The sequence below is a fragment of the Pyrgilauda ruficollis genome, unplaced genomic scaffold (genome assembly GCF_017590135.1).
Source record: "Pyrgilauda ruficollis isolate IOZ18807 unplaced genomic scaffold, ASM1759013v1 scaffold43, whole genome shotgun sequence".
NCBI classification, from domain to species: Eukaryota; Metazoa; Chordata; class Aves; order Passeriformes; family Passeridae; genus Pyrgilauda; species Pyrgilauda ruficollis.
In genome coordinates, this window is record NW_024525823.1 from 5,634,207 (window position 1) to 5,706,295 (window position 72,089).

Below are 72,089 nucleotides of genomic sequence, written 5' to 3' on the forward strand. Positions count from 1 at the left end.
TTTATCTGGAGACTGCTGATCAGAGTCTTTTCTTGCCACAACTGAAATCCAGCAATAAAGAGGAAGTATGGTCTTAGGACAACATAAGCAGAAACACATGCTCCTCCAAAATTCAGAACTCCTCAAGACTACATATGAAAATATGCAGTGTAGGGCAGATGTTAACTTTCATATTTCAAGGTGGTCTTATACTTGGAGAAAGAGAATATAAAGAGAGTAAAAGGCTCCTTAAAGGTAAGTGTCCTCATTTGTATTACCTGAATTCAGTAAAGATTTAGATAAATCACTGCTCAGAATGTAAATTTAGCAGTTTGGCAATAAAAAGAAATCAAAAATGGCAGGAAATTTTGAGGCATATTATTCAAAGGTCAAATTCACACCTCCCATAGACAGCTGTCTATGAAAAAAAGGCTGACATACAAACACTAAATTCATTAGAGGAAAGAAGAATTGGACTAATTAACTCTGAATTAAATACTATTCATTAGAGGCACATTGTATGATCCTCCCATTCCAGAAACTTATACCAATTTACAAACAAAAGACCATTTTCTTAAACAAGTAATAGATAAACACTATGCTTGTGCTCAAAAATTAAAAGCCTTTGGAATCTCAGCAAAGGTTTCTGAATAAAGACCTTCCCTTATCCAGCAATTTACATGAGTCTGATGAACAGGATATCCCACATTCAGTTTGGCCTTTGGCAGCTGGAAGACCTGGTATCCTACAAAGATTGAAATCAGATAAAAATGTCAAAATAATTAAGTTCCCTTACTTAAGCAGGTCCAGACATACTGAACTAGCACAGCTTTATGGTCCAGGATCAGAGTAAATAGCTGTCCTAAGGCAGAAAAATCAATGGAAATATTTCAAATACTTGGCACGCCTTTTTTGAGGGACGGTAGGAGTTGTTGCTTGGCATAAATCACCACATAACTATGTGTCACCTTCAAAATTAGAGACCTTCAGACCCTGCAGACTCTTTGCTGGTTTACAGCTTTCTATCCTGCCTTCCAGCCTGCTCAGAAGCCTTCCTGATACTGTGAAGTTTGATTTGTCTGAAGGGGAGGGTAATTGCATGAAACTGAAAGATCTAATATTCCACAATCATAGGAAAAATATTTTTTTTTAAAGTTGCATCCCTGTATGAAGAGACCAGCACATTTCTAGAAAAATCATGGAACTCCCCACTCTTGTTCCCCAAATTACTGAGGTTTTTCTTTAAGTGCCACCTTCTTCAAACACAGAACTAAAGTTTTTTCACATATGTAACTGCTCACCTTAAAAAGATACAAATGCAGTAGGTTTTATTTTATTAAACCAAAAATCATATTCATTGCAAATACATATTGAAGGTCCAGATTAGATTTAGATTCTCTACATAATAGAAAAAACCTGCAGACTCTAAGCATAAATTGCACTAGTGAGAGCTTGTATGTATAGAAAAAAGGTAGGATTGACACAAGATGGACTTTCGGGATGGGTTCAAATTTAGGTGGTTAATCTTGGGACAGAAGTTGCCAGGTGATGTTGAAAGGATACAGAAACAGATCCAAATAAGAGCAGCATGAACTCACCATCAAGGCTTCTGAAAATTAAATTCACTTCTGCTTTAAGGAGAAAGTAAGATTTGCCATAGGATAACTCCTACTGCTCAAAAGCAACTTTTCAACTTTGTCACAAACAGGAAAGCAACACTTAGATACTTATTTATCTGAAAGTTAAGGAATCAGCATTAAAACATGGGGATTTCCCACCTTATCAGAAGCACCTCTCCATTCAGACCATCAGTGTCTGGGTGTAAAAGCCTCCAGCATCAAGGCTACGAAGGCTCTTGACAAGATGGTGCTTCTAGGGCAAGGTAAAGCACCTGAGTCACACTTGGATGGAGCATCCCCAGCAGTTCACGGGTTATCAGACATGACTGCTTTCCAGACATGAGTGCTTTCCAGACAGACCACAGGAATCAACATATTTTTCCACATTTTACTAAGCATACAGTCATGGTGACAGGGGAGGATGAGACACTGAAGCAGAAGCAAGACTTGGTGAGAGTTTGGTTGATACAGAGCCCTTCTGTTACTTTCAAAATTTTATTGTTATTTTCAGAATTTGTGATTGGTGAGCACTAAACAGCACTTCCAAGATACCAAGGTTTCCTAAGCACAAATTTATGACAGCCATCTGCTCCAGTTTGCTCCAGCTGCCAGAAGGGCTCAGCAGGATGGGTGAGACAGAAGTACAATCCTGAGACCCCCACTCAAGGACAGTCCCTAAGGAACAGAACTAAACCCTGGGTAAAACCACAGACACTATGTCTGGGTACTTCCACATATCCCTGCCAAAGTCATCTGCTCTGCATGGCATCACACAGACACACAGAGGCTGTCCCTGTCCCTCAGAAGTTTACAGTCTAACTGCAATAGCACAGCCTACGTGCAGAGACACGATGGGATTCACCGAGGTTACTAAGGGGGTCAGTGCCAGATGCAGACACCAAACACGAGCCGCAGCAGTCTCCCTGTCATCTGCCCGTCCATTGAACTTTGCTGTCTGTTAACTACAAAGATACATGACAGAGCAAAAGCCCCCGGTGAACTCACATCAAACCAGTCAAGACTGAGTAACTGAAAAGCTTGGTAGTGGAAACAAGACAGAGAGACAAGCAGAAACAAAACCTACAGGCCAGCAGGGCAAGACATGGTCGAAGATTTTTTTTGGGTTTTTTTTCTGTAAAAGACAGTAAGAAAAACCTTTCTTCAGGCATTTACACACACACACACACACAAAGTGCACACATTGCTATGAGCTGTAATTACACACTGCTGGACTTTCAGACAGTTTAAACCGAAGTATTAATGCACTTTATAGAAAGCATAGCTTTACATTAAAGTTTATCACAGTTGTTCACTCATACATTTCTATTATTTCAGTCCATTTCTCTGGTAGCGTTGCCAGTGAAGACAGGAGATTGTCACACAATACGCAAACTCTAATGAATAGCAAAGACTGAAAATATATGTGCCTGGTCTAAGACAGTTCTGAAATTGCCAGAATCCAGCCAATGGTGCAGATGGAGATTCTAAATATGCTAAAATAAAAACACTTCTACAAAGAACGACAACCTAAACAAAGACACACTGAGACTATTTCCAAAACAAACACACAACAGAAATAAGGTGCATTTCAAAATAATGTCAAGGTGCTAAAGACCAAAAGCACAGATATGACTATTAGCGTGCCCTGCCCATGGTGTTTACATTTAGAATTTTCCTAAACTGGAGACACAGTTCAGCAGTGATTCATGCCACTGTGCTTAATGGGGAGAAGATGCACAGAAGGGAGTCCCTTCTCACATACAATTTGAAGTGGTGCCCTTTCAATAGAACCTTAACTTGTTTTAGCAAACACTGCCAAAAAATCTACCTTAAGGCATGGGGTGAGGGGATATACCAAAATTACATGTCAGCAGTAAGCTCATTCTGAGCTAGCATCAAACATAAAGAAAATCCACCATGCTCCAGCAACCCTCCTGGCTGAGCCCAACCAGTCTTCCCAATCTCAATGACAGCAGACTGCAGCCTTTAGACCAGGCAGGGAAGAAAAAAGGATCATATTTCTTCGAGGCCCAGGCACTTTTTCTATCTGCCAGCTGAATGACATATCTGTTCCCAAAACACCCCTGTTATTCCACATTTATACTCAGGACACGACTCACCTCTTTCCTGAAGATACTCTTCACTTTCAGAAGTGTACCTCTACCATTTATTTCCTCTTTTTTCTCGCTTATGGTCCTACACCTAAGAGCATCCCTAATACATCCCACAGATCAGGGGTAAAGCACAGTAAGTTGTCTCCAGGCCACTTCTCCAGACCTAATCTAACAGAAAATTTAGATTCCCCATAGTAAAATCCCATCTTTTAGCTGACATACACTAAAAAGCCATGCTGTCGTAACATCCATGGGCATGCAAATACCAATCAATAGCTGCATCACTTTGTAGAAATAAAGACAGCAATTAGAAGAATTAATCTAAAACAGTGCTTATACGTTGATCTAAATACATCAGAAAAAACTTACCAGCACAGAAAAGCTGTCTATTAGATACCTGTGAAGTCTTTGCCCTGGGCATGTTAACTAGCATTATTCTTCAACTATTCAGTTTTCTTTCCAATCCATGTAATTTGTAGACTGAAGGTGTTTTTATATACTGGACAGCACTTGGGTTCAGTTTCCTTTTACCAGGGATTATAAATTTGACTAGACAGCAACAATTGCTTTTTAATCTAAGCAAACTGGTATGTCAGAGGCAATCAGTATGGCGAAGCTATCCCAGGAGTATCCTAATAATCCAAATGAATCACTTGGCGTTGTATGAAACTGAATAGTTGAACTCTTGGCACAGAATGTCACAAACACTTAATGCAGCAAGTATATGCAGCTGCAAACAGTGAGCTCAGGGACACTTCCCTTCATAGTGTTTGTACTCCTGATCAACTTCTGCTCTTTTGGCATTAGTTTCCAATCATATTAGCATATTTTATTTTTTTTAAACAATTTCCCATGGGAAAAACCTGACAAATTTAGGGATGTTATTTGCTATTCCTACCAATGGTTATATATTACATTCAGAGAAAAAGATCAGGAAGGGCTCTGATATAAGAGAAAATCTATCAATATAAAATAGTTAATATAATAAGGAGACCAAAGTGTTTCTGATGAGAACTTTTTAACACACAAATGATTACTGTACAAATGACATTGATTTCAGAGGAAATATTTTAGTGGACCACTGCAGCTCTTCTTAGTGGTGTTCAGAGCCTAATTTGTAGCATTTCAAACATATTGAGCATTTTAAAAACAATGTTCTCCAAATAAATTATATACCATTTATGGGAAAGACATGCAATAATGCCATTATAAACCCAAACCAAAGGTGCAGTCTATCTTAATTCCATTTTTATTAATATATTGTATTAGTGTGAATTACATGCAGATTTTTAAAACTGAAACCAGAAATACTGCTTTACACACATAATGAGAAATGTTTCAATCTACCTAACTGCACAGAGCTATTTTCAAATGAAACTAGCCAGTAATTAACCTAAGTCAGTAACCTAACACTAGATTTCTTTATGTGGTATGATTCCTACTGCCTCTAAACAACAGCTAGCCCCACAGAAGTACATTAACTCTGTTAAATGTCCTTAGAGTGTAAAATGTTGTTGAATTGACAAGTGTGTCTATAAAACATGTATCACAGTCTCTTGTCTATCTTGTCTCTTGTCTATAGTAAGTCTGGATAAAAACAGATGTTCTGACTTAAAAATTACATATCTTTACAAATCAAGAATCCATGAGGAGGTTTAATCTAGTTGATTTAAAGCTTTGGTTCTTAGCATCAGTTTAGTATTTTGCTGATTTTACTTCTTAACTAGACAAATGCTCTTCTACAGACATGCTAAAAATTCTCAGTAATAACAGCTGCATATACTACTGACTTGCCTGTAATTTCTAAAGCACAGGTGATCCCAACATTTTTTCCTACTGTGTATGTTAAAGTCTCCAAGTATCTGGAAAATTCAGGCCAGCCACCATCTTCCTCTCATTCCATTTTCCATCTTATTTGACTATGGAACATACAGTAGAAGTCATTAAGCTGCATTTCACAGTTTATGGTTTTAATGGTTTTGCAACATTAGATGCACAATACATTTTCAAGCATCAAAAACTAGGCTTTGCTATCTAACATTTCATAAAGATAATAAAAGCTAATGAGCACTCATGATCTATGATCTGACAAGACATCTGTTCTGTTCTTTCCAAGATAAAATACTTACCCTGCCTTGTTCTGGCACAGTGGGAGAGAACAAATACAAAGCAATTAACCATTCTAAACTATAAGCTATATTAAGTTATAGTTTCTCAACAGCCTTTTCATACCCTATTGCTAATAGGGCACAGGTGTCCTAAAAAACAGTCTTTCAATGCAGTAATTAAATCCGGCTAACTTCACACGGTCAGCTGCAGTCAACAGTATTGTTCAGTTTCAGCAGGAAAAAACCTTGTTCAAAACAAGCAATAACCAGGTTGATGTTATACCAAGAGTCCAGCATCAACAGCTCTCTTCCCATTATCTACATATTTACATCATGCTTTCTTATTACAGGAGGATTTTAGAGGAATTTCATTCTAATCTCTTAGGGAGGGTAAGTAGTGCAAACATTTCAAGAAATCCTACAAGATACATCATAAGGGACATGACTAACATGGGGCACAGAGGCAACAAGAATAATTTGCTTTACCACTGTGAGGCTGTAACAGGGAGATGTGCCATAGGAAACTGTTGAGAACATTAAAATTCTGCTCTCCCTTACATTTCAAAGCCAGCTGCCAAGAATATTAGGTGAACTGTTTGAGACCAAACTCAGCTTGTTGTCACCTATAGTGTAATACAGAAGTGGAAAAAAAAATTCTTTTTTGTCTTCATTCAGCCTTGCAGTATGACTTATTTTGAACAATACAGGAGCATGCAATGTTTGTACTGCTGTATATTACTGTAAATAAAACATGTGAAAGGGGAAAAAAACCCCACAGATTGCATAGCAGTTAATGAACAGCATTATTTACAGTAAAACCTTAGATAAAGACAAAAATCCCAGTTTACATAAAGAAAACAAATACCCGATGCCTGACAAATACCTCGTACTGCTCACAACGCTGTCCTCTATCATTGTACCTTGCAGAAGCACATAATAAAATAAGCAATAGAACCAGGGAACCAAGCACAGCCCAGCTGTGCAAGAATGCCAAGTACTTTTGCTAAACTGAAGGATCCAAAGCAACTAGGACTAAATGTTAAAACCCCACACATTCTCAAGCACCTAACCTATTCCAATAGCCTAAGCTTCCTCAAGCATGCCAGAGAAGATCAGTACCTCCCCATTTCCTTTCAGGAAAGGAAATGAAATCTTGTGATTTCAATGAGGATTAATTGGGCAAGTTTTGGTCCATTTCCCTGCACTTCTTGTCATCCCATTCACTTTTATTGTCTTCACTTGGTTTTGGATTTTTTTTCTTTTTTTTTTTTTTTTAAGTTTTACTTGGTTTTGGATTTTTTTTTCTTTTTTTTTTTCTTAACACTTCATTTCTTTAGTTTCTTCTACTCTCTCTTTGTTTACCTTTCTTCCCTCATTTCAGAATTTTAATTGGAGTAACTTTGGCAAGTTTTGGTCCTTTTCACTCCCCCTCATTTCATCTCAGTCCATTTGGTTGCCATCACTCCATTTCCAAATTTTCTGGTTTTTTTTCAATTGCACTTTTTTTGGTCATATCTCCTTTCCAGAGCATTTGTTAAGACTTTGTTTTCTGATTTCAAGATTTCATTCCCTTTCCTGAAAGCCACAGCCAAGCAGCTTTCCCTGGACTGTCTTGCTGGAAATATCTGCTCTTTCCACTACCTAAAACTGGTATTCTCCTCATGTTGCAGCCACAGACTCTGTCTCAGAATTTAAACCAACATTTACACAACATGTGCACAAACGGAACCAAAAAGGAAATTAAGCTAATAAGTTCATGTATAAAGCTTAGTCCAGAGGAAAATTACTATGGCAAGATGGTCCATGGATTTCTCTCTCACTCCCCCAGAGAGGTTATGTATGCTTTAGATTAAAATACATAAAATCTGAAAAAAACAGCAATAAATAATTCTATATAAATTTTTGACATGAGATTCTAACTATCATAGTTTTTTCAGTTAACCTCATAAGCTCAATTTACTTCCTTGTGCATTTTTTTTATATCTATCCATACACTTTGACAACAACTCCTCAAATACTGGTTCCATGACAATTTAAATTATAGAAAGATTAATAAAATTCTGGTAGAAACAGAATAATCTGCCCACAGAGACACACAGATTTGTCACATTCCAATTCTGGTTAAAATATTAAAATTTAATTAATACCTTTTGAACATACAATTATATCAAGGAAAGAGTAAAGGCATTCAAACAATGGATATAGATATTAAACAATATTTACAAATTCTAAACTGCAAGTTGACTATAAAGTCACAAATACTTTAAATATTTAGTAGAATATAGTGTAAATTCTAATATAAACTAGATAAACTCAATCTGTTGTTTTTTTCCCAGTCATAACAGTCTAATCTTTACATATTATACACATTAGAATACTAAAAAGTTATAAAATTTTCTTTCTGTTACTATGCAAAGAAATGGAAAATACATCAGCTCTGTCTTACTGTACAATATTCCAATTGAACTTTCTGTAGTGGTCTGCAAAAATAAATGGCACTTTCACATGCAACAAGGCATAAAGTACAACTCTTTTCATTTGCAGTATTCCATCTGAGTGCAGAGTAAACTGCAATGCAAAAGTCATTTAACCACATAGTTGAAAATCAAATGTAAACTGTGGAAAGAGATTCTGACAAACTTTCTCAGATTGAAGTAATAATGAAAAGCATGTAAACTGATTTCCACACAGATCTGCAATTTAAAAAAATGAAAATACAGCATACTGAGAAGTTTGTTATGATGGTATCAGAGCTACCTTGACAACACAATAATGGATGGAAAGCTGACGGTGCTGTTCTGAAACCCAGTCCTGCCAATGGGCTGCAGCATCTAAGATGCCCTTCTATTGACAGTTTCCAAAATTACTTCTGCCACTCAAAATTGCACATTAACAGTCAGATGGGTTTTCTAGACTTCATTATGCCATTGTGTAACCATAGCTTCCACAGTGCAATGCCACAAGAAGCCTGTCTTTCAGGATTTCTTTACTTGGATATTCAGGTAACTTGAGCATGTTGATACTGGAAAGAAAAAAAAAAAGGACACCACAGTTCAGAAAAAAACTCAACAGTAAAGATTTCTGATTGAAAACCCTGAAAAGATCGCATGTATGGAAGAAAAAAAACAAGCCTGTGCAGATTTTAGTAATTGTACGAAATTAAATTGTTTTTCACTTCAGTAAGTTAAAATACAGTAATTTAACTTTAATAGCCCTTTATTAATTTCACTACCTTTAATTAGACAAATTTGACTTGCAAACAATGAGCAAACATAATGTAACATCTTTTGGGATAAACCTACCACTTTCATGTTGGAGACTGAATACCACAGAAACTGTTTAAATTTTTTTTTGACCTTTTAATATTCTAAAAAACTGTACTTTTGACTGTGACTGACATGAAAAAGCCCTGGGTTTTAAGATATTTTAATAAGAATAGTTATCATACCATGTGCTTGATGTCGGTAAAAGATTTGCAGTATATGGCACAGCGGCAATAGTAAAATTTTGTAATCCACTGCCACCCATTATATGGGCAAAGCCACCATGAGGCACCCTGGAACTGAGACAATGTACAGAAATTAGAGCAGTGCAATAATGTTATAAGACAAAGAAAATGTAATCTTTACACTGAAAATAGCTCTTACTTAGGATAATTTGACCATTACCAATACTTTCACTGAAGTTCCCTTTTTCTTACTGATATCAAAATTCTTATTGTTTAAAAGCTTTTAATTACAAGATCAAGTATCACATTAGTCCACTGACAATAGGCATATTGTTTGGCTGACATTTAAGATCATGCTGCCTGCAAGAAGGACTCATTTCTATAACCAGATTTTGTTCATAGAATGTTCATAGAATCAGAATATTCTGAGTTGGAAAGGACCCACAAGGATTGAAATCTGACTCCTAACTCTGCAGGGACCACACTATGTGCCTGAGACTGCTGTCCAAATCCTTCTTGAACTCTGTCAGGCTGATGCTGTGACCACTTCCCTGGGGAGCTGTTCCAGCACCCAACCACCCTCAGTGAAAAACATATCCTGCTATCCAAACAGGTGAGGATGCCCCAGTGCCCAACCACCTTCTTGGGGAAAAGACTTTCCCTAACATCCAACCTAAATCTCCCTGACACAGCTTCACATCATTCTCTTGGGTCCTGTCTCTGGTCACCAAAGAGATCAGTGCCTGCTCCTCCACTTCTCCTCCTGAGGAAGCTGTAGGTCTCCAAGGTCCCCTCTCAGTCTCCTCTTCTCCAGACTGAACAGACCAAGTGTCCTCAGCCGCTCCTTATACGGCTTCCCCTCAAGGCCCTTCACCATCTTCACGGCCTCTTTGGATGCCTTCTAACAGATTTATATCCTTCTTATATTGTGGCATTATCTCAGTTCAGACAAACATGTCTATTTATATTTAAAGTTTAAGCTACATCACAAAACAGTTTATTCTCTGATTACTATCTGTGGAACAAATGACCAAAGTGTCCTTGACATGTCTGTTCATTTACAACTTCAGACCAAATATTTCAAGTAACTAATAAAACCATTACATCAGTCACACGATAGCCCAGTGACAAACTACGGCAAAACTAGAACACACTAAAAAATCACTAGCATCTTCAGGAATGCAATCTCACTTAATCATATTACTCTTTTTTTTTCCCTTTACCAACATATTATTCAAAGATTCCTCCAGGTGTAAATGAGTAGTAGCCTATTGTTCAGACTCCCTCTCTGTCATTCGAAACCAACCAACAGAATAAAATTCAGACATTCAGATATTCTCATAATATCAACTTAAGCTGACATACACTACAAGACAACATCTTGCTAGCACAGCCCTTGCAGCCAAAAAAAAAACTAAAAAAAAAAAAAAAAAAAAAAAAAAAAAAAAAAAAAAAAAAAAAAAAAAAAAAAGTCAGAAGCAAGTGTAACAGAAGTAATGCTTCCACTCACAGTAAAACTACCTGGCAAAAATGCACAAGCATAATGGTTGCTGCTGCTGAATGTGAAGGAGCTGGGACACAACTCACAGTAATACCTTTTAAACATACCTTTTGGAACTAGCTGTAGTATCCAACACATAAATCTGTATTACCCAGCATAACAACAGCAATGTTGAGCATATAGTTCAAACACTGCTAGACAAAGTAACCCCTATGGAGAGAAGTGCTGATTATTTGCAGCATATAATTTCTGATACAAATGGAATTGTGCTTACAGCAACAATTCAGAACAGCAGTAAAGATGGTACATCAGTACTCTTATAGCATGGTTTTGGCTCACATTCCAATACAGTCCTGCCTCCCCTGCAATGACATTTTTTTCTCCTCTCTGATAAACATCCACATTCAAATCAGCAATAAAACAGGGAACTAACTGCTGAAAATTTCTTTCAGTCCACTATTATCTAAAAGTTTTCCAATGTAACTTATTATAATACTTTCCATATAACAGGTCAAAATCATAAACATGGTCAAAGCTTTGAATATTTAAAAGAAAGTTGTGCCTCCAAGAATGAGTTTTCTCTCCAAGCACAACACTGCCAATATAGTAAAGAAAACCTTCTAAATAGATGCAAGAAATATCACAATAGCTGTGTGCAAGAGCAACAATACAACTTCATAGCTTTGGAAATTTCTGCGTTTACATCTGAATCATGATGTTTCTAACTATTTTTCCACTGACAAGTTTTGCATTAATTTGCTCAGAATTAAAACACTGTAGAAGAGATTTTAAGCTTATTTCCTTACATTTTCTTATCCTTATATGACAGTAGACACATATATCTTTCATATTTAACAACTATGCTGAATTTTCCTAAAAAGAGCATAAGCATATTGCTTATTGCACCACAAAAACTACAGTTCCCAAAGAAGTTCTATACAATCTTTGCAGCTGTAGAATTCAAATAAAGTAGAATTATCATTTAGAATCTATCAAGCTGTCAACACTTCCTTCCAACTGTTCTCTAAAAACCCCATCAGAAGTTGCCAGCAGAAAATTAACAATAAATTAGCCAAATACTATTATAAATATCAAACAGATCAAGAGGAGGAAAAATAAGAAAAGCTTGTAGAATTGGCAATATCTCAAGCAGCTGTTAGCTGAGAAAGAATAAATGGCATCATAAGTGAACTTTCAGATCCCCAACATGAGCCACAAAAACATTTAGGCTTTTTCTTGAGTATGCTAAGACCTCCAAATATGTTCAAACTTTGCTCATGATAACTACTTTACTATTAAAAGATGTCTCAAAATTGGTATTATTGACAAATGCAATGTTATCTCTACTGAAACTACCAAAGCAAGACTTCATAAGAGAAAAAGAGAGAGAGATGTAAAAATGGGGGAAGAAGACTAAAGGAAAAGTTTAAGAAATATTTAGAGATGTCAGAGAAACACTGAAGACATAATCATAAATCTAACTATTTTATTTAATTCACTAAATTAATTTCAGTCTTTGACTGGAAAGAAAGAACAGTTCCACTTCACACATGCACAAAAAATCAAGTAAGTGAATGTACAGAAGAAAATAAAGGGAAATGGAGGGGAAAAAAAAGACTTTTGAATGTAGCCTGCCAACCAGTACCCACAGAAACAAATTCTTCACTAAGGCCAGAAAAACATCATAGTTTGAAATCTGGTATACTTTTAATGTAGAATTTTGCTTAAGGTATCAGCTGACTACTGTACTAGGCTCACAGAAAAGTCAGCATTTAAATCTTCCATTTAAAAGAAAGTAGGACTGTCTGGGGACTTATGTGCAAAAATGCCAGCTGCATATCACTATTAGAGGTAACTTTCAAAAGTTAAATATTTATGGAAAAATACATCTAGTGCATTTCAAACACTGAAGAAAAAACAAAGGGCTCTTCCTAGGTGATACAGACAAAAAAGCCTAAACAGATTGTTTTTAAATTCTAGACCAGAGTTCTTAAAGCCACACCAAAAATTTCTTTCCTACTAACAAGAAAATGGGTAAGAACAAGACAGTAGGTGATTTGTGAGCAAAACAAATGATGTTGACACACATATTAATCAGACAATGTAACTATTTACTTGACAGAAAGCACCTCTTAGAATCCAGTAGATTATCCCAAATGCCATGAAAATACTGAATGCCACTTCAGTATCATTTGGAATGCTTTAAGAAGCATTTAAAACATGACCTTACATTTTAAAGATCCTTATTTGCTGTCTAGATTTAGAAATGGACCAGTCCACTAAAAATGAAAGGCCAGCAGCTGGCATGCCACACAAGCGCAGTTACAACTTCAGGAATCATTTCTTCAGAGGACACAAAGATCAATGTGTGTACAACTAGCTTCTTAAATTGTCCATGATCCCTAAAACCAAGGAAATTCATAATAAATCAAGTGAAACTAGTAGAATTTGGAGACCAGGCCATTTGATGATACATCCCTGGCTGTGAAATTCCTTAATATAAAAGATAGTTTTGATGATCTTAATTTGTATTTTATCCTTGCTTAACCACAAAGCTTATACACAAAAGGTCAACTACTCTACTAAATCTAGAATATTAAGGCAACATCAAACCAAGATGTTGTGATCTCTGCCTGCAACCAGAAAAAGACTGGATTGCACTACTCAGGTGTCACATTCATGTCTATGGATCCACTTTGTGAAATGTCTGTACCCACAAGGTCAGCAACGCACCCAGCTTACAGTGGCATTTATTGCTAAAATGTTCCCTCACTGCACCTAAACAATAAGGAAAATATAAGTGGCTTTCCCTAGAGAACAAATAGAATTTAGGACAGAAAACCTTTATAAAGCAGAGTCTTCCATAAGGCTACATCTTTACTTATCTTGACACACTGCACTAATGTTACATTCAACTCAGCATGAGGAGAAGGATATTCTCTATATATTGACTGAACTGAAACCTACTTATCTTATATATTACAGCCTCAGCTGATTGCTGAAAAAGCCAAGAGTCACATAAACATGCAACAGGAAAAAGAATATAAAGCTCATTTAAATTCACTACGGCCTTGTCAAGAACAACCTGGACATCAACAAAGGCCTCTTGCAAAGTAGTCAAGTATAATAAATAAGTAATCACTCATTTTGCAGGCAACAGAGACAGCAAAGTATTAACACACGCTTTGTCTACTTCCATCAATGTATAGAACAACCACTATGCAAAACAGTTTCTAGACGATCTTTTAGGGCCTCTCAAGTCTCTGGTCTTATTTCAGAGTATCTAGACAATGTATCTGTTCTTACAGAAGGGTCTCTCACCTGCCAGTAACAAACTGTAATAGTAACACTCTCTCTTCCTGAGTTAGTTCTTCCACCACATCCCAGAACCACTAAATGAAAAAAAAAAAAAGTAAGTTTGCATTTGCCATTAAATACTTGTAGTACTTGAAAATAGAATGACAAAACAATAAATGGAATATATGTATATTTGCTACTTAAATTATGGAATTTTTTTGTAGCAAATTAATAAATAATTAAGTCACTTAATGTCTTAATGTAGAATACACTTAATGTAGAAATACAGTATTAAAAAAAAACCCTCCACAAATTTCAGCCAAAATAAGCTTCCACAAACACACACAGATAATGACAACAACAAAACCACATTTTTTTCGTTAAATAGTCTACATTATTAAAAAAAAAAAATCATTTTACCTGAATAACTTGGTCTCCTCTCTCATAGCCACTGGTGTATTCTGTGTTTTTTAACCAGTCATTCACATCAATTTCTGGCATACCAGACAACAAAAGCTCCTTCAGGAAAAGCACACAGATTGTGATTAGTCCTCCTGACTAACCACCTGTTTCAAGAATTTATGCTATTTTAAGAAGTAATGTTTTAAGAAGCAGAAAGCTTACAGTGCTTTTTCAGTTTATTGCAACCTTATGGAATCCACAACTAAATTTTAATACATGAATATTCTTGAATTCAGGTAATTTCACATGATCTGCTTAATTTAAGTATGCACTAGCAAGAGAGAAAAATTATTGCCAAAGAACCTAAAATAAAAGACCTCTGAGTCTTGCCATGGCTTCAGAGAAAATCTGAGACATGTTCGTTACAGAAGATCAAGCCACCAACAAAAATTTACTGGAATTTGACTCTGTGACTCAGAAAAAGTAAAGACAATAGCATCACCTTACTCTTATAGGATTTCTGTCTTCCTCAAGAAAAATACGGAAAGACTTAAAGGCCACAACATGCTGATTCCATACTGAAATTATAATTTAAGGCATTTATTATTGCCGTGTGAAGTTTTAGGAAGATGGCAATCCTGAATAATTAGAAAAAGCAGGAATACACATAATGAGATCCTCACTGATAGATGCCCAGGAAGCAAAGCCAATGTGAAAGCTACAAAATCTTTATTTTGTGGTTACTAAGCTTTACTTCTACATCATTTACAGTGCTGATGAAACATGATGAACAAAGCATTTAAAAATATGTAGGCATTTCAGCTTACCAGTTCATATTCATCAAAAAGTTGGATCAAAGATGGTGGAATGAACATATGGAAGCCTTGTAAAAAGGCATTTATCTGAGGCTGAATGGCTCTTGTCATTCTGAGCTCTGTCACAAGCTGGACATACTCAGCCTGCAACACAGAAAACAATATTAAGATAGACTCCAGCAAAATCACACAGTGCTCAAACAAACTCACACAAACAATTACAGTCCTCAATGCATTACAAATCTCTTCCATTGTAAGGCAGTAAGAGTCCCTTTGCATTTTTCACATGGAAGCCACCCAAAATAAACCCCTTCTGCTCTTCCGCCTTCCTTCCTAAGACAATTCCAAAACAGAAGTGTTTGAATTGTTACATAAACCAGTCAAAAAACAGGGACTCAGACTAGGATAAAGGAAGTAAACAAAACTTAATTTGTCATGCCCACATCTAATATCACTGCTATTAAGCTCAATTAAGGCCATAAACACACCAATGTCTGTAAGCAAAAATACTCTATTTAAGCAAACTGACATTACTCAGGAAAAAGGGCTAACTTCTGAAGGAATATTTGTGAGACAAAGCTTCCTTGCTTTCCCTCCACCCCCTCCCCATCTCTGGAAGCCTAAAATAATACACAATAAAGCCTGCAGAGTTTATTAGTCTTAATAAGAACTGCAATTTTTTTAAGAAAGTCTTGAAAAATCTCCTTAGTTTTTGAAAAAGAAAAACACCAGAAAATAACTTCCATCATCGCCAGGGAATAGACTATAATGTGCTTTAGAGATCTGGGGGCTCCTTTCCCTTTGAAAGATGCCAGCCAGAAAAGGAATCCACCAGAACTTTGCTTTTGTTAAGAACACAAAAGCCTAGGAGGCATTAATGGAAGAAGGCTTTTAGAAGGAGACAAGTGCCTTTTAGAAGGGAAAAGTGCCTACATTAAAATTCTATAAACATGTGTAACATTCTATAAAATGTCTCATCTACCCTGACCAAATCACACAAGTTTAATAAAGTTTCTTTACTCAAGAAAATAGTTTTCTACTTGCAAACAAAATTTATTCCTAGAGTATTTAGGTACTCTGTTTAAAGAAATGTTTTGACTTCATAATCATGACTTTTAATAAGAAAATCATGAAATGTATCTCCCAATTAAACCATCTCAACTATCAGCTTCCTTCAAGAGAACAATCTTACAAAAATACTACTTTGATTTTTAATTTTAAAATATTTCAACCTAAACTTTCATGTTCTGAACCTGCACAAAAGCAACCAAGCATTTTTTTCTTTCCTCCCTTCCAGAGAAAGAGAATAAACTATGCAACATTTCAAAACAGAAGGATACTTTTTAAACACAGCTCCTTACATTCACAGATGTACAGAGGGGTTGTTTGCAGTTGAAAGATACTTTTAAATGCATTATCACCATTTTATTAGATTGAGAGAACAATTAATTTGTGAAGTGCTCTGAAGAAGAAGAACATGACCTAATAATATCTTCAACTGCAGTAGTGGTCCCAAAAATCTAGTTTCAGTCTAGTAATCTCCCCAGGCTGCTTCTACTATCAGTGGACTGAAGACAGCTCCCTTCTCTGAGGACTGAGGAGCAGCCAAAGGAGATTAACTGCACTAGACAAAAGTCTGTGAATACAGAAGAAATCAGAAATTTTTGCAATACCAGGATTTAAAACAACGTTAATACTGGTTGCTTTCAATGATCAGAAATACTTGTTTTATACCTCTTAAACTGTTCTTATGTAAATTAGGCTACCCAGAAAAACAGGACTGCAGAAAGAAAAATTCACAACCTTATTTTGAAAAATCCATTAAAGAAAATATTTATTTTATGCATGAAAAACATACTACATTGAGCACTTCAATTATGAGAGAAAGCAGTTGCTGTAGTTTAGGTGTAACAAGAAATGTTTAAAATAGCCTGGAACAGCCAAGCCATCCTGGCTATCAGCACTGGCACATGATGAAAGACCTGTAGCACAGAATTTACATAATACATGTCAGTAAACAACCTGGTCAATTTGTTTTGCTTTCTGTGCACTTCATTTACATTTTTTTCCCCTCTGAAGCCTTAGGGGCACATTACAAAACAGAAATACCTACATCATTTCAGATCTACATATACATTCCTACATAGTACATGAAGTTATGATCCAGGCTTCTTTAAGGAAGGGAGATTTGATTGAACACACATTAGATGGGCATCACAAATATAATGCCAAAGTCTAGTTTGGGTGAGGGGTTGTTCTGTATTTACTTTGAGGTAAATAAAGCAGAGATCATGCTTCCTCGATTTCACAATCCCATATACTGTGAGACAAGGATCAATGATTATGATGATTTTCAGATTCAGAAAGCAGCTCCATTTTAAAGCTGCCTAAAAAAAAATACCTACTATTTTACTGCCAAACAGAATGGCCAGCTCACAGACAGGTTCTGGGAGGACCGAGAAAGCCACAGCATTGTGGAAATCTGCACCATTCTTTAATATAACATAAAGTCAAACTTTGACTGCACCTACTTTTATTTTTTTCCTAAAAAGTAGAAAGCTGCAAAACGATACACAGCAAAGAGCAAAGATAAATTCAGGACAAAGGCTGACTTTTCCTTTGAAGTCTCTCCATTACCATGACAAAAGGCATTTGAACCAAGCTATAACTGTATTTCAGCTGGACTACATGGACACAGCAATTGCAAGACATGAGTATTTGCATCATCTAATTGTCCCACAACCATTCATCTATTACACAGTTGATATAAAAACAGAAAATTACTCCATTCAAAGAAAATAACACTTTACAAATAGCTCTTACTAGTAGTGCATTTACTCTGTTTCAGTTTTCAACGAGAGAAAGGGACTGCTGGGTGGTGTCTGTGCAGGGAGGGGCAAGGGTGTGTTTTATTCTGGTTTTGGCACAGGATACTTTTTGGTGTATGCATTTGTTGTTTAGGTTTTTTTAAGGGATAAAGATCCATTCATAATTTAATTTTAACAGGTAATCTGCACGGCAGATTATTTTAGAAGTTGAATTTTCTTCTCCTAGATGTATAATAAATACAATGAGTTTTAAACAGTGATCTATTATTCCTTGGGTAAAGGTAGAAAAAAACCAAGATATTGCTTGCAGGAGAAAAAGATTTTTGTTTATAAAGTAGACACATTCCTATTCAAACTGATAGAACAGCTAAGCCAAAACATACTGCAAAACTATGTTACATGAAATTAACTGGAAAAAAAAAACACGAAAACAACTAAAATACATATCTCCAATTTTTAACAACTTTGTCAATGAACAAAACAGTGCCATCTCACAGATGCTTTTTGACTTTACATTTTACACGTTCAAATGCAAAAAATGCAATGATATTAATAGTTTCAAAGCTACCACCAGAGTCACCTCCTTCTTACCACCTTTGAAAATAAAGCTACACCAACTCTAGTCCCCTCCTGCCATGCTGACGAAGGCTTGATGAGATAGAATGGAAGTATCTCCTCCACATATTTTCCATCACTCTTTTTAGACTGTGCCCCAGCTCTAAAATTAAGAAAGTAAATAAGGCTGCTAATGGGTAGTACCCTCATGTGGGCAAACTTCTAATTTTATGCTACCTGAAAATGGGTTTTCAATAGTTGCTATGAAACTACAGTTTATGCTAAATACATCTTTTCTGTGTACTGAGAAGCTAAGACTGACCAGACACAAGAATCAACGTCTTGCTTTCTCCAACAGATATTAAGCATCCACTACCTTCACAATTAGAGTTCTTTTACCACCTGTATTCTTTCACAAATGACTGTATTGCAGGAATCAGTGCAGAACCAGACTAATAATAAGTATTTTTGCTATTGGAATGACACTGTGCCTTAATGAAAATGAGGATTAAGGCTACAAGAATCCAGTGCCAATTGCTCCAATGCAAACTGCAATGTCCTTGCAACAAAGGCTGACACCAAGTGGCTGCTCCCCACTGCAGCAGCTGCTGTACCACTCCTGAAGCCAAATGCTTATTGAGCACAGAGAACAGGCTCGGCCAGCCCAACACAAATAAAAATCAGAACACAAAGCAGACATCAGGAGCAAGAGTCAATGTTACAAAAAACTGCAGGTCTACCCGTGACATCCCTGCTGTTACTCAGAACTGTTTAGTCAGTAACTCCAGGATTCAATTAGACTTGTGTTTATCATAATTTCTAAACAATTGTCAAAATCTGACTGAGTTTTTCCCATATTTCCTTTTTTGAATTAATGCTGCAGAGGAATCGGGGGCTTCTCAACCTGCTACTATTAATTTAAAAAGTAGGTTATTTCCATACACATCAAGTGACTTGCAAATGGCTGAAAAATCTTCCTGCAGATTTTTACTCTGTCCATTATCTGCATGTTAATTAGAGCAATCCGGTGCTATAGACTGGCCTAGCAGGCAGCACACTTTGCAACATTACCTATAATTTTATGTTTAGCAATTGCTGCTGTTCTACTCCCTTGGTACATATACCCAAGACTTAACTTTAGGAATATTTGTAACTTTTAAAATAAATCCTTCATTTAAATTGATCTTATTTTCGTTCCACAGTTCTGTCAGAATGAAGAACCTCTAATCTGAACTCTTTTAAAGATTTTTAGTACTATTTCTGTAACATGATAACTTAGAAAAAGAGGAAAGAGTGCTGGAAACTGCAATCTTTTTTGTATTTTCTCCAAAACAAGTATACCATTCATCCTTCCAGTTATTCAGAAAGACAGTCCAATGGCTTGTACTATACTACCATCTTCTGAATAAACCTGTATACTCACCTTGTTTTCCTGTGTAACAAGTATACTTGCACCCCCTGGCTTCAATGGCACTTCTTCCATTGCTCCAAACACATCAGTCTCAACAGAGAATGTCAGCTCTAAACCAAGATCACTGATATCATTATCTAAAATCCACTGCAAGTTCTTTGCATACTCTGGATCAATAGATGCTACATCCTGATAATTTACAGGTATGCCTAGGAAAAAAAAAAAACAAAGAGACAAAACTGATCAAATAAATAGGAAAAAGCAAAAAGGATTCTAACTTAATACATGGTAGAAGATTGCCCTCTAGAGAGAAACCAGAATAATGCACTAATAGGAAAAGAGGAAAACTGTTGCCAACTACAGCAGAACTGTGCACACTATTTTTAAAATACTACAGAATCAAGTTTCCTCCATACATTTTTCTTCCTAGTGAAGCAAATGACATACCACTCAGGAAAAACCAATTTGCACCATTTTAGTTCACTAATGGATTTCAGTAAAAGCATCTACTCATTCTGAACACAAAACTTTAAATGTCTCCTACAAAGTCTTAAAGTTTTCTACCTAAATTTTAGCAATGCAAATACCTTATTTCTCTATAACAGTATCTTCTCCCTCAGAGCACTACTTGGGTGTCAGGGGGGAGACAACCTTCCTGTACCCAGAAAACTCTATTACTCTTCAGTGTTCTTCTTTTTAATCATATTTGAAATGAGATCTATTATGCAGTTTAAAATTATTATTATACGACTTTTATATTTCAAACTGAACTTGCAAGTCATTTAGAAGCATTAATAGGAGAACAGCTAGAAGTCTGACTTTTATCCAGGTACAGAAAGTGTCTATTTAAAAATCCCTTTACAGGCATGGCACTCAAGCACATTTGAGCAAATGGGCCCAGAACAAGGTGACCCTAGTTTATGCAAGGGAGCTACCCTCTTCACAAGAAAGCAGACCTTGATTATTTTAACTCTGGCATGATAGATACTTCAACACTACCAAGATACATGCAATATCTGGGAAGATAGGCAGGGGGTTAGGGTAGCAGTAGGTTTAGGGAAAAGCAAGTTATTGGGAAGCACTATCCTTGCTTCACCATCTTCCATGCACCATGCAGTGTCATAAGGGTGCTCATTAGTAGAAACCTTAGCACACTATGGATTGTGGATGCAGTACCCCAGAGAAACACAAAATTCAAAGGTTAGCAGCCACTGCAAAACATCAAAGTATAAAAAATGTTACAGTATTTCAGCCTGGAATGGCAGACAACCTCTGCAATGGTGTGTACACAGCTGTAAGGCATTGTTTTTCAAATAAAATCAAGCAACACTCCAGTTTAAGAGAGGGATAACTTACTAATTAAATACCATTGCCGCCTCTCTCAAAATAAAAAAACTAACAGTTGTGTAGTAGTTTCCAGAGGACTTTCACTTTTGCTAACTAGCAAGCATATGTGCATTTGACACACGAAACATGGAAATAATGAGGTCTCTGAGGGACATACGCAAAATGTGGGAAAAGAAGACCAAAAAGTAGGAATCAGAGACTCCTTTAGAGAAGAAACTCAACAAGTGTTATGATGAGAGTACACTCATAGTCAGCATGTTGTGAGACCAAAGAGCACTAAGCTCAGTCATTTGGTTGACAGATATTTCACCAATGAACAGACTCAAGCAGGCAGTTATAAAAAAATTCCATCAGATTTATAATGAAAAATGTGAATCCCACAAAATACCATGTATCTTTCTCTTATATACCCTTAAGGCCCCTGTAGTTTGAAGGGAAATCTATCTTAGCATAATTGTGAGAAGCAGGTATGTTCTGTGCGACACAGAACTTTAAAGAAATACTACAGGTAAGTTCTGAGACAAGTTTATTAATTATTCAAGGATTTAAGACCTCCAGTTCAAAATACACCGACCCAGAAATTAATTTTCACCTTTTTTTATGCCATTTCAAGGACTACTTTCTATTATAGAGCGGAATGTAAGAGTAGATAGAACAGTTAAGAATTAATATATTATCTGTCTTTGTAAGCTGAAGGTAGAAGTTAACAGGAAAGTAACCATATCTCTAAAGAAATACAAAGTAACTGGAAAACAGCACTAGAGAATCCATCTGCTCCTCCCCTGTTCAAGCAGAAGGCTGACAGATAAGAAGTATGAGAAAAGTAAACCTAAGAGGTCTTACTAATTTCTGACTGTATTTCTCCCTGTGCTACATCTGGAATAGAGTGCAGCCTTAATAAACATGCAGACCTACGGAACACTGGTTTCACAGCACACACACCAAAAAAAAATCATGCACACTACATATCTAATACCTTATAAAGCACATTAGTTGTGTGTTAGCTGAGTCATCACATAAGTTAATGATCTTTCCTTACCTACCAGATGTTGTGCAGCAATCAAGAGGCACAAAGGCTCTTAATGAAGACCAGACAAGAGCTCTAGACCACAGATACCACCAGCTAACAGAGGTTATCCTCTACTAAAAAAGTTACTTTTCTATAAAAATGTCTGTCCAATCCTCTTGAATACTACAGTAAAAGCATATGAATTAACTTCTCTCATTAAGGAGACAGGATGAACCTGCATTAGTTCTGAAACCCTATTTTGGGAAATAAGTAGTATTTGTTGGAGTAGGCAGGCAGAGAGGTTTCCAACAGCAGAGCTTCACCTTATTAAAAACCATTGCACAAGTGAAGAACTTCAGACACGTTCAAGAATGCCTAATAGATTTTTGCCAGAGTTCACAAACATTCTCAACTTTGTCCGTCTTAAGTTACTAGGAAACAATTATTTTCATTTCTCAAGAATGACACTATTCAGAAGAACAAATTAATTTCAAATTAATCACAACTGTGATGAAAAGAATTGTTGTAACTCTGGTGTACAAAAAAAGACTAGCAAGACATAAATTTCCAAGGCTTTTTCACTTTTAACACACACACAAAAGTAAAAAAGGAAAAGGTTTACTACTCAGACAACTGTTATGACTAATAAGCAGGATTTTGATCAAACCATACCAAGAATATGTTTGTAGAAGGACCTTGTGAAGTAGATGTTCACCAGCTGCCTGTGATTCAGAGCCAGTCCCAGGATCTGGCCTGCAAAACGGAAGTAGTTCAAATGATCTGGATTTACAGAAGAGTTGCTGTTTGGCTGGAATGTTGTTCCTACAAAACAAAAATATTATCATCTTCCATTACATTTTTTTTAATTATGCTTTTATTTATCAAATATACTAAGCATCTGAAAACACTGCAAGAGTTTTATCTTGGGGTTTTGAAAGTCTCTTGGGCTTTACATTTATACAAAAAAGATGCCAGAAAGAAATGTCTTAGAATGTAACGACATCTTAGTACAATGATAGTGCTTAGCCACTCTCCAAAGCACTGTTCTAAAATAATTATCATCAACAAAAAGGTAATTACCAACTGCTAAATTTGGTCCTCCATCTTACTATATTGCTATATAAATGTTTTACTCACTCTAATGGGCTTTGCTTCTGTCAACTTGTGAACATGCTCAAAGAATGAGAATATATCTACTTCCTCCCAAATGTCTCCAGCCAGATGCAGGCAGGAGACAGTCCAGTCCTTACCTCCTTGGAGAATACTACTTTAAACAGGCAGACCTGAACCTCTCCTTTTAGCTTTCATTAAATAATCTGTGTCAAATTTTTTTGGATTATAAAAATGCTTTTATAAAAAATGACACCCTAAACTTAGAAAAAAAAAAAAAAGAAAAAATAAAGGGCAGAGACATACCATCAGCTGACTGGGTAAATAAGGCATAATCTGGGTTGACTATTTCACTGGATAATATATCAAACCATTCACGCACCACACCCTGTCCCTGCATGTCAACAGAATAAAACATATTAGTACACAAAACTTTCACTCAATAGTTATGCTGAGTAACCACATATTTCTTTTAAAGTAATTTTAAAGTAGGCTTTAGCTCAAAACCACACCTGTGAATGAGAATTAGCATTTCTATATGAAAATGCCATAAAAGAAAACCATGCACTTTTACCCACCATGCCTTCTTCTCCATGAAATCTCACAGCAATCCCCTGCTTTAATTTTGCACAGTTTGCTTTAGACACAACTTCACAGCTACTCCTAAAAATAGAATCTAAATACAAAATACCAATTAATTTTTTTCATTTTCGTTCATTATCTTTCCAAGACACACTAATTCCATTTAGAATACAATACCTCTGTGAACCAAAAGTATGTCATTTTCATTGACAGGCCTGTGCACCATGTCTGAATCTGGCTGCCCGGCGTGTAGATGCTCATAGAACCATTCACAGCGATCTTTAAATGGCTACAAAACAAGGTGCAAACCATATTATATACATGTATATTCAGGGAATATACATGCATTCCCCTGAATAATAATTCCTCTCTCATACGCAAATGGTTATGCATAATTCTCAATTTTTGAGATGTGCAGATTTACCCCAATATGCTCTACAGTATTTTGGGAAGAAGAAAGGACTAGACATGTGCTTGAGTGCTTGCAGAAAGACTGGACCACCAGCTATCCAGAAAGAGCTATGTAAGTTTTCTACAGAAGAGAAAAGTAGCACAAAACTCCTTACAAGTTAGGGGAGAGCATGAAGGAACTTAGGTAAGAAATAAGTCACCGGCTTCTGTAAAACTACTGATACTCAACCACAGCTGAGCACAGAAGAACAAGTGATATGAACCAGCCCTATGTGCAGTAAGGTTCACTGGCAATACAAAACAGCCCTAAGGAACCAGAAACCTTACAAAGCAATTCCTAGGTGAGAAGGTTCTAACTTGTTTGACTCAGTGTTCATATTGACATTTTGCAGCTTTTTTGAGACAGATATGACACAAGTATGGCCTTTCTCATCCCCTGCAATTCACAGCACATACATGAGTTGATCTAACAGACAAGGTATCAGTTCCCAGGGTCTCCTCACTAGTCATAGGTAGTGAGTTTCAAAAACACAGATTTCAATGAAAGATTGAATAAACAATACACCTACACCACGTCCCAAAAATTAAACTGGATTAATGAAAGCAATTTATCTTTAAAAATAAAAGCACAGTATGGTTCACAACTTAGGAAATAAAGCTGTTGGAACAGACAACATGATGTTTCATTTAAAGGAGCTACCACTAACTATGACCAAATCAAGTAATAGTGATGTATTTATCCTCTGGTTTGTTTCAAAATATAAGTCATTTAGGGGAAAGTAAAGTTCAATCAATTAGATGTGCACAAGTAGATTTACAAAGAGAAATTTCACTCTTTAACTGAAAGTTGGACTTGTAAGACACATCCAACATTGGCTATCTCAAATGGGTTCACCCATGTATTTTAGAGAATTATGAATACAGAAATCTGGCTGCCATGTCTGTTTAATATGATCTTTCCACATTACAGATTCAGAAACACTAGAGGTCATGTTTAGTTCTTTCATCCTTCCCAAACGAAAATTCTTTAAATATTATTTTTTAAAAAAATGCCCTTTGTATATTCACAGGAGTTGTAATTAAACACCTCCTGACATTTACCTGAGCTTTTATGATGTGCATAAATCTGGACATTAATTCAGGACACTCCAGAAGAAAATGAAAGTGATCAAAAATTATTTTGGGATTTCTGAAAGAAAAACAGGTTAGAAGCCTGTTAGACATTTAATAATAATGTTTCACAATGCAAAAAGTCTACATAAAGAAACAATGCAATTAATCATATCGACAAGTTTCAAGAGATTCTTCTATTTTGTCACTTCTTCCTAACTCTTGTTTCCAAACAACTTATACTTCCTCACCTGTTAAACATGGGAGGATTAGAAGCAGCTCCCCACACAGAAGGAAGGCTATAAACCTGGCAGTCCCACAGAAACTCTGGAAACAGCCAACTGTACAAAAATGGCTTAGACTCTAAAGTCATCACAGATTTGAGGAAGAATGAAAGTTTTCATCTACCTTAAAAGGGAAGGCCTTATTTGGAACAAATGTAAGGAAAGAATCGATTCATCAAATTATTCTGTTGCTCTGTGAAATAGATTTCGTTCTCAAATCTCACAAATAGATCACTTAAATATGCAGAAGAGTTCATTTAAGTCTGAGCTCTGAATCATTAATCTACACTATTGAGTTCAGCAAGACCATTAAATTGCATATTGTTCATATATCACAGCAACAATCTAAAAATACAACTCAGCAAGAAGAAAAAAATTAATTATTGCCGGAGAGGAACAGAGGGGTGGATTACAAGGTCCATATTTCTTGAAACTTACCGGTTAACAAAACACTTAAGGACATCATCATGTTTACAAACAAATTCTATAAAACGAGGTGATGTCATCCTGTTCAAAAATCATAAGATGTTTTTGGTTAGTGCAATCAAAACTAATTGGAATTACATCAATTGTTGGGCTTTTTTTTAAAATAAATACTACACAAATAGAAACTGATGCTATTTAACTAGTCATCATGAAACTAAATATTCAACAGCATTAAGATCTCATAACGAGAAACAGAAATTTCAGAATTCTAACAGAAAAGGCAAAAATGTCAATAAACAATCATCTTTCAGAATATCCACAGAGAACTATGCCCCAAACAAATATTACTGGCCAATTTGAAAGCTTTTATTCAACTCAGTTTGGCAGAGAAAGAAAAACCCTTATGGTGATTAGGAATCAACCAAAAGCTGACATGTTAGTTGGACCCTTGCTTCTAGATTCCTCAGGGAGCTTGTAATACCATCATACTTGCGTAATCTTCTAGTCATCAGGGCCAAAGTCATAAATATAATCCATAACAATCTTGGACAGACTAGGATCTCAGTTACAAGTGGTCACACTTGTTTCCTTTTTAAACCAGACCTCAACAATATCAGGCTTACCTAAGCTGAACTGCACGTTTCACACAAAACTACATGTTTGTCAACATGGGACAGGATTCCAAGTGAGCATTACTTTGAGACTGAACTCTCCTTGTTGTATATAATATAGTCAAATAAGTTTTGCCCCAGCCATTATTTTCATACACAAAGATAATTCACTTTTTTTTTTCTCTGAGCTTATAGCTCTTCTTGTTGGATAATCACATTAAATTCAGGGTTAATTTGACATTAAGAACCAACAGCAAATACAGCTAATATCAAAATATCAAAATCCTACTACCTACATGTATACCACATGATTACAAAGAGCCATTAGACATTCAATACAAAATGTGCCCCAGTGCAGCTACATTCATAGGCAGCAGCACTATGGAAAACTTGCAGTGCTGTTTGGTGCCTTTAGAACCATTCAAAAAAATAAAAAAATAAAAAGGATTCAAATCACTGAACTAGTGAAAGCATTAAACAGCATACCCTTAACTGTCACTAATACAATGTGTATTAGAAGTATCAACACTCCTCCAAGATATTATCTTTGATCTTAAAATGGTAATAGTTTGGGTAAGAAAAACGAATCGCCTCCTTACCCCTGAGGCATCTGACAGGAGCAGCACATATAGAAGGCTTGAATGACAGCACTTAGCCTGTTTGCTGTCATGGAGATAACATCCTGACAATCAGCACAAGCTTCCTGCTTCCCAGCAACATCATATGTTTTTAACTCAACAGCATCAGTGGACAGCTCTTTTCTTCCCTCAGTTCCTGCAGTGGCAAAAGAAGGCGCAGAAGTAGCATCTTGGTGATCTGGTCCTTTTTGCTTCAATAAAATAGAAGTAATGTTGGAAGAGTCCCTTTTGTTTTTCATCAGCTCTGTGGCTATCAGAACAAGCCATTCATCCAGAGAATGCCAGAGCAGTTCCAGCGGCTGCAATAAACACATGAGAAAACAGACAAAAAGAAACATGCTGACATTAGATCATATTAATAATGTGATAATCCTCTAAAGGAAAATAATATAATGCACATTTTAAAGCTTTAAATGATCAACTTTATAGGTCATGTTAGAGATAAGAGGCAAATACTCATAAAAAAATTCTGCACTTGTAGCCAAACAGCACAAAGAGAAAATTTCATATAGAAGGAAAATCAAGCAGCAGATGGAAGAAAGAAAAACTCATTTACAAAGAACTACAGAAGAGCTACAGAACTGAGCTATGTGACAAAGTCTGGCTTCACACAGCACACTGCTGCCTAACCACTGCAGCCAAGCAGGGAAACAGGAACACACAGGCTGAGTTTCTAGAGTAAGAGAGTGCCAGTTCTTTAGGAAGAACCTGGTCAAAGGAGCTTCCTCTACCAAGAAGATGGAGGAAATCCCAGACAACACCACAGAGATTCAGGTTCATGTCTAGTAAGAATGTGCTTTATGCACAATGTGAGCTCATACAGCTCATTTTGATAGTACCTCAGATGTTTCAGAGTAAGGGTCACTAACATCTACCTTTACAAAATAGAAACAAGTAACAGCAGAATCCCATATCAAATTATAAGGCTATACATTTTATTTTACTGTAACAAAAACATGCTTTTTTTACTACCACCTGCTAAAACCCAATAGAATTTAAATCCAGTACCATTCCCTCATTACACGTTTACTCTGAGCTACAGGCCTATTACAGAGAAGAAAAAGGGATAAGACCTGTTGCCTTCTCATGAGCATAAAAAATCCACAAGGGTTAACTGCGTCATCCCTTAACAGTGTTTCACAAGGCCACAGCCTAGTGAGCATAGGGATATGAATCCTACAGGGAGGTAATCAACTCAAGTACTTCATAGCATTCCAAAAGTAGGAGTGAACTTCAACATGGAATCCTTTTTCCATATGTTACAGTTGCATCAACATTTTTCGTCCGTGAAACATTCAAAGACTTAGCAAACACTGAGAGTTATGTTCTCATATTCTCAGGCTGCTTTTGAAAATAAAGAGCTGCTCACAGCATCTGTACACTATCTGGAGCACTGTCAGTTGCACCCCATAATTGACACATTCTCAATACACAATAAATTACTTCTCGTAAGAACTCTGTATTAAAAGATTCTGTTGAAATTCACAATTTAAAAATTTACAACTATGCTTCCATTTTTTCCCAACAGAAGTGTGGGGGGAAGCCAGCCTGATCTCTAGATGGTGATCTGAATGCCTCCAGCAGAGATAGCATTTTCTACATAAATGTCTGCCATAAAGGATCAAGTTATCCTCCTCCCAAATCCATCTGCCAGACTTTTACCACAAAACGTAACGTAAAGAAACTTTCTAATTGAAACTAAGATTAATTGAATACACAAAAGAATTAAAATGCAGATGTACTCTCAACCTATAACTCAGGAGAAACTAGGTAGATATTGACTAGAATACTAAAATCTATTTTTTTCCCCTCAAACTTGTCAACGTTTACCTTGCTAGACACCATATTCCCCCAATATCTTGTGTTTTATCTTTTATTTCCAACAGATTTAGCATACCTTTCAGAACTTTTCCCCACAATTTGTTTTTCCAAAGCTAGTTCTTCACAGCTTGTGATCATAAACTCATTTAAAAGTCTAGTCACGCACAGCAGATTTAACATTTCATTTTCTTTCTTTCTAGTCCAACTTCAGGATATAAAACACTTCTAAATATTGCCCATCACCTCTATATCCATGACTGTCAGCATTTTATGTTGTTATCCATGATCAGACCTTTTCAAGTGGCATATGGACAGATTCAATGAAACCAATAGCAATGTTTTTTTCAAACAACTAGTCAGCATTCTTCAGTTAATTCTTACCATGAACCTCATATTAAACAAAGACCTCCACTTAAACTTCAGGTGTCATATTTCACAGTGCAGAAAAGTTTCTCTAGAATTATACAGCTGAGTCTGATGGAGTACCAAGCTTTTACAGCTGCACACCTTACCTCCCAAATGCAAGAATTTACCTATGCAATGCCTTCCTCTTTACTCATCTAGAAAGCAAGACCAGTAACCAAATCCATATTCAAACTGCAACACTGAAGCAAAATCTTTTGGCTGATGTCAGATAGCTTTTTAAGACACAGGGTGCAGGAGATCACTAATCCATGAAGTGACTTTGTCACAGCAGAGAAGTTACCTCAGTTCTAGAAAAGAACAGTATCTGAAATAAGGGAAAAACATTAAGCACTTCCCAACTTTTTTCAATTACAGAGAAATTTTGCAGCAAGTTTCCCTAATATGCGATCACTTTGAACAGCAATTGGAAGAGCAATACATGGAAAAGTAATAAGTGTAAACCTACTAAAAATTACTACTCAGTTTCTCACTGGTAAGATCTCATTTGAGTTAGCAGCTTGTTTCAAGCCTGGGAGACAAAATTCAGTGATTATTTTGTATCTTTCAGCATCAGTATAAGAATGTGTTGTCATTAGCTAGTGCTTCTACTTTAAAACATCTGGATAGGCTGAATCACATACAGAGAATTCCACAAAAGCACAGACAGCCCTGCGATTTTCTTGACCTCATCAAGTAATAACATTCCTCTGTAGGCCCAGATCAAGAATACTCACATTTTTAATCCCTTCCCAGCTACATTACAGTGACAACTCTTCAAAATATGTTCAATAAGTACACTGATACAGAAGAATTTAATGAAACATTACAAAAAGTCAGGTCTTTTTTATCTCCTCCCAAAAGGTGGAAAAGACCATCAAAAGTACATTTGCAAAGAAAGGCCAAAAAAGCAGAAGGAAAGGTAGGACTAAGAGAAAACTGGAAGTCATCCAATTAACTCAGCACTATATCTAATCTCCCACTATCCAGTCTACTGTAAATTCACGGAAGAACAGACTAAACCAACCACAACTGTAGATAAACTTAGCATTGCCAGACCTGTGTGCCCATTCCCAAACAACAATAAGTTCTCATCAGCACTTTTATATTTCCAAGTTTGAAATTTAAATCAATCTTTAAAATATCATGGACACAACAGTGGCCCTATTTCAGGGTTGTCTCACCCATAAAACTTCTAAATAAATTACAATAATTGCAATAATAATTTTTAAAACAACCGGATATTTCTGTTTTGTTAGGTAATGCAACAGCAGTAAACATTTTGCTTATTTATTAAAAACATACATGTTATTTTCACACAAGTGTGAAAGAATTGCTGATATTTTCTGGGACAACTGTGGCAGTTGTTTAATATAAGTCCACTGCACAAGACTTAAATGCACAGTAATTTAAGAAAATTCTTTATTCATACAAAGTCATTTGGGCATGCAGATGAGTGATTTTACTGATATACCACTTCCTGTGCAAATTGCAGTTAAATGTTTTTGTTTATTTCATACTGACATCTGAAATTACGTAGAGTTGAAAAGTAGGAAACTTTCCTTTTTTCCTTTTTGGGCTTGGTAGCAGAATATCTCACTGGAGACACTTCAGTGCATGAAGTGTGTTTAACATCTGCTTGTTATTTAATCTGGTATGCTTGGAGCAATTATCATTAAAACAGTTGGAAAGTTAATTTAATAAAATAATTCTTGTGATTTGGGTACAGCTTTGTTTTTTAAAAACAGAATTCTGGTTAAACCCACATTATTGCCCTATTTTGATGAACAATTCCAAAGGACAATTATTACACTGCACACTGTACAATGCATTACATTTTGTAGAGACTCAAAATGTACAGACCCATTACATTTTGTTCAGACTCAAGCACTAGTTTTATATTCATTATATAAATCAATTTGTTCTTAAAACTATTGTGCTGCAAGAAGAACAAACATCTGTGCTTGCATGTTTGCTTTTTTTTAACAGTCTAATGCTTTTCTTCTTTCCAAGAGAAGGAATTTAAACAAAAACTCAGACACTTCACTAAATAAACGGAAATTAAGAGTATCATCTTCCACGATCTTATCAATATAGCTCTGTCTTAAAACCCCTTAGAAGTAACCTAATGAACATATATCATTAAATAATTGCAGTAATTTCAAAATACTGTTTTCACAACACAGTGGAAGAAACGTAAAAGAAAGAAAAATCCTGAATTACTGGCATCTAAATTTCTTGGTATTAGCTGTGCTGGGTACGAGTATGGAGTAAGATGGGAGAAGAATGATGACCCTGCAGTTCTTTTTTATTAGGTGCTCTGAAAAATATGACAGCTGTATATCCAATGAAGACTGAGTGGCACACAGGAAACTGGAGCATCTTTACAAAAAGGCAATCTGTGACTTTCTACAGAGGGATTCCTTAACAAACAAAAAATAAAAAACATAAAAACACCAAACACCTTCAGGAACTAAATCTCTAAATGGCAACCTCCTAAACCATGTGTTTGAAAGCAGCTATAAATCAGTAACCTTGCAAGGGTGGTAGTGAGCTGTTATGTTTCAAAGCATGTAATAATAAAATTCAAGAACAACTTGGGAAAAGATTTCACGATCACAGTGAGGACAACAAACAGATCAAGAATTCAATTGTTTCCACTTGTCTTGTGAAGCTGGATAAAGCTTACTGATCAGCAGTCCTTCTGTGTATCTCCAATCACCATTTTGAAATTACATTAATATAACCTGTTATATTAATATCACTATATTTTGATATTACTATATTCTTAACAGAAATAAAAACAAAATTTACCACAGTCACCTGGGTAGCTACACCTTCAATACCTAGCAAACAACCTATTAAATAAGAAATAAACAGAAATCATAACATGAGATGTGCATCAGTGGCTAAATTAATTAATTCAGTGGGAAAAAAATACAGGAGAAGGAGAGAGGTAGGTTTAACTTAAAAAGGGAACATCAACCAAACTTACTTCCTGTTCATGAGATGTCTGATTAATGAATGCATGCTTTGTGAAATTCATCTCTTTAACGTCTATCTTCCTAACAACATCATATACTTTTCTGACCTTGAACACCTGACTTCTTGGAGTTTTATTTCCATTGTAGCCCATGTCATTTCCATTACTGGGAGAGGATGGGCCAATGCGAAAGACATGGCAAAATATCCTCACGATCCTTAAGAGACTCTTCATCTGAGCTTCATAATTACTTGACAAGCTGGGGGAAAAAAATGGCATGTTTAAGTTTCTTTCCTAGATTAAACAATTTAGTATAATAAGGAGCAAGCAATGTAATGGTAGGGTCTGATACGTATGCTGAAAAAAACCCCTAAGCTTCAAACCCTAGAAAATTTTAACTTTCTTTTCCTGCACCAGCCCCAGAAGTAAAATATAAGCATTATGGTTTTGCTAATATGTACAGGTAACTTTAACTAGAAGTAAAAACAGCAAATACTTCCTTTTTTTTATATATACACTTCTTATGAACCCCTGGGAGGAAATCTAACTTCCTAAGGATCTCAGTACATGAAGCAAATTGGGATATCCAGATGAAAATGTTTCTCAACCCAGAAAAGAGAGCATCCAACATTAAAATCTTACTGACTGATCAGTGGCTGCTGCCACAGCCCATCCTCACCAGCTATTATTCTAGAAGCCCATTAACTATCTCAACCAGACAAGGGATCAGGATGGTATGGATGCCACTTTTCTACTAAAGAAAAATGTAATCTAAAAGATACTAAACAAAACCACCACTATGTTATTTATTTATCCAACAAATATACTAGAAGGTTTATGTTTCCTTAATTGAACTGGCAAACACTGAACTCTGTACCAAAACAGTGCAAAATATGAGATATTCATGACTTCATGCACAATCAGAACATTCTCCACCAAACTCAACTAGGTTTTCTTTCTTAAACTCCAAGAATTCTTCTGTCTAGAATACATAACAAACTGCAAGAAATTAATTCTTTTTCATCAAAACCTACTAACTTATAAATATTATAGAAGTGAGCACATACTCAATTCTATCCTTAAAGTATTTGCAACTTAAAAACATGCTTCCCAGCCAGATCAGTAAACACCAGAAAACTGACATCTTATAGGGTGCTGTAACTATCTCTTGCAATTAATAATCTGTTAACACACAAACCTGAAACTCAGTTAGTTGTAACAGCTAGCTTAGCTTTATTACGATCTCATTCACCCAATGTTATCAGCAAATACCTGTTTTCAGCGCTACATTTAAATGACTGTGAGTTAACTTTTAAAAGCAATGTATTAAGAATTTTACCAAACTACCATACAAAGTACAACTTTCTTGTGACAATTTATACTTTAACCAGTTAAGCAAGCAGTGCTACAGTAGGAATGTTAAATTTTTAACCAGGTAAAGAAAATCCCCTGACTGGCATCTACAATTGTGTTACCAGAAGCTCTCATCACAGCTAAAAACTAGCATTTGTAAAATCTTTGCTTATACACCAAAAGAATCTATGAATACAAGAAGCTAACTCAAGAAGTTAACTATTGAAAAGAGAGAAAAAATAAAAACTTCTAACATTTCAACTAAGGTTTATCATGTCTCAGCAGCGGTGTTTTCCTGGTGAAATTTCCTGGTCTTCAGGATAAGGACCAACACATGTAGGAAAAACCTTACAGAGCTTCTAATAGATTACTGGAACTTCTACTGGCATGTTTGTAAACATTCATCTAGGCCTAACCTGCACCAGCAAGACCAAATCACGTCACACGTCAATTATTTCCTTGGAAAAAGGGAATACTTGGTGAAGATAATGCGAAGTGAAACAGTGTCCTTGCTTGTACTCAAGGCAGAAGTCTTCAGGCAGAAGCTTAGTGGCACTCCTGGATACTTGCTAGAAGCATTACAAGAAACAATTTTAGACACTTTTGAACTAAACAAACCCAAAAGCAACAGGTTGTGGGTTAGTGCCCAGGAAACTAGTAGAGATTACATTAGTTCAGCCAGGCAAGAGTATCATTATTGCAGGTTTTCATGTACAAAGTGCATTTTACACACTTTTGTTGGAAGAAGGAGAGAGCCCAAGCTCAGAGTATTCACCAAGTACTACCTTAATCCTCATTGTGTTTATAAGAAAGCACCTGAGAAATATTTCTTGAAGTAGAAATTCACTGCTTCTGCCAGGAAACCAAGCTGGCGACAAGAGAGATGCAGTTTTTGCAAAACTGCGTCTGTGAAACTGTCTTGGAATTGTTTTCTTTTGCTATCACATTTCTGCATCACAAAGTACCAAAGAGAAGCTGGCCAGTAAGAATCCACAGGACACTCCAAGTCCTGGCATGTCTAGAAATGAGCCCTCATCCAATGCAATGCAACCCTCCCATCTTGTCTTCAGCCTCCACCAGCCCAACCACACACAGCAATACAGGAGCACACAGAGGCTCAAACTCAGAGACAGTACAGGCGCAGAGCTACTGTTTCTACAGCCACACTGAGGGAGCACTGCTCAAATCAGAAGAGCAGTAACAGTAACAAATCAAATCCAAACAACAATCAGTTTAATTTACCTCTGAAGACACTAAAACAGAAGCAAATACTACCTCGTATGATGTAATCCAGTTACCACAACTTCCAATAACATCCCTATACAGAGCAAGTTTGAAACCCTTTCCTGCACTATGGTTTTACACCTTACCACAATTTACTTGTGGGAGATCTATTGGCTCTAAGGAAGTCTGGAGACAAAAAGGGATGTGTTACAAGTTAGGCTGATACATGCTGCAACAGCAGAAATTCTTCAGAAAGTTATCTTTGCAGCAACAAAATTTCATTAATGTCTACACACTTTAATCCCTTTAAACCCCAAAGTTTAAAGGGATTCAGACCTTTACATTAATTCATCAAAGTGAACAGCTGAGAGTACAAGATTTATTAATGGTGTAATGAATTTCCTACCATCATCCAGGAGTTCTGACCTGCTATCTACAAGCTCCATTTAAATTTAACATGACTAAAGGGGAAGAAAAATAAAGTATCTAGGAGTAAGAATGTACTATTTATTTTTCTTCTCACTGATGGGCTCCTCGGACCCCAGCCCAAGTTAAAAAAAAGCTTCTCAAGTCATAATCCTCTACAACCTATGCTGACTGGTTTCTCTGATTACAAAACACTCTCAAAGCTCTCTTTGCCAAAATGCCATCTAAAACGTGTTAATAAGGAACTTCACTCACGCTTTCAGACCCTTGATTCTTTCAGTAAAGATTTTCTAGTAAAGCATAAAGGTTACACCACAATCTGTTAGCTGTTGAAAACACTAAAACGTTCCAACAAATTGCAGAGAAAGTGTTTTGCACAAACTCAAACAGATGCCACAAAAACTAGGAAAGCATATGAGGTAAATATGCTTGCCTATGTCATGCATCTCCCCAAGTTACTCCTGCTTGTGCCACTGAGACAGGACACTGGTAGATGAAATTTTTAATCTCATATATATTAGTAACCACATAAGGCAACCAGAGCCAGCAAACATGAGGTGTCTGAAGTAACAAAACTCTCCTCAAGCATACAAAGAAGCACGTAGAAAAGTAAAACTTTTTGGAAGGGAAGAAAAAGTGAGAAGGGTGAAGACAAAAAAAGATAATGATTTGATAGTTGTCTGAAAAGTTTCCCTTCCTAGGGCTGACATAGCCAAACTAACCAAACAAAAAATACACTTCTCTGCAACCTGAGCTTCTAGACACCAGCAGCTATATATGGACACCAACTTTTTTTCTTAAAGTCTTTGTGAAGACAGTGCTCTAAATAGACATTATCATGTAAATCAGATTTGAGATCCATCTACTCCAGCATGTGCTGAGCATCAGATAGTTTGACTTTAAAACTATTAAGTGGCACTAACTGCAGGGTAGTTTATCAACCTGTGACCTCACACTTACCTGAGCAATTTGTGACCATTTGTTGTAGCAACTTCAGCAAGACTTGTCAAGATTTTAAGATACTGGCTTTCACTCTGCTGAGACAAGTGTTCCAGAACTTGCCGCAACTGAAGGATTCAAACAAAAGCAATTGCATTGTGTCAAGGAGCATCATATCAACAATAATTTATCCATTACGTAGAACACTATCACCCAAGCATTATAATAATGTATATCTATACTGTACAACCTCTAATCTCGCCTCAATTAACATTTCATTATCATTTACTAAGATTACAAATGTGCAAAGGTACACATTCTAGTGTTAATGCAAGTACTACAGGGTATTTAACATTACAGAATGTTACAAACACTGAATGCTTAACCCTGTATTATTAATTCATAAGCATAAGTTATGGCATTTAAAATACGAGTCCTGACTTGGAACACATACCCAGTTTCCTTATGTCATCACTTCCAGATAATATGCACTGGTCATTACCCAAGACTAAACAGAACAGTTCAGACTTGGCCACAGAAAATTTTCAATATTTGATTACATGCCAGTAGTGAAGCAGAACTATACCATGTATTAGCTTATATATATTTTGTATACACTCTCATTAAGATCTTGTTTTTGCACAAAGACACTCAGACAGATTAAACATTTTTCTCACTTTTTTTCTTCACTTCTACAATAAACAAAAGGTCTTTTTGTTACATTGTTTTAGTTCTTTCTCTTTTAACTTAAATCACCTATAGCATCTTCCCTTGCACCTAACATGCACTTTGAGAATTCTCACCTGCATCATTTCTTTCTGTAAAACTCAACCCTGTCTCAGAAATTTAAACGTTGACTTGAAAATCCTCAGTGTTATAGTGGAAGTAATGGAGTTACAGAGAAAATGAAAACATCAAAAATCTAGCAAACTAAATTAAGTAAATTGGCAGACAACACCTTACTAAATCTTTTTTTTTACAGTCTGTAAGGTTGTTTGCAGTCATTTTAAAACAACTAATGTATTAAAAGCCCACAGAGAGCTAGATTTACAAGGGGGAAAAGGCATCCCATGCTTCATTTCCCTTACACAATTAAGAAAAAAACTTTTTTCCTTGATTTTTCTTTGCTTTAGATTGTACTACCCCACAATGACCAAAGAAGCAAGGTGTAAGAGAACCATTTAAAAAGAAACTGAGTAGTTTCATCTACAGAAGTAATATTCAAATGAAATTGTGGCTGCAATCTTTTACACTCTAATTGTACAAGGCAACTTCCTACAGATAAGTGCCCATACCACAGACTTTTAAGTTAGTTCCAGATGATTCAGCCTCAAGACACATCCTAGAATGGATGTCTGCAGACAATGACTGAATGAAGGAAAATGGGCCCTGTGACACAAAGTAACTGCATACATAGGATGCTCTAGTAATGCTCTACCAGTACCTTTGTATTGAAACTGGCAATGTCTGCTCTTTAAACTGTCTAGATCACTTTGCCAAATGTACAAATTTAGAACACTAAATGAAAACAGATCCTACATTTAATTCCAAATTCTTGTGTTTAAAATTATGTGAAGACTGCCCATTTTCCATAAGGAAAGAAAGATACCTAGTGGTCAACTACTGTGGTACTGGCAGCCACTCATATTAAGCACTAAGCTCTCCACCACACACAGAGAGATCCCTGGCTATAACACACAGAATCCCATATTACCATGTTTTCCCGCAGATCTTCATTCTGTGTCATTTGAATTATTGTCTGGAAAAGTCGAGGATGGTACTGTATTAAGACTTCACAAGTCTCTCCATAACCACCCTAAGAAAACATTTTAATTAAAAGAAACATTAGAAATGAGAGTCAGACTATTACAGGCAATAACATCTATTAAGGATAACAATTTTTTTATTTAATGCTGGAGAAATCCTACTCTAAAATAATTTGAAATTCAAAAATGTAGCAAAGTTAGGTATCCCAAAATGTTTGGGAGAAGAGAGAATCAATTTTTTACAGGATACTGGCTCACATATATCCACTCCCATTTTTCTGTTTTTTGAAACATTTTCCTACTTACCAAACCAAAGCTACTGTTAAACAGCACTTCAGCCAACAATCACCAGAGATTAACAACAGTGCAATATTTCACTTCTCTTCCTCCTGCTGATATCTACTTAATTACATCCATCATGTAATTCTCCAAAACAAACATTTTCTAAAGGTTCATATGACACATATCTGACTTGTTACAGGAAGAAATAGGATAAACCCATGAAAGGGTTATTTAACTTTAAAATTGATACACAAGTACGATTCCACTTATGCCTTAGACTAACTTCACACCCTTCTGAGAAAAAATGTTTTCTGGAAAGAACAGAACTTGATTTTGTGGTTTATTTATAACAAATCTTATTTAACATAGGTGCATTTTTAAGCAGACACCTAACACCTGAATATACATGAACTTCTCTGGGAAGATGACCATATAATGTATCAACTACTGCAACTCCAGGGGCTCCTCTGTGAATGACAGTTGACATTACCTCAGTGAAAACCATACATTAAAAAGATTAATTAATAGTTTCTGGTAGCAAGAAACTAAGTATTAAAATAAACCTACCCAGAATCTGTAAAAATTAATTAAAGTCACATCTTCAAGATCAAGGTAATGATCTTGGAAGTGTTGGCAAGAAGTGTACGAATCAATAATTTCAGTCTTCTGAAAACATGTATCGACTTTGAAAAACAAACCTTTAAGCACAGAATAAAACCCTCAATGTAAAAATAAAACATTTTGTTTTCTCCATTCTTACTTGGCATTATGAACTTGTATACTGCGTGATCTCGAACACAGTAAGATCATCACTACAAAGCAAACACCAGGTGTCACTACTCACACTTAAAAAAAGTTAACAGAAGTTTTATGTGTAAAAAGGTGCCCTAGGAATTGCAAAACTGGAGACTGAAGCAGAAACTCAAAACATTAATCATAAAAAATAGTAACCCTACCATTAAGCACACACTGATATAGAATCACAGAATCAGTTAGGTTGGAAAATACTTTTAAGACCATCAAGACCAAACATCAGCCTAGCACCACCCCTATGTATGCTACTAAACCACATCCTCAAGTGCCATATCCACCATTTTTTAAACACTTAGGGGTGGAGACTCCAACACTTCCCTGGGCAGTCTTCTCCAATGCTTTACAGCCCTTTCCACGAAGAAATTATTCCTAATATCCAATCTAAATCTCTCCTGCCATATACTCTCTTACAGGTCTGTGGCTGCAGAATACCTTGAAACTGATCAGACTCTGTGTGGCTTTATGTAACAATACGTCGTTCTGCCGTAGCAAGGGAAAAATAATCTAACTGAGTTTCACAATCAAGTCAGCAGTGAGACAGTATAGTGATCTGGCACTTGTCAGTGACCAGAGCTGAGGACTTACTTGGTTTCTTACATGCAAAAAAAAATACTGGAAGTAACCTAACTGGATCAAGGTCTTCCACAGATAGTCTATAAAATAAAGCTTTCAGAGTTAAACATTCCAAAAATATCCCAGAGGTACTGAAGACAGCACTCTTGCACATACATACAACTATTTCTGGTGCAGGTCTTAGGCACATGAGGGACACCTCAGAAATTAAATAACTTGAGGTTGAAATAATCAGAAAATACAGAAAAAAAAAAAAAAAGAAAATTTCAACTTTATCCTGACAAACTAATGACATGCATAAAGATAGTGTGATGCTCACTCACTCCAGTGATTTAGTTCTTTCAGCTTTCAGTTCAGTTCTGTAGTCTGATTACTAGCAAAGGCTCAAAGGCTTCTATTCAATCATGTTATTTACACACTGACCTTCAACTGATCTGACAGAAAAAAGTGTAAGTGTTCACAAATGAAAAAAAGTCACTTTAGCAAGCAGTACAAGCAGTACTTGGTATCAAACAAGTCAGACAGTTTTGCAGTTGAAAATGCCATGTTAAAAATACGTAAGAATTTTGTTCCTCATCCAGATATTTCTATATCTTTGAAAAGTAAGAGCCATCATCATGTAAGTTTTGTTTGTTTTTAATAGCAACATCTCCTCAAGAGAAAAGAAAATCTATTATTTGAGATTAAAAAAAAATCACTACTTTCTGCGTGCCTTTACTTCTTAATTGCTAACAGGTAAACACCTAAATTGTGTACTACCATTATACCAAGGATTCCAAAACTTTCTAGTCAAATGGATTTCTTTCTCATAAGTCTTGCATCTGGCTTATGTAAAGGGTAGAAATTATGAACCTGCCTGTAGAATCAATTTCATTATTAAAAAATTACATTTTGCACTTGTTTCGCCAAAGGATTACCATCTTTCAACGGCTTTAAGAATAAAAAAAGGTAATAATGATCAGGTGACACTGTAGTAAGTCACAGAAATTCACAGAAAAGTGTTGCTAACTTAATACCTGTACACAGAGATCCAGTGGAGTAACACCGTTCTTGTCTGGTAAATATTTGGCTCCTCTCATCAAAAGAATTTGTGCAGTGTCTCTCTGACCATGGCTATTTAAAAGAGAAGAATGACAGTTAATACAGCATTTATGATCCTGAGTCATAAATCTGTCTTTATTGCATCTAACAAATGAAACATAGGCTAGAAGAAAATAGTTACTGCAAAAGAGCAGAGCAAAATTCAGGCTATTTATGAAGTCAGAGTCACTCTCATCATTCAGAAATGATTCATCTTAGCCTCGCCTCAAATATTTATGAGCTGCATTTCCTGCAAAAAGAGAGCTCTTTCTCAATTTACATCCTAATTTACTTCACAGAGGAAGCTATCTTTGCCAAGTTCTTTGCTCACTTCTACCATGTTTGGGAAAAAAAACAATCTAATAGTGCTTTAACCATCAATAAAATATTAGCAAGATATTTTTATCAATAACTTTTTTTTGTACAAGAGACAACTACATCACTCAAAGGGCTCTAATTTCTATACACAAATGTCTTGCATATCCTCTAGAAGGGATGACTTTTACTTTTGCATTCAAAGTCTATTCACTAATCTGCTTATAGGTTGTACAGGACCTTTTGGTCCCCCCAAGTTACAATTTCCCAACATGCCAGCATTGCCTAGAAAATAGAAAAACCAACTGTTTATACCTCTTAACACTTTCCCAAATCCTTTCTCCTGAAAAAAATGAGAAACTGAGTACCAGTGATCAGAGGTTTACTTCATTAAAACCACATGGAACAATTACTTCAATATTGCCTTCACCAGCATTAAGTGCATACACTGCCAAACACAGAGAAGCATCTAAAGGGTGAAATGAAAGACTGATAAAAAAGACATAGCAATTAAGGTTACAGATACAAGTTTTTTCAGTGATGTTTTATTCCTCAAGCTAGTTTGCAGTACACCCTTTACACCAATGGATGTACAGTAAAATGGTATTTGGCATCCTGGAATACAAGAGGCTGCCTGCATCCTCAGCCTGATAGGTGCAGGTTGTCAGTTCAGAAAGGACACAGGTAAAGTGACAACTAACAGCTGAGAGGCAAGAGGTAGCTCCACTGATCTCTCAATAACTCACAGATGACTTCTCCTCAGTCCTGTCCTTCCAGCCCAGGAAGCCAACAGATTAATCTAATGTACCAGATTTGTCCCAATGCAAACAAACATTAAAGGTCAGAAAGAAGATCAGACTAATGGCCTACTTGCAGCATCTTCACTGTAATTATCTAGACTAAATGCACAACCCAACACATTGACAAAACAGGTGCTTCAGACTCAGACTTTGAATACTGATACCCTTTCTGCAGCTACCACCTGCCACTGCTACCACATCCTGCCCTCCCTGTCATCAGGAACTTACAACCCTTCTTTTCAGGTTTGCTGTAGTACAACCTCTTCATTCTACTCTGCCAGATTCCCCACTTGATAATTTCCAAAGAATATGACTCCTGTACTTGCCACATTCCCTTCTTGTGAAAAACTTCCAAGCCAAGACAAGCTGCTTACTTCTTTTAAAGTGTGTACCAATGTCAGTCCCTAAATCAAGGACTAAGGCTAGCAGCTATTTATTCTCCACCTCCTTTCTTCTTAACTGCCACAAGTCAACATACGCAAGCCTACACTCCAGAGACCACAGCTCCCAGAATGTAACTCTTAGCAGACCAGCAGGCCAGTCCATTTCTCCTTTTGCTTATAGAAACAGTCAATCTTATGTGAGCTATTTAACCTGTAATCAAAGCACAGGGATTGCAAAAATTTTAAATGTTCTAACAAATTGCAAAAAATGCTCTAATTAAAACAAAAGATCATTTATCATATGTGATTAATTTTGAAATATAACTATGAAGAAAACATAATTGATCAAAGCAACAATGTAATTTTAATTCAATATTGTAACTTTGACACACATATGCACATGTCATGTATACTGTAATACCATACTGTACATTAAGGAATAGCCAAACTTACCTTATAAAAGGCTCTGGTTTTAGCATACTCAAAATAATCTAAGCTGGCAGAATTCATTTTTTCAGAAAAGGGTTCACCAGTCATCAATTTATGACTCATGCTAGAACATGTACAGGTATGTATTTAACATGTCTGTTAGAAAGAGGTACATAAGCCTGCAGTACTAACCTAAGTATTTAGATAAGACACTAAACTACACTCAGAAATGAGACACGATTAAACACCAGTCAGCTTTTATATTTCCTGTATTTTGTAATTTCTAACCAGTTATTGCAAAAAGGGAAAAAAACATTTCACTTTTAGGCCGGTATTCAAAGTTAAAAGTATATAACCTGCAAGCAAAATAAAGTGGAGTTGCCCCAGAAACGTTCGGCCTGTTTATGTCTGCACCGCTGTCCAGCAAGCACTGCACCGTCTACAAGAGAACAAAACACCATCCTTAGAAACAGAGCAGTGGAAAACTCTATTGACTTAGAAATATTTAGGGCATGTGTAAAATACAAAAACACTGAGCAGACTCTCAAACAACTTTTGTTACATTTCAGTCACAAATTTGCTACATTTATAGGTAACAGCTTTTAAGAATTTGGCCTTCCAAAATCCAGCACTGATAAGGACAACAGGAAGGATCTGGGTAGAATTAGAGTTTATTCTTTTTAGCAGTAAATAGTTCTGGTGGCAATCTGTGTAACTCTATAGGGCTCTAATGCAGTTCAAGTAAAGCATCCAGACTTATACTCTGAATATAAATAGTCAGCCCTGACACAAGGCCAGGCAGAAAAATTATTCACACAGATCAATAATGGAAGAGTTTATTTGAACTTGTTTATTTCTAGAGTTAAATTGTAACTGACTCAACTCTGTTTTCATTTTTCATTCACAGTAAATTAATATTTCAGATTTCAAAATCATATAATAGCTTGCACAATTATGAATTAAACATATTCTGAAAAATAAGGCAAAACATTTTCAAACATTTAACATTACATAAAAACTTGATATTAACAAGCCAATAACAGCACTACAGAGGAGCTGAACAGTATACAGTAAGTCATCTCAACTCCCAAAGGCACTGAGATCAATCAGCTCCGCAAGAATAAATAAGTTGCTCCCATGGAAGTGCATGCACTCAATACTGAGACACACAACAGCATTCTTCACACTTGTAGCCATTACCATGTGCATTACTACTCTGAAGTTTATAAAAGAAACACAACAACTTTGAGGCATTACCAAGTTCTTCACAAATCAATTGTGTTCATACAGTTTAGAAACTTACTGTCTTGTGTCCATTTTGACAAGCTACATGAAGGGCTGTCTGTCCCATGGCATCTTCAACATCTACATTACTGACGTGCTGAACAAGATCATGAAGCAATTCTGTTCGTCCATTGACAGCCAACCAATGAATCTAAGCATAAAATTATGATATATCTGTCTCCTTTAGCAATTATATATATATATATATATATATACACATCCCATAAAAATTAAAAAAAAATTAAAATTAAAAATTTGAAACCTGGCTGTATTATTGTCAACACTTTCACAAAGAGAAGCTTTGCATAATATTAGGAGAAGCTTTGAACAATACAATCATATGCTTAAGTATTTTGATCACATCTTGTGATTCTTGATGGCACTGGACACACAGCAGTTTGGTTTTACATGCAAGACAGCAAAAACTTAAAAACAAAGAATCTCCAAATTCTTCATTCATTTTATGAACATCATGATAATTAATAGCACTTACTGCAGTCAAGCCTTCATTATTACAAATGTTGACATCTGCACTGTATTCCAGCAGCTTGCTCATACATTTTTTCTGGCTGTAAGCAAAAGAATACATTAAAATTCAGTCGGAAAAAATCACTTACAAAGACTAAATATCTTCTTAGAGCTCCACTAACTCTAATTTATCATTGTTCTAAGCATAACAGGTGGTTCTAATTTATAAGGAGTACAGTACGGAGCATGTGAAAGAGAGAAGTGATCTTCACAGACAGTGCAAGGGTAGCAAACAACAACATAGGGCTAAAATCACAGCTGTTTCTGTGGAAAATGCAGAAACACTTAACCACTACTCTATCAGTTTCAGCTCTGCATGAACCACCCCCTCAAGAACAAAAGCCAGAGTTCATCTAATAGAAGTCCATGAAGTTCATCATCGCCTGTACATGTCAGTGGACATGTTTGCAGTACACCACTAAATCATTACTTAATGAGACAGTCATTGTAAAACTATGCAAATCTTTGTTTTGGTATTTTTTTCCTAATTCACGTTTTGTTTGGTTTTTTAACACTTTTAATGCTCTAAGTGCTTTACCTTTACAAATTTATTTTGATTTTCCTTTTTATTTGGTACTTTTCACACCTTTCTTATACCTCATTCCCACATAACTGTCTCTTGAGTCTATTTCTGCATTTCATCATACACCACTTGCCTGCTTCTTTCCTCTCCTACAAATAGACCTGACACAAACCCAGAAGCCACTAAACACTACCACCTCCTCACCTGAGTACCAGCTGTGATACAATTCATTTATTGTATCACACACATGTCCTATAAAGAAAAAAGACAACATTACCTTCACAGCTGCACTTTTTCACATACTACAATTCCAGAAGTAAGACCTTTAAAAGGTACTTGCTCACTGGTTTGGAGTTCTTTCTCTGCCTCTCTCCTAACATTGTGCAGGCCAACTTTGTATTCCTTTTCTTGCAGGAAAAATTTTCTTAGAGACACTATCTCAGAAAAATCAGAAGTCTCTGACCCCCCTCCAGGCCCTCCAAAACCTTTTCTTACTCAGCTAACTGGAAGGTGAATGTATCCCTCGTTCAATTACTATTGTATGCCTCCAATTACCAGAAAACACTAAAATGACTGCTACTGGAATTAGTATTTCAGACACGACTTACTATTTATAAAATATTACTCTGTGAATACTCAAAGTAAGGATTTTAACCTCCATGTTCTCAATTTTCAAAAGTGAAAACCAAAGGTGTTTTTTTAACTATGCAAAAATATTACAGAACATGTCAGCTCAAGTGCATTATGTAAAAAAATTTCAAGAGTTTAAGGACTTTAAAAGCTTACCCATTCCTTGCTGCTAAATGGAGAGGAGTACATCCTGAGATGTCCTGATAGTTTGGATTTGCTCCTTTTTTTAATAATAAAACAAGACATTCAACTGATCCACAGCTAAGAAGAAAATAAGAAAGGGGAAAACTGTAACAATGATATTTACGAATCGGTATTGGCATAAAGACAAAAGCAATACCATGTACAGATCACACTCACTAGAACACCTTTACATAAAATTGTTTTACACCCTCATAGTTCAGGCTACACAAAGATAAGGAAAGTCACTTAATGCAGCAAGAAGTGACCAAATATAACTGGTAGCAATGAATAGATGCCAGCCTTCTCTGTGATTTTAATGACTTTAAAACACAACACTGAGTCTTTAGGACTGTTAATTCTTTAAACTATAAACTGTTCTAAAAGTTTTGCTTTCAATTTCCTCTCACCTCCCTCATCCCTAATCTATTAACAGGACTGAATGTCCATGAAAGACTTTGGGGTTTGCTAAGCTTCTGTGTCTGGAAGTTATGTTTAGAAGTTTGAATATCAGGAAAATTCTAAAACTTGTACAAATATTTATTTGCTAGTACAAATATTTCTCTGCTATCAGTTCTGAACCTGTAATAAAGAGCTGAACTCTTACTTTACATAATATAGCAGCTCTTCATGATAACCAGTGTCACTAAGAGGACAGAAACTCTGCATTACATATTTATCTTGCTCCTGAACTCTTGATGAGGATGAGCTGATTGAAAAGATAAACAGAGTACTTTTGTATCTGTTGTGACCAGCTAATCCATTTTTACAAATCTTCCCAACATCAGAACTGCTACACAACAACCCAAAGAAAATGAAGATTAACAATATGTTGCAAAAACAGCAGCTTGATAACCCCTTTGCAACCCAATAACTAAGTCAAGATGAAAGACAATCCAGAAACTAAGTGTATCACAACTTCTTGTATCTTTAGAATCAGGAAGTTCAGTGTATTTTCAAATATACTCCTAAAGCGCATGCTAAAAATTTGCTCGCATTTTTGTAAGTACTTCCTTAAGTAAATTTTATACAAGTACTATGTAATTCTGAGATGAAATAGTTGGGAAACAGCTATTTCTAATAGTCTGTTTAAGAAGCTGGCATTTCCACCTTTATTGTGGCCAAATACTGCTATATATATGCAATACTACTACTATTTCCTTTTTGGGGTTTTTTTGCATTTTTTTTTAACCATTTAAATGTAAGAACTTTCAAGATATTTAAAAAGGCAGATAAATACAGAGTAGTCATTCATCAGTTTAAAGTTTAGTTTCCTGAAAGGTCATGTCAAAAACTATCTGGTTAACTTCTATTTATATGATGGTAACCTATCTGTCTCTTGGTAGAGTTACATATAAAATAGAGTCATCCCCACTGAAGAGCTATACCAACAATAAATAATGTAAATCAAAATTTGCACTGAAGCCCTCTATCCAAGATACAAAACTTATTAGCAGTGAGCTCCTGAGTTATATTTCCTTCAGTTACGGTGAAGGACTTTGGAATAGCTGCTTCCCAAAAAATATCCAAACGCTTCCCAGCGTTTTAGAATACCTCAAAAACAATCAGCACCTGCAAATCAGAGTTCTCTACCTCTACAAAGGCAAGAGCAAACCAGCTACACAGCACGCACATCATGGCTGCATTTTTTTAAAAGACTTGAGATTTCACAGAAAGGTAAAAAATTATCTAGCCAGACTTCCTTCACTGGAATTTGGAAAGCCATTTTATACCATGTGTAAAATCTGTCCTCTTTATGAGGCAGGCACATTACTAGGAACAACAAACAAGATACAAAAAGTGTGAAAACAAAATGTTAACTGACACTACAGAGTTTTCCAGCTTACATTGGTGCCTTAGATTTGTGGCAATATTTTCATTGTTAACTTCTGGACTGGACTCAAGTAAGTCTTACTTTGCTGCAATATGAAGCAAACTTCTCTTCACACGTCCAAAGGCATAATTCACATCAAATTTTGAATTTGACAGCAGCTCTGAGACAGACCTTCAAATAGAAAAATAATTTTTTAATTTTAAAAATAGCTCACAGTATCCAAGCAAAGTTTATACTCTAAGTTGTACACAAGTACTCTATTTCTTACTTAATCACTATTTCTTTTCCCTTCAATTAATTACCAAGAGATCACATAGGGTTTTTTACTAATTAACAATACCTTTCCATTTCTTACTGTACATAAAAAATGAACTGCGACACTGGGAAATTGTTCCAAATGCAAACTAGTAGGAATTAGACCAAACAACCAAATCACTTCTTTACAAATACAAAAGAAAAGCATCTCAACAGCTTTGGTTTAAACAAAATATAGATTCCCATTTTCTCCCTTATCACAATCACCCCAACCACATATCCAACAGTTTTTCCAAACATAGGCAAAGTTCAGAGGGAAGACTGGTATGTGAAATCATGATGATGAAGTAGAAGGATACAAGATCAGGATAAAAAATTTAAATAGGACCTTTCCACTTCCAGTAATGGGCTGATCACATGATTTAAAACTCTTGCATGTGATCTCAAAATACTACATAGCAGAACAAATGTTTATCCTGGCTGGAAAAGCAGCTTTCTCTTTCAGTAAGAGTTACTGCCTGCTTCCCTAAAAAATTCATGTGAAGGAAGCACCACTTAGCTGGCATTACACAGCCTCTAGGTTCCAAGCACTGAGGACAACTCAGTAAGTGAAACTAAGGAATACATTTGAGGAATTCCAGAAGCTTCAATCTCATTTTCCAACTCTTATTCCACGTCATTCTGAGAAGTCTAATGAGACTAAGAGCTTCCACGTCATCCATAAATACATACTCAGAACTAAGAGACAGTTATAAAACAACACTTTTGTTCTTATCCTAGGACAAATTTTCCTATGTGCTTCAACAGAAGAAATCCCAGTTCTGGTCTATGGCATAAATCAAAACAGGTAAAGGTATGCTGGGATGCACACAGTCAGTAACTAACTTCAAATTAGAAGAACAGAACTCAGCAATTCAGCAGCTAGACTTCTGAGAGTCTTTAGGAGCTTTAGGAGCTATGACCTCAGCAAACAGGCTGGGTATTTCAGACCTTAAAAAAAAAAAAAAGGTAAATTTAAAGAAGCTCTCACCTGTGCTGGTCAGCCATAACCATCGGCATCAGTGTATAGACAGCAGTTTCATTATCTGGGAAGAAATTTAATTACTCTGTTACCACAAAGGTATCTTTTATGGAAAATAAACATATCTAGCAACACTTGCATTTTCAAGTGTCCACTTGAAATAGATAATTTTTTTTACACAGATTCTACACACATGAAGTTTCATTAAAAAGAAAAAGCCGTCACACTTAGAAAGAATTCACAGAATTGCAATACATGAAATTTCAAGGTGGCTGTTTTTCTTTTACAAAGTCAATTTCTTTGAATTGACAAATCTGTTAATTAAATCCAACTTTTTAAGAGATGTGCATTAAAAAACCCAAACAAAACAAAAACATTTAACTATTTAATTTTAAAAAGAAGGAAGTTTTCTGTCTTTCAAGGTGACTTCCATAGTCCTGAGACTATAATTTTGTAGTAGTGACTTTTTTAAATTACTTCATAACCACTCAATTTTGTCTCTATACTTGAATACCTGGGTGCAGTAAGTTTCATTTTACTTTTTAATCTCTAATCAGTTTCGTATTTCACACTCAAAGGCAATGAAAAAAGGCCAGAACACAAAGATTCATGTCAGTGGTGGGAACACACATTCAGCCACACAGACTCTGTCACCACTACTGCTGCAAACGCCAGCACACTGCACGGGTGTAATGAGCCTGTTTGGTCACTTACAGACTTCCTGAAGTAAAATACTCTTTTTAGAAGATTAATTTGACAAAACTTAAAATAGTTTAACATGTAACAATTATAAATATTACTAATGTGCATTAATTTTTTCTTTTATTAAGGAAAATTAATTATAATTTTTCCCTTCAACAAGCTACCCATTTTTGAGAGTACAATCTCCACAGAATGTTCATGTAGATACCAGCTTATGACAGGAGGGGCTATGCTTTCTGAGAACCCAGGTATATGGTTTCAGGATACAGAAATACAGGACTGTTCTCAAAAAATTTTTATTTTCAAGTTTTTCCTCATCACCTTCATTGATCCAAAATTACAAAGCAACCAGAACAGGAAGAATTAAAACAAGCACAGTATCTCGTGTCTTTTCTATACCATGCCTCTACACATTCACTACTTCCACTAGGTAGGCAAGGTGACATTTAGTTCATACTAAATAAAGATTCTTCAGAATTATGAAGTGGAATCCAAAAAGTTATCATGCTGTAGCTATGCTATTTGTTGTTATTACTGTTCTACAGTGCTCCAAGGTTACTGCTGCTATCAGCTATTTGAAGTTGTGTGTCCCTAGCTAACAAAAGAAAGCAACAATGCTTCTTTCTAACAATCTATTATTGCCTTTGAACACTGGACAGAAATAAATCAAATTCAAATCACATTTCATCAGCTATAAAAATTTTAAAACAAATATTTAAAAAATAACATTGCTCATAGCAAACACATGGTGCAGGAGACACAAGCCTCCCAAAACACCAAATTATGATTAAACATTGCAGAGAGTCACCAGCCATCACCAAGCTCTCAAGTTTGAACTCTCTACAAATTGCTCCTTATGGCAGAGTTCTGTGAGCATCAGATACTCCATCTCCAACACACACCCCTAGAATTTGACTGTTGGGGGAAGAAAAAGCTGGGAGGGAGGGGACAGAGAGAAAGAATCCTGAAACAAAATTAAATACATGCTAAATAAATATCAACTATTTGAAAAATATTTGAGCACTTTTTCAAAATCTATCCATGATTAGCTCCCAGTATAAATAAAAAGCTCTGTTTCAAAAAGCTCTGGGCAGGAAGATAAAGCTTTCCAAATAAAATAAAAAAGCCAAACTTAAGAACATCAACTAAATTTAAATATTACATCCTTATATATTTCCACAATCAGGCCCTATACAAGACACCAAAAAAAAGGTGGAAAAAAAAACTTTTAAATGTATCAGCACACTTAACTGAAATGCTTAATATTGATTCTAACTATATTTAACTATATTGCAAGTGCAGTGATCTAGAAAAAGTCAATAGTTAAATACAAGAGTAGCTGGGCCATAACAGGCATTTATGGCACAGTTACAAAACTAAGCCCTTTGCTATTCTATTAGCAAAAATTATGCTGTGGAGCACATGCAGATTTTCCCAGAGTTCTTCTGTAAGAAGTAATTAAGAGGGTGTGGGACCAAGGAGCTTTTATGCTTATTTTTGGTGATTATTTTCTCTAGTCATAAAAAAAGAACTCCAAATGACACAAACTACATGACAGCAGGTAGAGAAAAGCATTATACACCTCATGGACTCACCAAACTTATTTTCCTGCTTTCCAAATCTTGATTATATAAAGACAAAAAAAAGGCACACCAAACATAATGTCACAGCTTTGGGCTGCAAGACCTAGTTTTCAGGCACTGAACCTTAAGAGTAGCATCCAGAAATTTGTGTCAAGCTCTCAAGTGTCCAGAAAACAACTGCTGAAGGATACTTTGGGAGAGTGATAAAAAAACAAAAAGTTCTGCTTGCAAGCTCAGGGTATTCACTGGCACTGGACTCAGGTGTTAAGACTTGCTTTAAGGAAAAAAACACTTGAAATTCATTATCTAGAATCCTGCCCTGGCAAGATACTACTTTATTTCCTCAGAGATACCGTTGTGAAGTTGGCAGAGATCACATCTTAAAGAAGTGTCAGCACTGTGCACATAATACCCTAGTGGCTATGGCACATGCAATGGAAGTTTAATACTTCCATTTATTGGGATTTATTGCCTTCTTCAGCATAAGTAAATTCAAACATACATCTCCACTTCCTGTGAGAGAACCATGATTCTCACTTTAAGGATGGAGGGGTAAACTACGTATCTTTCAAACTGAATGTCAAATTAAAGTTATTCAAATACAGTGGGGGTAAAGAGGGGGGAGTCATAATTCAAGAGACCAGACACAGCACACAACAAGCCACCAAACTACATATTATCCCAGACCAGTGTGGAATATTCCAAGCTGATCCTGTCAGCACATGTTTGGAACAAGATACTACAAGCCAAACCTGCTTCTCAAGAAGAGTTTGGGCAGACCTGCATGAACCTAAGGAACACCAAGGTCAAGAAAGAAGATATCTAAAGAGCTAAGACGGACCCAAAGTTGGATGGCCATTGAACAGAGACCTTCATGCAATGCAGTTTGAGACTTCAGTGTGTTAAGCCTATTTATCTCCTTATATCAGTCCCACTGATTTGTTTCATGCAATTCCTAAGGAATGCATAGAACTCACACTCCTTCTGCACTACAGGATGATGGAAGTACTTGTTCCAAAGGTCTCAAGGCTTGCACTTGCACTGCCATTCCATAGACACAACTATCTATGAAGTATAAGATAAAAATGAGTGACAGCACAAAAACTATACACACTTGAACTGGGCAAGGAAACAACTACAAGCGTGAGCCTGTCAATTCATTTCTTCCTCTAGGACGATAATACATGTTGTCAAGCGTGAAGGAGATTTCAGTGTTGTGTATTTTGGCTTTAATGATGCTTCATGTGTTGATGCAATCTTGGCAAACCAGGGGAGTATGGGCTACATAACAATGCTGTAAAGTGAGAATGAAAAAGTTATGTAAAAATTGAATGTAAAGAAAACATACCCCAAAAAGATTTTATTCATGGTCAACTTCCAAATGCAAGAAGGTACATGGGTCTCCACAGGGATCTGTTGTGATCTGCTTCTGTGTAATGCTTTCATTGTTTCATTCTGTAAAATGCTCCAATGACTCTGACTTGGAAAAATGAAGAAAATGTATCTAAGATTTGAAACAGGTTCAGAAAGGACAACAAGGACAATCAAGAATCATGGGATAGTTTAAATTGGAATAGACTTTTAAAGGTCACCCATTCCAACCTCTCTGCAATGAACAGGGACATTTTCAACTAGATCAAAGTACTGTCCAACCTGAACTTACATGCTTGCAGGTCTGTGGCATCCACCTCTCTGGGCAACCTGTTCCAGCATTTCACTATTCTCATTGGCTTGCACTTGCACTGCCATTCCATAGACACAACTATCTATGAAGTAGAAGATAAAAATGCCCAAGATGTGAGGAAAACAGATGAAATTCAGAATCAATTTGCCTACGTTAGTACTGAAGTAAATTTAAAGCAGCTCCAACTGACACAAGTCGTGCAAAGCGTTATTCATATTAGCATCTTCAATTAGTTAAACTGGTGCTACTCCATTATTTCTCTAAGTCTAAGCTTAAGGTAATAGTATTACATCAATTTTCACTGCTGCCATTCAAAGGCTTGCAAGCCGAAGCAAAATCTGCCTGAAACTTGCCTGTCAAGTGAAATTTACAAGCAACTGCACTGCAAGACACTGGAACTGTGACAGGTGACAATAAGTGAAGGCTGTAGTAGCGCAGTTAAGGAGGACACCAGGAAGTGCAAACAGGGAATGCATAGAGAAAACAACATTACTCCCTCTGCTCCACCACTGGAGATGAAAGCTGACAGACCGGCAGCCAAAGAATCATCCATAAAAGTAAACACTGAAGAAAGCACAGTGACAGCACATGACTTCAAACCCATCCTGATATGGGGGACCAGCACCCATGCGAAGTGATTTAGAGCCAAAAAGAAAATCAGCTGTGACGGGGGACAGTGACTTACAATACCTTTTCAATTCAGCACCACTAAAAAACAAACAGACAAAAAAAAAAAAGAAAAAAAACACAAAGACTTTTCATCACTACTGTGTCATCGACGAGGCACCTGGCGAAGGATTCACAAGGGAATACAGCCGGTGTCCGGCACCCCGGCGCCCCACTCGTCCGGGCTCCGGGCGGCAGCAGCCGGCAGGGATCCCCCGCGCCCGCCACGGAGGCGGCGGGGCAGCGGGGGAAGGAAGGGGACGCCGCTGTTGCTGTCAGCGCCACAAACAAACAGAGCCTGTCAGAGGCGGAGAGAGGAAGCCCGTTCCCATCCTCCCCAGCCGCCTCAACGCATCCCCGCCGGCCCGGGCGCGGAGGCCGCCTGGACCCACCGCTATGTCAGGGCCCCGCTCCTACCGTCCGGCAGCTCCACGGTGCGGGCGCGGCGCAGGGACCTGGTCAGCCGGTTGAGCTGCTCCATGGCTCTCTCCATCCTCGGAGCGCCCAGCCCGGAGCCGCGGACACCCCCCGCTGCCACCGCCCGCCCCCACTCAGCCCATCGCGGCGCCGGCGGCACCGAGGCCGCCCAGGCCGCCGCCACCCCGGGGTGCTGCGCGCATGCGCGGGGCGGAGCTGGGGGCGGTGGCGAGCTCCCTCAGTTTGCTTTTTCGCCAAGGCAGGAAAGGGGTGTGGGCGGTGAATTTTCAAATGTCGTAGAAAATGGATCTTAAAACGTCTGCTTGTTACAAATAAAAATAAAAATGTAATGCCTTTTGAAGCCGCCCCTGCCAGGTAATCCTGCCAGTGCGGGCTCATTTCCCCGGAAGCACGGAAGGGAATGGGGCTGCGAACGCACCTAAGCGGGACAGAATCACAGAACCGATCAGGCTGGAAAAGACCTCTGAAATCATCGAGTCCAGCCTATGACTGAGCACCACCGTGTCAACTGGACCGTGGCACCAAGTGCCACATCCAGTCTTTTTTTAAACACCTCCAGGGATGGTGATTCCACCACCTACTCGGGCAGCCCATTCCAATGCCCCATCATCCTTTTTGTGAGAAACTTCTTCCTAATGTCCAGCCTAAATCTCCCCTGGTGAAGCTTAATACTATGTCCTCTTGTCCTGTCCCTGGTTGCCTGGGAGAAGAGATCAACCCCACCTGGCTACACCTTCCTTTCAGGTGATAAGGTCAGCCCTGAGCCTCCTTTCCTCCAGGCCAAACACTCCCAGCTCCCTCAGCTGCTCCTCACAGGACTTGTGCTCCAGACCCTTCACCAGCTTCACTGCCCTTCTAGTGACAGCACAAAAACTATACACACTTGAACTGGGCAAGGAAACAACTACAAGCGTGAGCCTGTCAATTCATTTCTTCCTCTAGGACGATAATACATGTTGTCAAGCGTGAAGGAGATTTCAGTGTTGTGTATTTTGGCTTTAATGATGCTTCATGTGTTGATGCAATCTTGGCAAACCAGGGGAGTATGGGCTACATAACAATGCTGTAAAGTGAGAATGAAAAAGTTATGTAAAAATTGAATGTAAAGAAAACATACCCCAAAAAGATTTTATTCATGGTCAACTTCCAAATGCAAGAAGGTACATGGGTCTCCACAGGGATCTGTTGTGATCTGCTTCTGTGTAATGCTTTCATTGTTTCATTCTGTAAAATGCTCCAATGACTCTGACTTGGAAAAATGAAGAAAATGTATCTAAGATTTGAAACAGGTTCAGAAAGGACAACAAGGACAATCAAGAATCATGGGATAGTTTAAATTGGAATAGACTTTTAAAGGTCACCCATTCCAACCTCTCTGCAATGAACAGGGACATTTTCAACTAGATCAAAGTACTGTCCAACCTGAACTTACATGCTTGCAGGTCTGTGGCATCCACCTCTCTGGGCAACCTGTTCCAGCATTTCACTATTCTCATTGTAAAAATCATTTTTCTCATCTCTAATCTGAATCAACCCTTCTTCAATTTAAAACCATGACCCCTTGTTCTATTGCAAAAGGCCCTGTGAATTGGACTCCATGTAAGTGAGAACTGACTTGGACTCTGCTATCTGGAAAAGAAACACTGTACAGGACAAATTAGAAGTGGAAAAATAAGGAATGTCATGAAGATATGACCTGGGGGAAAAAATTAATTTATTTTATTACCAATCAAATCAGTGTAGGTTAATGAGAAACAAAAACTAAATTTTAAAAAACACCTTCCCCCCCAACACAACTCCCTTATTCCTCAACTTCATGCCTAGATTCTCTACCTTCTCCCCACAAGCAGCATAGGGGGACAGGAAATGAGGGCTGTGGTAAGCTCATCACACAGGTTCTATGCTGTTCCTTCTTCCCCAGAGGGAGGACATCTCCAGTGTGGAGTCGTTCCCATAGAAGTCAGTCCTCCACAAACTTCTCCAACATATATTCCTTCCACAGGCTGCAGTTCTTCATGAACTCTTCCAGCATGAGTCCCTTCCATGGAGTGCAGGCCTCCAGGAACAGGCTGCTCCAGTGGAGGTCTCCACAGGGTCACAACTCCTGCCAGCAAATCTGCTGCAGCACAGGCTCCTCTCTGCACAGGGCCTTGGAGAGCTATTTCCTTTTATTACAAGTTTCATGGGGCTGAGGTTAGAGTTAGTTCAAATTTCTAAATGTTCTCACTTGTGTAGAGGATTAATTAAGTGACCGCTTGAAGTCCATTTCCTTTTCTGTGAGAATGATTCCAGACACACCTAATATTAGAACTACAATATGTATGAACAACTGCTCATTGAAACCAAAGAGGAAAGTGAGGAAACTGGAGAATGTGTGCTTTTTTCCAAATTTTCAATATCTTTTGAAATCCTCTCTAAGTACAGTAATATTCTTTCAGTGCAACACTGCCACAAAACATATTTGGTGGCATCTTTTAAAAGCACCAAAATAATGGGCTGAAACAAAAACATTAGGAGTATGCAATCAGTCACAATATGTTATAATTTTGTATGTATTTAGCTTCTAATTCAGTGCTAAACACAAAGTATATTTAGGATACATCCTCAAAAGTTAAAGGATTGATACAACAGTATAAAATCCTTAGTAAATTTTTGTTTTAAATATTGAGTGTTTTACTGTGATCTGCAATCAGCAGGGAGGAAATGCTATTAGTGGACAGTGAAGAGATAATACAAGTTCTTACTCTTACTTAGCCAGCCTTGCTTGATCTCATTGTGGTTTAAATTCTTCTTAGTTCTTGTTGGGACAGAGAGTTGATAAAATCCTGGTGGTTATTACCTTCCATACTGTCACAAACTTTCAGGAAAGAAGAGAATGGGCATACATACTAACTGACTCTTTTCCATAGCAATAAGCTGCACAGTCTCCCAACTCTAAACACAAGGTCTTCCTTGACCTAAATACAGGTTCTTCTACTCTCTGTCTCCTGGGGTCTTTGTGGTTTAGCCACAGCCAGCAGCTCATCCCCTCCCAGTCACTCCGGTGGGACGGGGAAGAGCATCGGAAGGGTAAAAATGAGAAACCTGTGGGTTGAGACAAAGACAATTTATCATCCTTTTTGTGAGAAACTTCTTCCTAATGTCCAGCCTAAATCTCCCCTGGTGAAGCTTAATACTATGTCCTCTTGTCCTGTCCCTGGTTGCCTGGGAGAAGAGATCAACCCCACCTGGCATCCTTTTTGTGAGAAACAAAAGCCAGCAGCTCAGCCCCTCCCAATCACTCCGGTGGGATGGGGAAGAGAATCGGAAGGGTAAAAATGAGAAACCTGTGGGTTGAGACAAAGACAATTTAAAAGGTAAAACAAAATCTGCACATACAATCAAATCAGAACAAGGAATTTTTTTCTCCACTTCCCATGGGCAGGCAGGTGTTCAGCCATGCCAAGGAAAACTGGGCTCCACCACATGTAGCGATGATTTGGGAAGACAAACGCCATCACTCCAAACATCCTTGCCTTCTGTCCCTCCATTTTTGACCCTATTCAGATTTTCTTGCACAAACTTATTCTGCTTGCCAAGACATTCCCAAACAGCTAGGACATATGGATGGGCATTTGCAGCTTTGTAGCCTTATTCTTTCCACTACAGCCTGAAGAAGTCTACAATGTGCAATAACTGCTTTAATTGATGACTGTGTAAAACTTCAAGGAAGGAAAATCCAGCGGAGGCCAGAAAAAAAGCAATCCAGGTAGGGGTGACATGATGTCAGTGGTCAGTGTCAATGGTCACAACGTTCAATATCCTTTTCAGAGGATGATCTAATTCCAGATCCACCTAGTTGGTTTGAGGGCTGCACATATGGCTAAGGTTTCTCTTTTTTGTAGACTACTTTGTAGTAGACTTCATCATTCTAAAAAAGTCTCAGCTTGACTCTATGAGCTTTTAGTACGTTCCAGGAAATTTCTACTTGAACAGTTTGCTTTTCCAGTGGTATTGCAGCTGTCCATGCCTATATTGACTGCTGTGGAGAACTAGGCACCTCTGCATGGTAATTAATTCTGTCTAGTTTAGAAATGGGTATTGCACTAAAAGTGGACACTTTTGGAGGTGTTTGTAAGACACCTGTAGTAAGACTAAGTCATAAATGGAGAACTTTTAAGTGAGTAAAATTAGCTGAAAAGAGTAAAATTAGCTTAATTTGTTTATACTATGACAGGTATAGCAATACTTATAAATTTTATTAGTTTTCTTGATGTCAAGGAAAAATTTACATCTCAAGGAAAGATTAAGGTTCCCAAGATACTACCTAAGGTTTAAGTCATTTGCTCATTGAATGCAGTCAGCAGAGTCCCCTTCAATACTGAGATAAGGGGAGATAAGGGGACCTCTATATATCTGTCCCTTGCACTTACATATCTGAAGATGTCATGTTCAACTGCCTACAAACAATTGGTCAAACTTGTCTTTCACAGTGAATGAAATCAAACCAATTATCAGCACTGTGGAAGAAACACTGTCCTTGCTATACAGAGTAATTTCATTCTGTGAGCAGTCTCAGGGAGGATGAGAGGTAGACTGTTTCTTTTCAAAAAAGATAATACCATCCTTTACAGTTAAAACTCTGGTGCTCGTGGCATTTTTTTTTCTACAAAAAAACTTTTCTTCAGAGATAAGAATTTATTTTTTTCAGGATTGGGAGGAATACAGATTGTTGTCAGAAATGGAATGCAGTACTATGCAAAACTAAAAACATTCAGCTCTTTCACTCTGTTTTTTTCCTCTGTACATTCTTCACAAAGATATTCAAAATTAGAAGAACTTTATGCTAGTTAGCCTACAGCATGGAAGTGAGGAATTGATATAGATTTTTCCGTGTTTAAATGCCAAGAGAAATTTGTGGCATAAAGGCTTAGTAAACTTTGGATCTCAGGTTTTTTCTATCTTCAGATTGCTAGTTATTCACAAAGAGTCTTCTCTGGACAGTGCTGAGCTCAAGCATCCAGTCCTAAACTGTACCTTTTGTCATCACAGTACACCAAACTACAAGAACAAATTCAATATGTGGGAAGGTACATTTCATCTATAGATTGTTGTCTCCTTTAAAAAAAAAATAAATAAAAGGGTTTTTACTTGGATTCAGTTCAACAGGCCCTATTAATTTACGAGAAAACTATGAAACAGGACTGCTTTGAAAAAATACCGAATCTCTGCAGAAAGGAAAAATATTAGTAAATACTTAGAAATAGATAAAAGAGCATAATTTTTTGTTTTGCCTGCAAAGAACTCTAGGATCATTGAGTCCAACCATTAACCCAGCATTGCTATGTCCAGCACTAAACCATGTCCCTAAGTACCAGTACTGCACAACTTTTAAATACCTCCAGGGATGGTGACTCAACCACTTCCCTGGGCAGCCTGTTCCGGTGATTGACAACCCTTTTGATGAAGAAATTTCTCCTAGTATCCCATCTAAACCTCCTCTGATTCAGCTTGAATCTGTTTGGTCTTATCCTGTCTCTTGTTACTTAGGAGATAAGACCAGCCTGACCTACTCCTTTCAGGTAATTGCAGAGAGCAATTAGGTCCCCCAAGCCTCCTTTTCCCCAGGCTAAACAACCCAGGTCCCTAAGCCATTCCTTATAAGACTGTATCCCGACCCTTAACCTGCTTTGTTGCCACTCTCTGGAATTATTCCATTACCTTGATGTCCTTCTTGTAGTGAGGGGCCTGAAACTGAACACAGGATTCAAGATGCAGCCTCACCATTTTTGAGTACAAGGATATGATCATTACCCTGGTCCTGCTGGCCACACTGTTTCTGATACAAACCAAGATAGCATGGTAGTTCATATTTCATCAAGGAATGAATTAAAAATCTGAAAAGAGTATAATATTTTTATGGAATACCCAAGATAGACAGGCATGAGCCAATGTTCTTCCTGCTGCAATTCCATTTGCCTTGATTCTATTCCCTGTCAGTGAACTAAAAGTGCAATCTGAGCTCTTCCTGGAAGCAGCTCTGCCAGCAGAGATTTTCTTCTACACTGCATTGCAGGGTTAGGAGTCAGCGCATCTTTGGAGTGTGGCTCGGAGCCATTTTTCCCAACAGCCATGTGCTCCTTGTGGGCTGAGTCAGCTTCTTCTGGACATGCCAGCAGACTGAGGCTGAAAACTACCCCCATATACAGTGCTGGGACTTGCCTGCAATGAAGATGGAGCTATATAACTGAGGACCTTTGCAGAATTGTAGTAGAGATCAACTTAATTCACAGAGGTCTTCAACTACCTTTCACTTCCCCATGTTACCATCAAAGAACATAAGATATTCACAGGCAACATGTGCAGGGTGCTTTCCCTCTGCTCTTGAGGGGGCTTGTCTTGACAGAATCAAAGTGTAATTTGGATTAGATGGGACCATAAAGGTCATCTAGTTCCAGCACCCTTCCATGGGCAAGGACACCTTCCACTAGACCAAGGTTCTTAGAGCCCCCATCCAGCCTGCTCTGGAACACCTCCAAGGATAGGACATCCACAGCTTCTCTAGGCAGCTTGTTCCAGTGCCTCACCACCCTCACAGTAGAGAATTTTTCCCATATCTATTCTAAACCGTTCCTCTTTCAACTTAAAGCCATTCCTTCTTGTCCTATCACTACATGCCCTTGTGATAAGTCTCTCTCCAGCCTCCTTGCAAGCCCCCTTTATGTGCTGCAAGGCCACAGAAGGTCTCCCTTGAGCCTTCTCCAGGACAAACAGCCCCAACTATCTCTCTGTTTTCATAGGAGAGGAGTTCCAGCCCTGTGATCCAGTCAGTGATCCACTCTTATTGCTGAATGTATATTCTTTGTTTATATCAAGGGCACTGCAGTCAGAGAACTGTACATAATCCCAATGAAAACAGTAACAGAGGATCTATACATAACTCCGAGAATTCCAGTGCTACCATAGCTGCATGTCTGTCCTATACACGAATTCATGCAGCTGTGTTTTACTGTATCTGGCCATGTAAAATGCTACCATAGTGAAACTTCAATCAACATTTTTCGTCACTGGATAGATAAGCTTTATACATGTATACATGAGTCCTTGTTTTTCCAGAGGCTTTTTGGATTCCAAAATCTACATTTCACCTTGTTATCATTAGTGTTGAGGGTAAGAAAATGTACTTTTAAACTGTTTCACTTTTATGTGTTATTTGTACTGGAAATCAATTTTTAATTTCCATATCTATCTGAAAAACAATCAATGCAACTCCAACTTTTGTCAATAGGGCTAAAAGTCAATAACAATAATATGGATTATCTCTACATTTATTTCTACTGTCAAAAGAAATGTGAACTTGGCTGATTTGAGATTTGATTTCTGATCCTCATTTCCTATCCTATAGATGCCAAAGCAATACTAATAGAGGCTGCATAAATTATTAATAAAAAAATAATGTTTTATATTGATTATTATCCTAACAATCATGAATTATTACAATAATTATTAAAATCTCACAAAATAAGATCCATTATTTCTATGCCTTGTCTTTTTTTTGAGTAATATGAACCTATGTAAAAAGATGCTTTATAATCACTTTATAGGATTTCTTTGTCATTTTAATATATTATTTTAATGGACAAACTTAGTGCCCTAGATAACATTGTAAACCATGTTCTAGGAAACTATATACTTTCACTGGGTTTTTTTTTTCATTTTAAGATGAAGAAATTTCATCAAGGAGGGAAAATTGCTCAGAGAGGGCCCTGAAAGCACCACAGCTGCTTTGATTCTGCCAACTGACAGGTCAGCAATTGTGGCTCAGGACATCACAAAAATTCCCCATCACTTTTTCTCATTTTATTTTATCTGCCTTGTTGAGCTATATTGCCTTTTATTTTTTTGCTTCTTTGCTGCATGAGCTATGCTAAGTCCTGGTTTCTATTTCTGAGATTATGGCATTGCTGCAAAAGAGGTATAATTTTTTTTTTTTTTAAATAAGGTTTAAAATGTTACTGTCTATTTTTATGACCCACATGATTTACACAGACTTCAAAATTTCTAAACTAAAGGACCATCAATTACAGCTTGTGCAGCATCCATTTCTATTCTCTGTGGAGCTGTTAATGCTGCTTGACACCTACCTACATTTCCTTAAAACTGGGTTGCTTAAATTTCTCAAAAATAATATGTCCAGGCTTAAAGATATGTTTTTAAACTTTGTCTAATTCACCCAGGCTCCTGTTCTGAAGCAGCTCCTACCAGTTCTGTTTCTGCTATATTTGTGCTACATCTCCCTTGCATTAATTTTTCAAAAGGAAGCTTTAATGTGCCTCAAAACAAATCCAGAGTGCTCAAGGATTAGAGTGAAAATACTTTGAACTACTTTCATAATGTCATAGCCCTGAAGTTTACATTGTCTTTACTGGAGCTTGAAAAGCTTACAGCTACATCTCACATATAAAAAATGTCATCACTCTTCTTTTAGAAAAACCCATCTTCTGCACAAAACATTTTTAAGAAAAAAAAATACCAAAGAGCAAGTAAGATAAAAACATAAGGCTTTTTTTCTTCCTGCTTATCATTATGCTTCTCTCAGTATTAGTCTATGTGGAATCGGGGAAGAGCCAAGTATTTAAACACCTGCTTGGCCAAGAAGAAATCAATAACCATTCTGTCCTTGTCTCTCTAACATTGGTGATGTTGTTCTTGCAAGATTATTTCTGGCTGTCATGTTTTTCCTACCACTTCTCTGGTTAGTTGTGTTTGTTTATTCTGTGCAGCAGAAGCTCCCTACAGACGTTAGGAAAGTTTTTTCTCCAGATAATGATGGCCATTTCTTTATATTCTCTCATGTTTCTAGAACATGCATGTTTACAATTTATCAAGAATAAACACAATTTAATGTCCTGTAACTCATCACCACTACACTCAAGCACAGATCAGAAGGAAACCTGCAAGGTGAAACATGCTGAAATACTATGTTACATCCTGAACAACAATGTTAAAATGTTGAATGAACAGTGGAACCATTATTTGGCTCCATTTGCTGCAAATTTTGAGTTTATGCTGTATTGAGGTTTTTATTATCTCTCCCTGTTTCAGGTCCTTGTTAACTCTGTAAAAATTGAATTAAGGCTGACACTATTTGCTGTCATTCTAGAACTGGCCCTGTTTTGAAGGACAAGCAAAATCTATTAATTTGGTCCTAATCAACTCATTTTCATCTTGGGAGTGTATTAAAACTGGATTATTTTTAGTTGTTGGGAGACAAGCATTCTGTCAGTCAGAAAAGTTCAAAGGAAGGCAATTATTATTTTCTCAAGCGAATAAACAAATGTATTAGTTACATACACAGGGTTGATCTATCCTCATTTGATAAAGTAACTGAAGATATTTGTACTGCTGTTTCTCTGTTACTTGCTGCTGATGCTACACAGGTGGACTCCCCTTGATATCCCTGACGTCATGTAAAGCATTCCTGCAGACATTGATGATGCCTATGAACAAGCTAATCAAGTGCCAATAAAAGATTGCAGAGCTTCAGATAAATGTCCCATTTATGTTCTAACTCGGTATCAACACATTGCCCGTTGCAAACATCTGTTTAAGAAAGAAACTTCTATTTTAAAATTTAGAATAATGTGAATATTGAGCCTGTTAACACAATCCCTGAGATTAAAAAAATAATGTGGCAATTTCTATAATCTTTGGACTGGCAAAAATAGTATTCTCTGAAATGGATCCTATTTTGCAGAGATGGGAGGTGTATCTTTTACCCTTGTACCACACTAAAATACATGGTGAAACCTTGGGGAGCACACCTGAGTCCCAGAAACTGTCTTGGTTCAATATGTGCAAAAGGCAGGTCTCAATGTACACACTCTGCTGGACAGGGTAACTTTTAACTCACAAAAGACAGAACATCATTAAAGAGACTTTCAAACCGAAGGAGACTCCATTGTTACTCCAGCCAACACCTTGAAGTTTGCAGTGTTCTGGGATAGGATTACTAACAATTTTTAAAATATTCGATATGATAAATATTATCATGAAAACAGAGACAAGATTAAAGAGACTGTGATTGCAGTGGTAAGAATCCTTTTGTGCATTAACAATTCAACACCATAAAGCTCTGCGGGGGAAATAAAAAAGATAATTAAATTTTGATACAGCATTAATTCTTTTCTCAGCTCCCTGGTGGTGTTCCCGAATAATTTTCAGGATCGTGTGGCTAATACATCCTCAGTAACATCAAGAGGATGTACAGTAGCTGTTTAAGCCAAGGGATAAATTCCATCTTTCCTAAATTCGGGCAGAAGGCGTCATTCTAAAAGCAGCCACAAGATGTCAGTCTTAATGAGTTACAGTAGATTATTCTGATTGGCTCCTTTCTGATAATAATGAGGCAGGGGAAAACTATTGATCGTGTTGAAATGTTTGTGGAGGCAGTGATATAGGAATAATATTGCTAGTCCTAAACATATTCATGAAGATGAACGATCAGATCCAAATATAGCCCCTGTGCATATGTGTTTCTTCTAGAAGATTTAACCCTTTTGCTGGGGACTCACAGGAAGGACATAGCAGGGATTTGTTCCTCCCCATTTGCCCTTTTCCACACATTTTCTCTAAGCATCTTCCATCAGACTACATATACTCTGAGCCTTTTTTTTTTTGGTAAAGCTATTTTTGTTTTCCTAATTTCCAAATAATTTTTGTTTTTCTAATCCTACAGTTCTGAATATTTGTAATATAATAAGAAAGTCCAATTTCCATTTCCAGTCCTTGTTTGGAGACATCCAAGTGACAAGTATTGATCATTGTTCCTGGGATACTTTACAATCCATTCCCTCATAGTTCACTATTTGAGCCCTGACAAAACTGCTGTGCTCTACATTGGGGTTTTTTTGTGGGACTATATTTATCTCCTGCTACTCACATCAGCATTGTTCTCGCATTTGCTACCTGTTTGCTTACCAGGTTTACCATTAGCTCTGCCTGCAATCACAATCTCCTGTTGTTGTTTCTGCTGGTTGTTCACACTGTGCTGCTTTGCTGTGCTCTGATCTGCAGCAAAACTGCTGTCTGCTTCTGTGCCTCTGCTCAACCCTTTATTTCTGCAGTCCATACAATCTTCCAGTTGTGCTAAAAAAGTTGAAGTGATATCCAGGATCTGTAAAAAGACCTTGTGAAAAAAAAGGCAACTTTCCAGTAGGATCTTTCCCAGATTCTGAGAAATACAGACAAAACACCAAAATATGCTTTGACCCAAATTTGCTTTTGCTTCCTTTACTGTGAGATCCAATGACAAGCTGCAGCATTTGCTTCCTCACCAATCACAGACAGGTTGCCCATAACACAATTAAACCCCTTACAAATCATCTTGTAGCTGAAATATCCCAAGTCACCACAACACTTACCGGGAAATTAAACTTGGAATCTTTGGTTCCTTCACTGGCTCACTGCAGACTGGCCATCTTATGGGATCCTCATAAAGGCTGTCAGCCGGCCCTGCACCTCACACCTCCAGCCTTACAAACCACTTAACTGAAGTTCACCGACTCTTGGCATTCAGCTATTAACGGAAAGCAATTTTACTAAAGTTACTTTATTAAAATTTAATTCACCTTCTGTATCTTCAAGTTTCATAATGCACTGTTTGATGGTTGCAAGTCTCCCTTGAGGCATTTTCTTCTGCTTTCTGATGAGAGCAGGCATCCTAATATGCAGATTAAAGGTGCTGTGGTGTTTGGCTCTGGTTTTCTCGGTGGTGAGAAGATGACAGAGAGCAGAGACACCACTCTGCAACTGCCTAATAGTAATCCCAAAACAGGGACATACCAAAGGCACTCATACAGGGCAAGAAGAGAAATGATGCACTCATGTGGAGCCTCCAGTAGTCTGAAACTGCATCCCGTGGCTGAAAGTCTCCTGCGATCTGGGACAAGCATGGCTGCAAATGTAGGTTATTTGTGTGCCTGGTTGAAAGATGATTCATGTTTTGCTGAGATCTGTTCTGTGCTTTGTAAAATGAATGGGCTATAGTAGGATGTTTCAAAATTTAGGAGGGAAAAGGTTTTGGGATGTTAAAGCTTTTTCCTTATACATAATTTATAATAACAGTATCCTTTACTTACAATAATCCTTTGCAAATATTAAAAGTAAAAAGGTAAAGGATGAAAACCAGTTAAACCTGTTTTTTTCTTGTTTCTCTCAACTTCTGTTTTGTAATTTGCCTGGAATCTTGTCTGGTTTTTGGTACATAATCAGTTCATTTCTGTGCACTTTTGGTTCTGGAAAGCAACTAGACATATTGCCCACTAATACAGTCACGAGGGATGCAGAATCATAGACTCAGAAGTTAACTTACATTGATTTAGTGCTCATCAATTATTTTATAATGAGGACCACTGGAGCGATGCAAAATGTCAGCAAGACAATGAAATTTCAGAACTTATCTAAAAATATATCTAACATAAATAATTTCTGCAGAAAGACCAATGCTTCTAACAGAAAAAAAATCGATTTTCAGATTAGTCAGACAACAATATTTATATTTTTCAATACCTATAAACACACTCTATTAGAATTCATCATTTAAAGAGCTTGTTCCTGTCAAAAGACTAAGTAGTGTAGCACCCCAGCTCTTACACTAGAAGCCCATGAAGCACTTGGTTTCATGGGTATCTTTACATTAGTCAGTAAAACCCAAGCTCAAGTTTCATTGAAGACAGCTAATAGAGTTACTGTATTCCATTAAAAGAGAGTTTTCTTTCCTTGCCTGATGCTTAATTGGTTTCTTAAATGTTGTTCTCTTGCTCACTATTCTCAGTATGTTCTCTTGTAGTTTTACCATTTTAAAACAAAGTTATTGTGCTGGTTCCAGCTGGGGCAGAGTTAATTTCTTCACTGCAACTCTTATGGGGCTGTGTTTTGGATATGTGCTGAACACAGGGTTGATAATACAGAAATGTTCCTGTTATTGCTGAGCTGGGCTTGCACAGAGCCAAGACATTTTCTGCTTTCCATGCTACCACTCTGGAAAGGAAGCTGGGGTGCATGGGAGACTGGGTGGACAGCCAGGACAGATGAACCAAAGTGACCAAAGGGATTTTCCAGACCATATTGACATTATGCTTAGTATATAAAGTGGAAGGAAGAAGGAGGAAGGGGAAATTTGAAGAGATGGCATTTGTCTTCCCAAGTCACTGTTAGGTAAGATGGGGTCCTGCTCTTCTGGAAATGGCTGAACATACCTGCTGATGGGAAGCCGTGAATCAGTTCCTTGTTTTTCTTTGCTTGTGTGCTTGGCTTTTGCTTTCCCTATTAAATTGTCTTTATGTCAACCCACGAGTTCTCTGGCTTTTACCCTTCAGATTCCCTGCCTGATGTCTCTGGTGAGGGAATGAGTGAGTGGCTGCATGGGGCTGGATTGCTGGGTGGCATTAAACCATGTCTGTTCTATTTTGGCACCCAATGTGAGGTTCAAAGACTTTGAGATAATAGTAGATTGGATTGGGATGTGGCAGACTGAATTTACATCTGATAGTGCTGTTTAGCTAGTAATGAGCAGGCTCCTTTGCTTCTATGGGGCTTGCCTGCTTGACTGTATTGTGCTGGTTATTGGCTGCTTTTCACTTTCGCTGCTGCTGCACTGCTTATCACCTCACTCTGTTGTGCCTGGGAACATTTTGATAAGAGCCATGGCGATGCGCCTGGGCTGGCAGGTGGCCAGGCATTGCTGCTGTGTTCTGTGCTGCTCTGCTGGACAGGCTGGAACTCCACTGTGAACTTGAGTTGAAGGGACTGTGATGGTTGAGTCAGTCCACAAGAGAGCAGAGATACACATGTAGTCCATGGAAGACCCCATGCTGGAGCAGGTGGATGCCTGAAGGAGAATGTGACATGACCCTGTGAGAAGCCCATGCTGGAGCAAGTTTCCTGGTAGGACTTGTGGTCCCACAGGGGACCAGGGGTGGAGATTGTAATGGGTGTGCCTTTAAACTGTTCTAAGCTATAATTTGAGTTGTATGTTTCAGGAATTACTGGAACAGGAACCACCCAATCTAATGGAGGAGAAACCTTACAAGAGGCAGTTGCAGTGGAGCAGTGACCTGACCTGAGCTGGCTTTGGTGCACAGTAACTCCCCGCATACACCATCTCTCCTGTCCTGAGTGACCATAACAGATACCCCAAAGTCATGGGCTGCATAAATTCAACAGACATTTTATGGACATTGTGTGGACATTTTGCAGGGGTGGTCCATAGGCTAAGGGAACAATATCTGTGTGTTACAGCAAAGAATTGGAAGGGGGGTGGTGGTTAATGTGGTTGTATTGAATAGTGTGGGATCCAAGCATGACGTGAATTGTATGGAACATGCTGGTTTCAGTACAGGTAGAGTTAATTTTCTTCATAGTAACTGGTATGGGGCTGTGTTTGGGATTTATGCTGAACACAGGATTGATAATATAGAGATGTTATTGCTGAGCAGGGTTTGAACAGTACCAAGGCCTTTTCTGCTTTTCATGCTGCCATACTGGAAAGGGATACATTGAAGGCTGGGAGGAGACACAGCCAGGACAGGTGACCCAAAGTGACCAAAGGGATATTCCAGACCCTATGATATCATGCTCAGTATATAAAGTGGAAGGAAGAAAGGGAAAGTGGGGGAGGACGTTTGGAGTGGTGGCATTTTTATCTTCCTAAGTCACTGTTACACATGATGGGACCCTGCTCTTCTGGAAATGGCTGAACATATGCCTGCCCATGAGTAGCTTGTGTGCTTGGCTTTTTCTTTCTCTATTCAACTGTCTTCATCTCAACCCCCAAGATCTCTGGCTTTCTCCCTTCCAATTTTCTCCCCAGTCTTGCTGGTGGAGGAGTGAGCAAGCAGCTGCATAGGGTTTGATTGCTGGCCGGTGTTAAACCTCGACAGTCATAGATGGATGCTTCTTTCAATGTCAGTTTTAACCATTGACAGTGATGGTGATGATGGATGTATACCTTCCCCCATGGCAAGACACTAATTCAGAATGCATTTCCTGCCCTGCACTCCTAAGATTGCCCATTGCATTCCTTATCTTCTATTCTGCCACTTTTATTTTAAAAACTTGCCCACCCATAACCACTACAGTCATCCACCTACTCTGCATCAGCTTCCACTATCTCTTGGAACCTCCCAAAAACACACAGCCAGAAAACAAACCAACCCAGACCTGGTGAGTGTTACCAGTCTTCTGTCTCATTTTTCTCTTTGCACTAGAGCATTTTCCAGAGGGCAGGATGGGGCTAAGAACTGTGCCTGAAGAGCCAGCCAAGCAAATGGGAATGTTGTGTACCATAAGATAAGGTGTCTTTTTAAAAGCTTGTGGCAAGGCTATGGAAGGATAGGATTGGGGGTGTTTTCCTGGGTTAGCTTCCAAAAAATTACTAAAAAGATGATTCTCCAGATTTCTTTTTTTTGTGTGTGTGTGTGTGTGTGTGTGTGTGTGTGTGTATGTTTTCCTGTACTGCATGAAACCCATACTTAGATTTTGAAATTTTCAGACCTCTCAGCATCTTTGTCATTCACCTTTTTTCTCCCTGAATTTGGACATAAGGCAAGGCTTCTGTGCAACAAGAGACCTGCTGAGGTGCAAAACTGTAGCTGGGGAATCTGTTTTACAGCACATACCTCTGGGTGCTCCTGAACCTTATGGCCTCCCTTGTCCTCCTTGCCACATGGAACTGATCACTTGGGTTTGCAGCTGCACCTGGCCTGTGGGATTCTGGATCCAGACAACAGATGCAGTTTAGTTTGGGGATGTATCTTGTAGGTAGCTCTTTGTTTGGTACCACGGCTAGGGGACATGGGCCAGGAGATAGTTAAAGAAATGTCAGTTTTAAAGGATGATTTGACATATCCACATTTGAGAGGGAAGATCATTTCTGCTCTGTTGCTTTCAAAACACCTGACAAATTTTAAGCACACCAGAACACAAGTATACAATGATACTAAATATCAACACCATTACTTTTTCTTATTATAGTATTTTTTCTTTCTTATAATACCTATTATTTTTCAGAAAAGTGTGTCATTGGGTTGTGCCTGTTGCCAAAGAATTCAGCTCTATAATTGAGAGCAACTTTGTAAGTGAAGAGTTAATCATCTAAAGCATATATACAGTTGGGAAAAATAACTGCATGGAATAGCCAGTCTTGTCACACTTGCTTATATCATCATCTGCATAACTTCCTTGGAGCAAGAAGGGGATGTGAAGCCTGGGAAGAAAGGAAGGGATATGCAGGACAAGAAGTAGAATGGTTTACATCACTCTGAGCTATTATCTTTGGCTGTTACTCACTTCCCTCCCTGTGCTCCTTGGGGCCACCTCAGAGAAATCAGTGAGATGAATTGTCTATTTCGTATGCTTTGGACAAACCCTCCATACTTATAGCTCAGCTTTTCTGAAGGCAATGTATGTATAAAAAGATTAACTTATGGAAAATGAAGCCATGATAAAAACGGCTATTACAAAGTGCTAGAAAACACAGCCATAGCCAAAAAGTGGCACACAGCCACTGACTATTGGGTGAAGTTTACTGGTACATTGTTTCTTTGTAACTTGAGTTACAGAAGCGAGGGAAAGTGACACCCTCCAGCATTCTGCTGCCTGCAACATGCATGGGGTGCCAGAGAGGGCACCGGGCAGCACGGAGCAAAGACACAGTACTCATGGTGTTGGCAGGAAGGTGGGACAAGCTGACAGGAATGCACAGGAAACAGCAGCAGCAGAAGGCTGCAGGGAGACAAGTACTACAGAGGAGTTTAATTTATTGCCACTGTCTTCCAGGGGCTGGAACGAGTTTCCCACGAACAAGGTTCTACTAGCAGAGCCCTTGTTCATGCCACCCATCCTGGATTAATTGTAGGACTGCATGGAGCACCAGGATAGTGCACTGAGGAGCTCATCCAGATGTACAAAGCAGAAAACTAGAGTTTTAAAACTTTCATGTTCATATGCAAGGATATTTAGTTCATGAGGTCAAGAGACTTCTGAGCTGTCACATAAAAGTTGCTAAGACAGCCTAGCACCCACAGACTGTGCTTGGCTTCTACTCCCTTGGCAAGTTTCACAGCTGACAAAACTTAAATTAGGGTGTTCCAGAATAAGACATGCCAGATCTCACATTAATGGTATACTGTATTACCTACACATAAAAATATAGAATCTGACAGACCACTGGGATGTTTTGAGTTCTTGCAATGACCTAGTTTTTTGTCTACGAGCAGACAATAGCTATTTTAACCTGAAACTTTGATTTTTGTACTGTACCTGAATAATTAATCAAGAAACAAAAATTATTATCTAAACATATTAAACTACAAATTACACTCAGCTATATATATACAAGAGAAATACTGTATTTTTGTCTTTGTCTTTCAAAAAAATACCATCAATAAGACTGGAACAGGGGTTGAATAATATTTTTGGTCAGTTTTCTATATATAGCCAGAACATCAGTTTCCTTGTGAATAAGAGAATGAAAATCTAACTATAAAGGAATTAATATTGATCTACTTACATACAAATTATACCTC

At 37.3% G+C, this 72,089-nt stretch overlaps 1 protein-coding gene across 7 annotated transcripts; it reads right to left on the bottom strand.

Moving 5' to 3' along the window:
- Positions 1-7,935: 7,935 nt before the first annotated feature.
- Positions 7,936-54,684, bottom strand: HACE1 (HECT domain and ankyrin repeat containing E3 ubiquitin protein ligase 1). 7 transcript variants are annotated; one of them, XM_041478151.1, is made up of 25 exons: positions 54,502-54,602; positions 54,109-54,126; positions 49,459-49,513; positions 48,255-48,344; positions 46,316-46,420; positions 44,972-45,047; positions 44,498-44,629; positions 43,551-43,633; positions 41,204-41,300; positions 38,468-38,569; positions 36,775-36,881; positions 32,824-33,070; positions 27,567-27,904; positions 26,369-26,437; positions 25,638-25,725; positions 24,303-24,414; positions 24,122-24,219; positions 23,850-23,937; positions 23,106-23,255; positions 20,090-20,286; positions 15,296-15,427; positions 14,487-14,585; positions 14,091-14,161; positions 9,269-9,382; positions 7,950-8,842 (listed from the first exon to the last, which is right to left on the bottom strand). In XM_041478151.1, the coding sequence occupies exons 3-25, from the start codon at positions 49,485-49,487 to the stop codon at positions 8,740-8,742; spliced, it is 2,727 nt and encodes a 908-aa protein (XP_041334085.1). In that variant the 5' UTR covers positions 49,488-49,513; positions 54,109-54,126; positions 54,502-54,602; the 3' UTR covers positions 7,950-8,739. The 7 variants fall into 7 exon arrangements, with proteins under 7 accessions (XP_041334082.1, XP_041334085.1, XP_041334083.1 ...); XM_041478148.1 differs by lacking the exon at positions 54,109-54,126 and having other exon boundaries at positions 7,936-8,842; positions 54,502-54,684; XM_041478149.1 differs by lacking the exon at positions 54,109-54,126 and having other exon boundaries at positions 32,920-33,070; positions 54,502-54,684.
- Between the last annotated feature and the right edge of the window lie 17,405 nt (positions 54,685-72,089).

Excerpts from the sequence above, each read along its gene's own strand:
- HACE1 (XM_041478148.1), bottom strand. The coding sequence starts at position 54,577 with ATGGAGAGAGCCATGGAGCAGCTCAACCGGCTGACCAGGTCCCTGCGC. Across the intron at positions 43,634-44,497 it reads GTCAAAATGGACACAAGACA|ACGGTGCAGTGCTTGCTGGA; the intron begins GTAAGTTTCTAA and ends GTTCTCTTGTAG. Across the intron at positions 33,071-36,774 it reads AATGGTCACAAATTGCTCAG|CTTGTCAAGTAATTATGAAG; the intron begins GTAAGTGTGAGG and ends TTTTTCCCCCAG.